This window comes from the organism of the source record quoted next, unplaced genomic scaffold (genome assembly GCF_019419815.1).
Source record: "Pyrus x bretschneideri cultivar Hongxiangsu unplaced genomic scaffold, Pyrus_bretschneideri_v1 Contig15, whole genome shotgun sequence".
In the NCBI taxonomy this organism is placed as follows: Eukaryota; Viridiplantae; Streptophyta; class Magnoliopsida; order Rosales; family Rosaceae; genus Pyrus; species Pyrus x bretschneideri.
The window spans coordinates 2,447,807-2,519,895 of record NW_025999446.1 but is presented as its reverse complement, the minus strand read 5'-3'; the positions used below and the strand labels follow the sequence as shown (position 1 = coordinate 2,519,895).

Here is a 72,089-nt window from a genome sequence, read left to right as displayed (position 1 = left end):
TTTCTCTTGGTTTAATTTTGTACCAAGTCCCAGAATATGTCAAAAGAGTTAGCTCGTCTTATAAAATATCTCGGTTAGATCAATGACTCGAAGATTAGCATGATTAAGCAAATAATGGCTTGCTCAAGTAAGGTATGGTGTGGAAGCTAGAAGGTCATCCATTTAGCATGAGAGAGAGAGAGAGAGAGAGAGAGAGAGAGAGTTTGCATGGTTGCGTGGAGTTTTGGGTTGGGTAATCCGGGCTTCTTGTGTTCTAAAGAGGTTTTCCTTAACTGAAAGGGTTGAAAGAAGTCTAGGGGAGAACTGTAAGGCTGTGGGAAGATGGTTCTGTGTTCCTCCCTCTAACATGTGAACCTCTGTCTTTTTTGGCTGAGTTATTGGGATCCCTCTTATTGGCTTCTAATATCTCTTTTTGTAGGTGAAAGATTCCCCTCTAGATTTCCTAAGGAATCTCTAATTGTGAGTTGATCTTCCCTCCTCTTTCTCCCTTGTTCTTCTGCCATTTCCCTTTTGGTGTAAGGCAGTTAAGCTCTGTTGATCTCGTGAAACCTACAGTGGACATTCTTCTCGAGGTGCGGCTTTCCTGGGTCAGCCTTCCACAGACGTTACTTCCTATAACGTGTCTTTTGGCTTTCAGGCTTTGATATTCAGCGTGACTTAGGAAAGGAAATTTAACCTCTTCCTTCATTACATGCCTTTTTATTGGGCTTTCAAGTGACTCTAGGGTCAAGTCTTGGTTTCTTCCTAACTAAGTTGGTTACCTTACTAAGAAAAGAAGGAAATTAGGCTGGTTCTCTCTCAAACTTGCCCATGTAGACTACAAAGGTTATGGGCTTGGATCTTTGGGCTCCCAAGCAACCCAAAGTCTTCCATAATCTTGACTCCACATACGTCCGACAAACTTCCATAACCATCCACACCACAATTCACTTGACAAGCCCCGGACATGTAACTTAGGCTTACTTTAGCATGAATAGTGATTAGCGTGATAAGGTATTGCATGATAAATATGCATGGATTTGCATGATTGTGGTGTGATTTACACAAATGCATGGCTTAATTAATGTAGCATGGCATGATTACTGATATAACCCCTTCTCGATTCCACATCTTGGCATGTATTTTGGGCTTGGCTTGAGCCTTGTATGACAATTGGGCCTTGAGACTTGATTTGACTTGCATGTGACACTTTTGAGCCTCAACAGTTGATTTAGTAACAATAAGGAATGAAAAAAAAAAAAATTGTATTTGGGTATCTTATACTTGAATAGTCAAGTATGAGATTATCATGGAGAGTTGTTTACTTCATCTCATAAACATACGCTAAATCGTAGACACTAATTCAACAAAAAGTAATGGAAACATTATGTAGTACAATAAGATATGTCTAACTTGCATGAAAACCAATTCAATGTTCACCCAAAAGAAGATAGAAGGGCATTCTCCATATTCTTTGTCATCAATCCCATAGAAGTGTTAAAAAAAAAAAAAAAAAAAAAAAAAAAAAAAAAGCTCGAAGATCATCATATTTCCATCCCTCAACTGGGTCACTAACAAACGACCACTCGATCCTGCACCCCGTGCTGCCATCTTCACCGTTGACAGGGACTAATTGCATTACTGCAACGTAAGACTTGAACCCGAGACTGTTCTCAATGATCTCTTAGCTCAAATGGTGTTTGATCGGATCAATCTCAAGTAAAACCTCTTTGGTCCACTTGATGGTTCTCTCATCGGCAGGATCAGTCGGAGGAGTGGCGCAATGTCGAAACACACCCGGCTGGCCGAGAACTCCGTCAACTAGGGGTATCATGTGCCAAGGATTGACAACCATTTGTGTAAGTTGCAAAAATCAGCCAATTAAGAGAGGCCAAACTTGTTCCGTTCTTGGCCTTTGAGCTCGCCAGAGGTTTTGCCTTCCCATTTTAATAATGGTGTTAATTTGGTTTACTCCCATTACAAAGAAATTAACAAAGAAATTAACAACAAATAATTGTCAGGAACATGGAATGGTGGTATGCCTTTATAGGGGTTTTCTTCATTGAAAACCACAAAAGATTCTTCATCATATACATGCTAGTCCAAATGAAATTGTTTGGCTAAAGAACAAGATTTTGTGGGATTTACCAAAACACCATTTGGACCTGGTCGGTGCTCAAGTTAGAATTCTATAATTGTTTTAAAAGTACTATTACTGGCACTCTAAAATATCATCTTATACATCGTATAATATAAACTTTTCTTGTATTTTACAAATTTAGAGTGAAATTAAGTAGACATTTTTAGAGTGTTAGTAGCAGCTCTTTACGGTTAAACAAATATAGAGTTTTTAATTACAAACAATATCACTACTATAAACTAGACTAGAATTAAATGAGGGCTCAAACCGATAAGTTAATAGGTTGAAGAAGAAGACCCTATAAAATCAATACAATATGCCACTAGCAAACATATACACTAGTTGTCACTCACTTAATATGCTCTAAGCCTCAGATAATGCACATGGCCTATATAACATTCTGATTTTATAACTTGTTAAATATAAACGGACTACATAATTAGTGCCTATGAGAGAGATGAGTGCATTTTTGCTCACCTCAAAAAATGCTCACCTCCTATTAATTACTATTAGATAAGTATATATTAGTTTAATTGATATAAAATAGGAATCTTAAAATTAAATAAGCTAATGACAATTAAGTATACCGTCATTTTAGGGGGTGAGCAAAAGTATTCCAGAGCATGATGCAAGTGTTGCATTGTTTATCCACAATAACAAGGGAATTCAAATTTGGCATCTTAGGCCTAATGCTGTGATGAGATAATTTAAGTAATGTTCAAATACAAATTGCATCTTCTATTCTATTAGACATTTTCTGCAACCCAGCCTCATACTTCCTCACCAGATCGCCGAAAACCCACCCTTCCACAGGATCAACGGTTATGGACCACTCGATCACGCACCCATCTCGACCATCAATATCCCCACGCGGAACAATCCTGAACGTCGCGACGTACGAATTGAACCCAATGTTGCTCTCCACGATCTCGTAGCTCAGACTATGATCAGCATCATCAACGGCTATTAATCGTTCCTTGGACCAGCTGACGGACTTCTCGCCACTCTTGGAGGGGATTGAGAACCCTGAGCAATATCGGATACAGCCGGGTTCTCCGTTGGCTCCGTGAATCCCATGGCAAGTGGCTAGGGTTGGAAACCACCTGTGGAAATTAAAGAAGTCTTTGAAGAGAGGCCATATCTGGTCCACTGTAGCATCTTTTAGGGTTGCAGAAACCTTGGCTTCCCACTTTGCATCTGAGTGCTGCTCCATTTGATCTGAGAGAGAGAGATAGGGAGGGTAGGTTTGGTGGAAAAGGGTTGAGGACACTCTGATGATGGGATGAAATGGACACATCGCACCGGTTTTGATCCCTCCTTAATTAGTAAAACCCTGTTTTAATCCCTTAATCTAATCACGAGTCTTCTAGATCCCTCCTTAATTAGACCCTCATCCAAATAGACTCTAGTTGTTTATGTAATTTTTCGGCAAGGTGAAACTTAAAATGAACTATACATACGAGTGCATACATGTAACGACGGATTCATGACACAACCTACATATAATTTCTTGAAATTACATAAAAGAATTGATTCAACTGACGTGTTAGATAAGATCTGCTGCCAAATTGCCAATCAAACTTATTGGTGCATACGTACAGGTTCTTTGCATTGATCAGCATTACTTGTATCGGTTTTTACATATTTGGTTAGTTTGACTCAAACTTTAATCTCGTTCATATGGTATTAATTGCTCAGTTTGCTAGTCGTTTGAGTTACCTCACAACTTGTTATTTTGTCATTTTTTTAATGAAAGAGTCACTAAAGAACTTAAACAACCATGTCATTTTTGCCCTTAATTTGATGCTTTGCAAGGGTAAAATATCATATTTGAAACAACTTGTTATCAAACTTGCTTCGAGATTTGTTATTAGAGGATATCAATAAAGTGTAATGATTTGACGCAATACTACTCTTTTTTTCTTTGATCAACTTGAAATCTCTGGATAAGATTTTTATTATAAATGTGTCGTATCCTTTGTACTTATTCATTTAACCTTGAATAATGTATTCGTTTTCTAAATAAAAACTGTAATTATTAAGAAACCAAAACGGAAAACAACTATACCAGTATTATATTACTCGATCTGAATTTCCACAAGCAGTCAAGCACGTGCTATGTTCAAGCAATCAAACATGAGCAGCACCGTGGTTAGTGAATTAACTTAACTCGTTAATTTTTTTCACCTTTTCCCTCGTCGAATGGTGAAGTTACATTCATGGTAGATATGTTCAAACATCATGATGTATTGATGTAGAGGACAAGATAAGAGTTAATTTTGACGAATAAATATGAAGGAAATAAAATGTTTCAAATTATCAAAAAAAAAAAAAAAAAAAAACAAAAAAAGAATTAAAGTTGGAAAATGTTGGATTCAATTGATAAGTCGATAGAAAAGGCAACAAGAAATATTCTGGTAAGAGAGTCACGAGTAGAATCCTATTGTGTTTAAGGCCAAAACCGATTGTTTAGGCTTCCAAAACTGCATTTTAAATTCTGCATAAAAAAATTTAAAAAAAAAAGGAAGTGAACTTTTTGTTTGTAGTCCGATTAATGACATTTACTTTGGTCTTAATTTCTTAAGACTTTTGAGTTATCCTAGGGAGTTGTAATCCGGTTTTTAAGCCATTGGTTGCTTTTCTTGTAATCATCTTTCAAATAATTTATCAATTAATCAAATTATCTTTTGTGATTACTCTAAAAAAACTGGTGGATTCCAAATTACCGGTTCTTCAAGGATTTAAATTTTTAATCCTTTTTCCTTTGTGCTGCATCATTGTAATCATCTTTCAATCAATTTATCAATTAATCAAATTATCTTTTGAGATTACTCTTAAAAAACTGATGGATTCTAGATTATCGGTTCTTCGAAGGATTTAAATTTGTAATCCTTTTTCCTTTGCGCTGCGTCATGTACTCCTTTTATTCTTTGCCTATATAGGGGCTCGTTTCTTTGGAGAAATGGATTTGCAAGGAACGAGTATCATTTTATTCTTATGTTTATTAAAAATCAAACTTGTGAATGGACTTGATTCCGATTGGTTGGTTTACTAACAATTAAGGAATGTAAAAAATATATGTATTTGAGCATCTCATACCTAAAAAGTCAAGTATGAAATACTATGGGAAGTTGTTTATCCATTTCATGACAAGTAAACATTCCCTAGATCATAGACATTAATTCAAACACAAGGTAATGAATCATTACGTACTACAATAAGATATGTCTAATTTGCATGAAAATCAATTCAATGTTCACCCAAAAGAGGATAGAAGAGCATTCTCCATATTTTTTGCTATCAATCTCGTAGAAGTGTCAAAAATAAAGAAAGTTGAGGTTCCATTATAAAATTAATTGATAATATGGAGAGTAGCTCAATCACTTATAAGCTCATGCAATCCCTCCTCCCATCAATGTTACACTTATTCTCAACACGCCCCCTCACGTGTGGCAAATTTCAAGCCTAACACGTGGACAACACAACAGGGTGACATGGAGCGCATGTAGCCGTTTGGCTTCACATGTGGACAACCTGCTCTAATACCATGAAGAAAATTGATGTTCCACCATAAAACCAATTGGCAATATGAAGAATAGCCCAACCTCTTTATAAGCCCATGTAAGGTCCCTCCTCTCATCAATGTGAGACTCATTCTTAGAAAGGAAAAAAAAAAAACAAAAAAAAGAATCCACCAAGATCATCATATTTCCATCCCTCAACTGGGTCACTAACAAACTACCACTTGATCTTGCACCCCGTGCTGCCATCTTCACCGTTGACAGGGACCAATTGCATTACTGCAACATAAGACTTGAACCCGAGATTGTTGTCAATGATCACATAGCTCAAACGGTGTTTGATTGGATCAATCTCGAGTAAAACCTCTTTGGTCCACCGGATGGTCGTCTCATCGGCAGGATCAGTCGGAGGAGTGGCGCAATATCGGATCGCACCCGGCTGGCCGGGGACTCCCTCAACTAGTTAGTATGTATCAAGGATTGACAAGCATTTGTGTAAGTTGCAAAAATCAGCCAAGAGGGGCCAGAGGTTTTGCCTTCTTTTTTTTAATTTGGATGCAATTATATATTTTATATTAAAGAAAAAATAAGTTCGACTAAGCCACACAATAAACAACATTTGCCTTCCCTTTTTAATGGTGTTTGGTTTTCTGCCATGACAAATAAACAAAGAAATTAACAACGAATAATTGTGAGGCACATGGAATGGTCTAAGCCTCAGCTAGTGCACATGGCCTATATAACATTCTGATTTTATAACTTGTTAAATATACAGCTAAACTGACTTTGTCATTAGTGCCTATGAGAGAGATGTGTGCATTTTTGCTCATCTCAAAAAATGCTCACCCCTATTTAATTTACTATTAAATTAATATAGTTTAGTTGATATAAAATACGAATCTTAAAATTAAAGAGAGCTATTAGACCACCCCACAATCCTATTTCCCACCCCACTCAAAAGGTAAAAAAGAAAAATACTATTTTCTCACCCACTGATATTCCTAAACTATCCCTTACAAAGAAAATTAGTCACCACCACACATCCAACCACTCAACGGCAAGCAACCCCCTTCTCACCGTCAACCAACTATGCCTCTAATTTAATCAAGACTATGAGGATGATCAACATCCTCGGTTGACCTCGTAGTCGCTCTCGGCAATTACAACTCAAGTAGAGGACTAATCGTAGAAGAGGGGGTATCAAAACCACGTCAATTAGATGAACTGAGCACAGTTCCACAAGGATTGTCGAAACTATAAATGGGTATGAGAGAAAAAGAAAAAGAGTAAGGTTTCTTAAGGTAATTGTAATGGGTCTATGGTGTTTGATGAAGATTTCGAATGGATGGGAAGGAATTGACATAAGAGATGAGGAAAACGGTGGATTCAACTTGGTTGGTGCTGTGTGCAGTGGTTTCAACTTGTTGGGCTCATGTTTTTGTTCCTTCTATTTTCAGAATTTAATACAAAAACAAAAGAATAAAATAGTTAAAGATTGCCTTATAAGTCATTTTGCAAAAGGTTAGAGTTGTCGTTAAAAGTATCATTAAAAAGTGGGTAGAGAAATAGTGTTGGTGGGTGGGTATATCACCCCCCAAATTAAATAAGCTAACGACAATTAATGGGGCTTGAGTATTACTGCCACTTTAGGGGGTGAGCAAAAGTATTCCTGAGAATGTTGCATGTGTTGCATTGTTTATCCACTATAATGAGGGAATTGCAAGTGACCCTTTACCACAATCATGTGTTGCCTAGACGGCTAACTACCATCCCGATTAGTTCCTAAACATTTGAAAATTAAGAAAGTACTCCTAGACTTGTTTAGGTGCCCGCCTAGTCTGCCTAGACACCTGCCTAAACCCACCTAGGCACCTACATTGGTCACGACTCTTACTTAAACAAAAGATCGATAACTTTCATTTTACATTTTATTTTTCAATAAAATGTAAGAGACTTGTTAAATACTTGAATGAACACTTAGTATATGTTTGTTCCTCATATTATCAACGTGTTATAATACGTTATAATCTATATGTCATTTTATTTATCAATTTATTGATACCAATACAATTATGTGTTTTGTTAAGTATAAATAGACACTTATTTATACAATATATAATAAATTTACTTAATCCGCCTAGTCCGCTTAGGCCTCGCCTAGGCGCTAGGCTTCAACCCACCACCCGACTAGTGCCTAGCGTCTTTTAGAACTTTGACCACAGTGTTGGAAATGTGTTAAGCTCTTTCATGATGGCATTGGTTCAACACCGTCGGTGACTAATCTAACATCTAATCTAACAAAAACTATTGTTTGACAAAACAAAAAAACGAGGGAATTCAAATTTGGCATCTTGGCCTAATGCTGTGATGAGAGAATTTAAGTAATGCCATACGAATTTATAGACATCTTCCGATTTGCCCTCACGATTTTGGTACGTGAGAATGCTCATTTTCAAAGCATGTCAATTTGGGTATATAATATTATAAAATTTTACGGTGGAAGGAACAAAAAAAATGGCAAATCGAAATGAGAAGGGAATGCTGAATGAATAATTAGTTGAGCGTATTTCCCCAGGGAAGCTAATGTTTATTACAAATCGCGACGTGTTCTTTTAGCCCTTAAATATATTTTAATTTTCGAACCAGCATTCAGAATCCCGGCTGCCCGGCAGCAGGAAATGTTCAAATACAAATTGCATCTTCCATTCTCTTAGACATTTTCTGCAACCCAGCCTCATACCTCCTCACCAGATCACCAAAAACCCACCCTTCCACAGGATCAACGGTTATGGACCACTCGATCACTCACCCATCCCGACCATCAATATCCCCACGCGGAACAATCCTGAACGTCGCGACGTACGAATTGAACCCAATGTTGCTCTCCACGATCTCGTAGCTCAGACTATGGTCAGCATCATCAACGGCTATTAATCGTTCCTTGGACCCGCTGACGGACTTCTCGATCACCACTCTTGGAGGGATTGAGAAACCCGAGCAATATCTGATACAGCCGGGTTCACCGTTGGTTCCGTGGATCCCATAGCAAGTGGCTAGGGTTGGAAACCACTTGCGGAAATTAAAGAAGTCTTTGCAGAGAGGTCATATCTGGGCCACTGTGGCATCTTTTAGGGTTGCAGAAACCTTGGCTTCCCCACTTTGGATCTGAGTGCTGCTCCATTTGATCTGAGAGAGAGAGAGTGAGAGAGGGAGGGGAGGATTGGTGGAAAAGGATTGAGGAGACTGATGATGGATTAAATGGATAAATCAGATCGGTTTTGTTTGTTAGTTTTTTTTCTTTCTTGTTTTTTGGGGCGAAAATTATATTCAATAAACATAAAGACGGGCTACATGGGCCAAACCAAAAGGACGGCAGAAAATCCAAAATTTATCCGGAGAAACCTAAGCAGAAAGACCAAATAAAACAACATAATTAACCCTAAGTATAACTCCCGGTGCCACCACGAATGCTTTGTCAGCAGTAATCAAGGCAGTTTTTTTTTGCTTGTCATACGATAAATTGTTAAATTAGATGTTAGATTAATCACCAAAGAAGTTCAAACCCACATCGACATACAATGGTTCAACCCATTTACATCACTATGGTAAAAGAGTCACTTGCATCTAATTTAACGACCGAGGCAGTTACATTGAAGAAAACGACCGAGTGGCCAATCAACCAAGACAACATAGTACAAAAGTTACAAACCCGCAACCAATAAAGCACTGAAACCAGATTTTGTCACCAGGAACGCCTCAAACAATAGCCACCGAATCGAAATCACTTTCACCAAACCCTACAAGTGTATACAGTAACAGATGGATGAGTGGTGAGGCTAAGGGATCATGTGAAATACCCCTACTTTGGCAGAAGCTGTAGAACACTTGACCTCGAGAGAACCCGGCATTGCCAGGCGGCGTAGGGGAATGAAGGACGAAAATAGACCCGACCACCATCTTTTGTTCGTCGCTACAGGATCTGAGCAAAAGTTAGGGTGGGTATGAAAATGAGGTGGGTTGTAAGGGGAAGAGATGGAGGAGAATACAGGTATGGATTTAAAAAGGGGCGACAGGGAGATAGGAGGTGTGGAAAACAAAAGACATTAAGGCAGCAGAAACCGACAAAAACACTGAAGAATCGACCAAGAACGTCGAGCCCACATGCCACCTATTCTCAAACCAACAGAGATGGAAGAAAAGGAGGATAATTAGAGGGAGAGGGTAGCCGGTTACCGCCGACCCCGGGCAAAAGCAAGGGCGGCAGCTGAGGTTTCAAATCTAGGGTTTCTGGCGACTAGTTGGAAGGCTAACGTTAAATTGGACATTTTTTAAAACATGAGTGGTGCTATCCACACATTTCTACCTCACACCTTTTGTTTAATTTTTGTTCTCTAATTCTCTTCAATTGATTCCGTCTGAGAAATTAAGAGCTATATGTGAAAGTAGAAAGGTGTGCACGGATAATACCATCCTTAACCATTTTCCTCATTTTATAATCAATCCTTAACCATTTTCCTCATTTTATATTCACCAAAATTTAAGTGCATTTGGATTATTTTCTTATAGTGACACCGACTATATGTTTTCTACCAAACATTGAAGCTGTCAATGCATTAGGATTTTTTTCTTCTAACGGATTCCCGATCTTTTAATATTTTGCTTTTTTTGTTTTTCAATTCAACAACACTATGAGATCTTGTCAAAAAAAAAAAAAAAAAAAACCGACACTATGAGATTTGTACTTATAATCTCTTCTAATAAAGTAGAAATCGGAAAAAAGCTTTCACAATTCAAGTGTACATCTTGACTGCACGATTGCATCTTTGTCACTAGCTAATGAGCACACACTCTGTGTGTGTGAACAATTTTATTTTTTTTATTTTTTTATTAAAAGAGTATTAAAAAATGATAGTGGGACAATTTCTCTTAATAAGTGCATATTTTATCTTGATATTACATAATTATTGTTTTTTGTCCTCCTTATGTAAATATTATGTATCAAAAGTAAGGGTAAAATAGGAAAAATAGGGATATGATTGTCATTTTGTCAAAAGGTACAAAATTACTATTTTGCCCTCCTCATATCAATATTGTGCATTCAAAAGTAAGGATAAAATTGAAAAAAATGGAGGAAAAAGTTGGCAAGGACTCTTCTCTTAATTGCATCTTTGTCACTAGCCGATGAGCACACACTCTGTGTGTGTGAACAATTTCATTTTATTTTTTTATTAAGGAGTGTGATTAGTTTTTAAAATTTTTAAAAGAGTATGAAAAAATAATAGTGGGACAATTTCTCTTAATTAGCGCATATTTTATCTTGATATTACATAATTATTGTTTTTTGTCCTCTTTATGTAAATATTATGTATCAAAAGTGAGGGTAAAATAGGAAAAATAGGGATATGATTGTCATTTTGTCAAAAAAAGAGAGGGTAAAATAGGAAAAATAGGGATATGATTGTCATTTTGTCAAAAGGTATAAAATTACTATTTTGCCCTCCTCATGTCAATATTGTGCATTCAAAAGTAAGGATAAAATTGAAAAAATGTGGGAAAAAGTTGACAAGGACTCTTCTCTTAATAGAATAAGAATATAAATAATTACGCATGCGAAATGAGATGTGAGACACACTTGTGATGTCAGTGTTTCACATCACACACCTAGGTATATTAAATCAAATAATGTTTTGAATTCAACTTCAAAATTGAACTTAAAATTTAGGAATGCATGCGCAAATAGAACCCCTTACAACCATATAATCATAATTGTTTTTTTTTTTTTTGGTCAGAAATTATAATAGAATTGGAGGTACACTAAATTGAAAAGAAAAGGTAACAAGACTAGCCATATTTTATATACGATTTATTATTGAAGAAAATTGAGGTTCTATCATAAATTAATTAGTAATGTGGAGAATACCTCAACTTAGTTAGCAGCCTATGCAAAGTCCCATTAATGTGGAATTCATTCTCAGCAATGGTCTAGTATTGTCCTTTTGCACCTCAGCCAAAACTACGTGAAGCAGGTGAAAGAACCAAGGGTCTCGAAGAGATGGGGGGTAGAACCTAGGAATCACTCAATCAGGGGCAACAGAACTCACTCGATGTTGCTAATCGTGGATTCGCTCACACGACCAAGCTAAACACTTGATTTTAAGAATTTGACAAAGAATAAGGTCAAATATTTGAACCAATAAGAAGGTCGAATCTATTGTGTAAACGAATTGTTCGTTTTATTTATCACAGCAGAACTTGTAGGAAGAGGAAGAATGTGATTCTTCTTCAAATAATCATATATAGAAGTTAGAATCTTAGAACTTCCAAATTTGAACTATTCGGATGACGTTCTTCTTGCTTCAGATACAAATATTGTTGCATGCCCATAGAATATCTGAGGTGCCTTCTTACCTGACCAGTCGATCGACATCCAAGTTAAAGCTATCCCAAATATTGCACTCGATGTGTGAATCTCTCACGTGTGATCCACTAATTGGGTCCCACGTGAAAGGGCGTGTGGAAATGTCTCACATCAACCGTATCAATGAGAAAAAAAGAGTTTAAATATCTTAACCCCACTCCAACTAGTACGGAGTAATTTTTTTTTTTTTGATAAAACCCCATACCTGACAGATTGTGCAGGTGGTAATTACAAAGTTGGGTACAATATCGGTGTTGTTGGAAGCTGGGCCGTATAGCTTGTCTCTCTGATAATTCTATAGCTATCCACACACTCATTTTTACCTTCTACTCACATTCTCAATTCTAGTTATTGGGTCCAATAAATTGGAGAAGATCAAAGAATATGAATTAACAAAGGATGCGTGAGACGTAAAAATTAATGTGTAGATAGCATCATCCAGTACGAATTGTTAATTGGGGTTGATGCTTTACTACTAGAATTAATAAGTTGGGTATAGATGATCTAGATCTATATACAAGTCATAAGTTCGTAACTTGAAATATAATTCCACACCTAACCAAAAAAATATAAAAATACGACTGCCATTGCCAACCTCACACAATTAGGGTTATTTAATAAGATGGTCCTTTTCATTCAAAGAAAAAGGAAAGTTAAAATGGTCCTTTGCAATGAGTAATTTTTTGGTGTAATCAAACATGGTCATGTGTTAGAACAAGTGTAGCTACTATACTCTAGATCCAAGATAAGTCGTCTCATATTGTATAAGTGAACTGGTAGCACCATGTAGTAGTGTGGCAGTGATCTACTAATAATTGTCTTTACTTGGTTAGAAATTTCGATTCAATTCACATGAACATAAATATGATATATATATATATATATGGTGAATACGATACGTAGTTGTAATTGAAGATGATGATGATGTTGCTATGTTCACTACAAGAAAACAGCATGCCTTGATCCAAGATAAGTCGTCTCATATTGTATAAGTGGACTGGTAGCACCATGTAGTAGTGTGGCAGTGATCTACTAATAATTGTCTTTACTTGATTAGAATTTTCGATTTCATTCATATGAATAGAAATATGATATATATATATATATATATATATATATATGGTGAATACAATACGTAGTTGTAATTGAAGATTATGATGATGCTACTATGTTCACTGCAAAAAAACATGCCTTGAGGCACCATTCTAGGCACGCGGATTTAAATTGGTGTCCATCTAAAAATTGCTTGCACTGTTTTATATTATCAATGGCCTTCGTATTTGTAACACTGACAACGGAGGAAATGTAACAGTTTGGAAAATCTAACCAATTATTTTGTTTTCCAACCAAAGAAAGATATTTATTCTTTTGTTCTTATATCTATTTTAAAATTTTAATTATGGGAAGCTGAGGCATTCTCATTGCTTAACTCTTGATAAGGAGATAAAGCCCTTCATTCTTAATTGTTCTTTGCTACATCCAACGGTTGTTATGAGAGCATGCAAAAACAACCACACCAAAAGTCCTATAAAAAATTATTGGGTGCTTCAGAGTACTGGTATTTTAGATGTTGTAACCATTAGATCTTGATTTTTGTATTTTAAATAAAAATCTAATAGTTTAAACGCCCAGAGTATTGGGTACTCCGGCACTCCCAAGAAAGTCCCAAAGCCTAATACATGGCAACTTTAATGTGACGACCCATCCCTAAATTTCTATGTAATTTTCTCCCCGAGTGTGTAAATTGACATTTATGCCCTTGTTGGTAAAGTAACGTGGACATGGTTATTCGGTTTTAAATTATTTTCCTCGTTATCATAATTAATTAGTACTCGTCGTTACGAGTGCATGAGCACGAGTTAGACTCAAATCAGAGTCATAACAAAAAAAGTTACATTAAATTAAACTGTGTTAAAAATGGGTAGATTTATTCACGTGCGTGTTAATTATTTCAGTGCTGAAAACCACTGCTTTTTATAAGGCATGTTGGATTTCGTTTGACTTCAATTGTACAAATCCTATCCTTTTTCTCTTAAAACTGGACCCGTGCCTTATTCACTTTCACCAACCAATCAGAATTTGTCCCACACTATAGCACCCAATCAGATTTATCCTATTCTCAACCAATCAGAACTCACATTCTCTCTCTCTCTCTCTCTCTCTCTCTCTCTCATCTTCTCATTCTCTCTCTATCCTGAGACTTTCTCATCTCTGTAACAACCACACACCACCATCAAATCTCACAGATCGAGCTGTCAACCCCCACCACCATCACACTCCTCTCATCCTCATGAACCCAACCGTACAAACCGATAATGAAATGGTTGAGTTTTGAAACTCGGTAGCTCTGACTCGGGCGAGTTTTCCCCGATATGTTCCCGGCCGAGTTACAAGCTTTTAGGACATTTGGAAGCCTCCACACAACTTCCTCGAGTCAATAGCCTAGGTTTGAAGTCGAGTTGGTGTGGAAACACATGGTTTCGAGGCAAAGAAAATAAGTCTGAACCTTTTGAGGCTTTTTCGGGCCACTTACGCCCACTTTTTGAACTTTTGAAAGGTACAATCTTGTCCTCCTCTTCCTGAGCTTCATTTCCATATAAAGTGCATCGAAAATAGTTGAGAAATGAGCAAGATATGAAGCTTTGAAATTTTTCCAAAAACCGGCAAGATTTTCCAGTTTCCAGCGAAACCAGACGGCGGCAGAAGGCACCGAAGAAGAAGGAGAATATTCCGTCAAAGTTGATGGAATATTCTGACGCCATTAGGTTCCGTTACTATTTAATGGAATATTATGTCAAGTCTGACGGCATATTCCATAGGTATGTTAGTTTCTAACTTGAGCGTGTGGCCGTGGGCTAGGCGGTGCGTGCGGGTGCGTCCGGCCTCTGGGTGATGTGTGCTTGACGTGTTCAGGTCTGTGACGTCAAGTATAACATTTTCTCATATTTAAACCCTCCGTTTGAGCAAACCATAGGGGTTTTTCCTAGCCACTTTATGTATGTGTTAATTAATTAATTATTTTAGTTATTCACATATAGAAGAAAATTATCCTGAAGAAGTACAAGGTCAAGCAAGGTAAGGAGGCTACGATCCAACCACATATCAGTGTGCAGGCATTTGTTTTTATATGTATGATATATAAAGTTTTATAGTTTCCACAAATGCTTTTGAATTGATTCATGCCTATTATGCCATGATTAACTAATGTTATAAGAAATGTTGTACTGTTGTGAAATGCTAAAATAATAGTACGGGATGAGCAAGTAAGTTTACTATGTTGATTAGAATTATTGAATCGTTATGGCATGATTGTATTTATGTAGTCTGCTCATCATTGCTGCACCCCGGTATTAGTGCTCGCCTAGGGCCAGGGCTAGTATTTCACGTATATGTTCATATCCGCACCACATGCTCGCCTTGGATCCAAGTAGGTGCCAGTCATGTCATACAGGTTGAAATAGGCAACTCCGACATCTTGTCGTACATTTTGCAATAGGCAACTCCGACTCGTATGTGACCGCGAATAGCGCTAGTCTTCACATGATTGTAGCAATAGAGCGTATATTATGATTATACCCAGTCTTGTCGTACATGTTGCATTAGGCAACTCCGACTTGTGTGCTAGCATAGATGGATGAGCATCAGTTCAGTCGTTCAGGTTGCATTAGGCGACTTGGACTTGTGTGCTAGCATAAATCGATGAGCATCTGATTTTATTATGCTACTATTGAGATATTGTGATTGGCATATTTCTGGAATTATTGTTGATTTGCATTTGATTTCATACTTATACGTAGTATGATTTTCTGGAAACTATACATGTCTTACAGCGAGGGGATAGTATGTTCAGAAAATAAATGTTTTGTATAAACCTTTGTTTTTGCCCACTCACCCTTCTATTTTTCGCCTCTCCAGGTCCTAGTTAGCTGATTTATTTTGTGGCATACGAGGAATATCCGGCGGTTTTGACATACCCATAAATAATGTAGGGGCTTTTCCCAGTTGTGTAATAGGTACTTTAAATAGTTTCGACTACACTACTTATATCATCTATGCTCTAAACATTTAGGTTTTATGAATTTTAACCACTTCTACGCACTCGTTACTTTAGATTAAATAAACCCTAGTTTCGGTTTAAATTTATTCATATCTTTATTACTTCACTTTCCTTTTTTATTATGTCACCTTTGGGTGACGACCAGCATACCTCGACTTCGGTCGGGGTGTGTCATTGAAACCCTAATAATAATAAGAAAAGAAAAATACTATGCTTATTACTATATTTTTTATACCACATATGTACCATTATTTCTTTCATGCACACGTGAAATATTGGTATTCAATTTGGATACCACATATATTACATTGGCTCCCATGTCTTCAGTTTAATGTATAAAAAAAGAATAGACATCAAATTTTGTAATTATCAATGGGATTTTTTTTTTAACAAACAATATTATCTACACTAAGGGGGTAGGGGACTGGGCTATGCCTTACAATGTGCTTATCATAATGATGTGGGTCAACTTCGTCTTTGATGAGAATCGGATCTAAAACCTCTCACTTATAAGTGAAGAATACCATTAGACCGTAATACTAATAGTATTAATAGGATTATTATTTTGGATCGTTGGCTCCCATTTTTCTTAAAAAATAATTGACAACTTGGACACCGATGCGGACTGTTCATTGTAACACCAATTCATACGCAGTGTGGGATACAACATTAGAACCCTTGACTATGAACACTGACCATGTATCAGTGGATGCATGGTGGCTATAGATTTTGGACACCGAAATAAGCCTCTAATGAGATCAATAGACACTTATGAAAAACGGAGCGAGTAGGCCGATATTTAACTAGTGTTAGTGGGTATAGTATCTTATTGTGTGTAACGAATACGATACCGATTTATGACTAACTTTTGTGATAACGCAATTGCGCTTCGTGGTAATAATATCATTGTAAATATCCAATAATTTCTCAGAAGGACACTATGGTCCCATGTCAAATGTACAACCACCAATGTCCACAAAATGTGGTTTGCCACTTTGCAATTCCTTCCCAACCCGCCGAAGATGAATAAAATGCCAATTGTCCGACTTTAGGCGCACGGCGGATTAAACAAGTAAAAAACATAGGATCCTACATGTTAGCTTTCATCATGATCAAACCCAATACCTGAATAAACTAATTCAAAGAATTTTGATTTGCCTTAACATTTTGGTTTATAAATTTGAAAGTATAGGATAATGTAGGGCTAAAGGGGAGGCTTACACCTAATTAAAGTTTCCACACAACCGATATCCATTCATTTTTCACTTTCTACTCCTTTATCCCCCACTATAATTAGTCCATTATTAACATGAACTTAGCTTTATTTTTTTGTGTTGACTTATTTCACTTCATTGTAATATAATTTTGAGCGACGCTTTTTGTACACATAAAACTAACAGGTTTATTGACATATTTTATAATACAAATAAATTCTACGTACGATGATAAGACTTACTTTTTTAAAAAATGTAAATGTAAGTGTGTCAATTTTATATGTCTATAAAAAGAATCTGTTTTTACTATGTGCCCTTGTATAAAATATGTAACGGTAGCTTAAAGCAAAACTTTCATTTGAAAATATTTGAACGGTTAAGGGAGAAAGGCACAACTCAAGATTGAAATCAATGGGGGTAATTAGATGGATGGCAGTTAGTTGATTTGAGACATTAAAATCTTAATTAAAAGTTCAAATGCACTAGTTTGCAGGGACAACGTATGCAAATTAACAAAAGAAAAACAGTACCCCCAATAGAAAAAGAAAAAGATCAGCACAAAACAAAACAAAAAGCAATGATTACACATGGTATGTTATACTTATCAACATTAATAGAAAAATAGGAAAATACACTCTTTAGACTTTAGTCCCCAAAAATGAGAAAAAGAAGAAAAAACCCAATAAAAATATAGGAAAAACAAATAAAATATTTGTGGTCCCGTTCTACTCTGTTTGGCTTTTTAAATATATTCCTATCTTCATTATTCTCTCATCGAACTCAGAACCTCTATGATCTCTCTCTGCCTCTAAGATTTTTAGCCTCTGAAAATTTCCCTATTCCGGAAACCCTAAAATATGGAACCTACAAATACACCGGTGATAGCCAAGAAACTAAGAAACATGGTACGTCTAGTTTTGTTCACGTTACAAAAGGGGGTCTCCAAGAAAAAGCTGACGATGATGAAACATGGGAAGATCTTAGGCAAGTCTTTCAATGATTTCATGGTCCGTCATCAGACTGAGCTCAGCTGCAAGTCGGACGACGTACAAGTAACATCGTTTGTGTACCCGTTGGAGTACGAGTTCAGCTGTACCAGCAGCCCGCCGCGTAGGTCATCCTACACTCCTCCATGTCAATCCGGCAAGGTGTACAAGGGGCGGTATGTTAGGCAGCATTCGCGGAGGGGAGTTTATGTGCCAATGATGTGTGAGGATGCATTGGCGACAGTCCATGGGGGGAAGAAAGCGAGTTATCGCGGCAGTGATGTGGTGGAGCCACTGCCAATTGTGAGGCGGGCGCTGGTGAGGGTAACGGAGTGGGAGCCTTTGTTACCGTTGAGTAATGATGAGGAGGAGGCTTACCATGTGGACAAGGCAGCCCAGGAATTTATTGACAAGTTTTATAGGGAGTTAATGTTGCAAAAGTGGATGGCTGCAGGTCGATACAGCTGAAGTAGGCTGACAAGTAAAGGATATGGAGAGTGACTTATATGTAATCGGTACCCTGATGATCAAAGTTCTCGAGAGGATTTTCAGTATGTCCAACATCACACGTTAGGTTTAATTGTGCAATTCATCGTGTTGATCCTTAACTGTTTTATTAGATTTGACGTATTATGTTGGGCATACTGAAGATAGAATCTCATCTTTAGTAGTTGGAGAGTGTATTAATTTAGTGAAGTAATTAGAACTCATGCTTTCCTTATTGCATGTACAGTTAAGACTTGGAGAACGGTTAGAACCCTTGCATGTATTATGAAATGCAGAAAATCCTTCAGAGTTTAAAGGATGTAAGTTTCTAGTTTACGTTTTTGTAAGAACTTTTGCATATATATGTAAACATGTTCAACCTCATAAAACTTAATACAATCGTAAAAGAAAATTCTTTCAGAATTATAACCCAATGATTAAACAACTAAACCACAATTAGAAATAAAGAGTTTTAAACAGCTTGGATGTGAAAACAAACTAGAAAGTTAGCAGATGAAATGCTTGTATTTGAAGCCAATTGACTTGACCAACAAGGTTACTAGTTTTTACCATTTATCTTCATATAATTCCAAGCAGACACTGATACCTGAGTTGCAAACAACTGTTGCTGCATTCTTGTCTCACTTTTTATGAGCAACCTACTACTCCCTCACTAGCTCCAGGTAGAAACTGTCAGACATACGTGCGAATGCACATCAAGATGAAGCCTTGCAGAAAGCTAATCGGATACCTCATTCGTCTCTTTAGGGATAGTGTAGTGAGTCTAGTGATCCAGACTGCATAGTTGAGCCAGATACTCAGAAAATCTACTTAAATCTCATCCAAGGGTTCGAACAAAATATATTGCTTGAGTTAATTTTTGTAAGATATTACTGCCCCTTCAAAACGTTTGAATGGAAGGTATTGGAATCCTGCTGAAGTCGAGCAGTGGACTGATTTCTTTACATATTTGTAGGGGACTACATCATCACCTGCCATAGAACATCACCATAGAACCACTTAAAATGGTTCTGAAAATTATTTCCGGAAGTGTGAGCATTGTAAAACAAAATCGAGTTTTGGGCACAATTATTTTTAACATCTTTCGAAACAAGTTCAGATTCCATTTGGAGTATAAATTTTGTTGGACGTTTACTTAAACCAGAAAGCTAGGTTGAAGCTCGAAATAAATACCAGTCCTTTCTAATATACAAATATAAAACAACAGTGGCCCTCAAGCTCTAACTAGTAGTAAGGTGGCTAGAAATTCAAGCAAAGGCTCAAACAGTTATAGTGATGCTAAAACACCTTCAACTTCCAATAAGAAACTGAAAATTATAAGTAAAGCAGAAAATTACAGAAAATAACAAAATTGAAATCTTTACCTTGAAATCACACTAAACCAACTTCACGATGCGTGGTCAACCAATGGTCGTCAAAAGAATCAAATTAAGCTACCAGTTCGGATACTCTTATTAAACCAGGCCATGAATTCTGGATGCAATTCATTGGTTTTCTCCATCCAAACTGCTCTTAATATGACACGGCTGTCAATCTCGTTTTTGGCCAACTTCTCTACAAGACTCCAAACCCGTCTTCCAGTGGTTGCCTCTGGCATTAAAACACTAAGACGAGGTTCTTAAATAGACTCACGAGAGTGTTCCCGGCCTTGAAGCAACACATAAGGAAAAGCTTTGGCTACATCTTGAAACTGATCAGAGTTATCATTTGGCATTGGGACACCACGTGGTGGAAGCTCCACAAATGAAGACCAAAAGCTGGAATTCACAACGGAATACTTGATCAATCTGAGGTCTTGTACTTATAGCAAGGTTTGGCGTCTTTTGGGGATGCAGGGGAAGTGCATAAAGCGCAAGCATACTTTTTTTTTTTTTTTTTTTTGAACAAACGATATTATCTACACTAAATGGGAGATGGTGGGCTTGGTGGTTCAGATTCGATGTACATGTAAGGTATTGATCTTGTCTGGATTAACTCATTGTACACCAGAAATTCAAGTGCCGACTTAGAAACACATGACAAGGGATCGAGGATCACAGACTCTTTAACCATGCAGGCCTGATACCTAACTGCATGAACATTTCTGTGCCTGAATTCAGATGATTCTGACGAACTACTTGCTCTAATGCGCTTGGCAACCCCATCTGCCAAACCAGCAGATATCGCTTGGCCTAAGAGCTTTCCTTATTCAGCGAAAGAGGGTTCTTGTCAAGGGAAACTCTTAAAACTTTTTCTAAATCTTCCAGGCTACTACCGTGGATCCACGAAAATTCCTTCTTGCCACTTTGATATTCAAAGAAAAGTTCAACTACCTGCTTTCTCTGCTTCGACATTTCCTCCATGAAGTTCGGGGTGTAATGTTTTCTCGGATTGGAAACCTTTCGTGAGCCCCCTTCAAAGTTTCTTTAGTTCTCCTTCATACTTATCTATGATTTGAATTCTGTGAAGGAGCATTAGCAAGCGTTGCATGGTTGTTTTGCAAACTGCCTGACAAAAGGATATGCACAACTCAAAGCTCCAGCTATTGCAACTGCATACCGGCACTGAATTGTAGCTCGGCTGTGTTTATCGTTCGCTCTCATTTCATAAACCTGCACATCAAGTCCGAGGACGCAGGGTAAAAGCCGGAATCTAAAGCTGACATTTCATTCTTTCAGTTGCTCCAAGTGCCACCAATAGGCGCCCCGCTTCATCCAGGGCACCAGCCTCTGGAGGAGTGGGAAATGGGAAATTGGGTATATGGGATGTGTTAACTATATATGTACTGTTAGTTAAGTTGGTTAAGATTCTGTGATGTAAGATTGTGACAAGTGTCAATATCTTAAGAGTCTTATGTTAGCTTAATAACTAAGCAATATAGTTAGATATATACTGAATGTAATCTGTGTTAGAAAGTAATGTGAAAAGATAGTAAATACATTTCTTCTTCTTCTCTCTGTAAATGCTTTTCTCCCTCTCTGTTTACATGGTATCTTTCGCCTGAAAAGCTTCGGCTTGAAAGTTTTTCCGATCTTGTTCTTCTGCTTCCGCTCACCATTCTGCATCACCGATCTGGTTTCTCTTCTTTTCGGGATCTTGGTTCTTCTCTGTGTCTCTGGCTGGGTGCATCTTTTCTTTGCACACCAAGTGTTTGTTCGAATTCCCCTGAGAAATTTTTCATCTGGGTTTCTTTCTTCTTCGTCTGCGATGGTGACTTCGACTCAACTGCAGATTCTTCAATCTCCTATCACCTCTCTTATCTCCACGATTTCTTCTTCTGTGACTGTCAAACTCGATGATTCCAATTATCTCACTTGGAATTTTCAGATTGAGTTGTTGCTTGAAGGCCATGGTCTTATGGGTTTTGTGGATGGATCTCATCCCTGTCCTGCTCAAGTTACTGTGCCTGTTTCTGAAGGTTCGTTTCCTCCTTCAAGTGATGGGTCCTCTTCGACTGCAAGTGATGCCTTCAAGATCTGGAAAATGCACGATCGGGCATTGATGCAATTACTTACAGCTACTCTATCTCCTTCAGCAGTCTCTTGTGCAATTGGTAGTTCCAGCGCTCGTGACTTATGGCAGCGTCTTAAAGACCAATTTTCTATTGTCACTCGAGCTACGATCTTTCAGATGAAATCTGAATTACAAAACATCAAGAAAGGTACTGATTCGGTTTCGGTCTATTTGCAACGTATTAAAGAAGCTCGTGATTATCTGTTTGTTGCTGGGGTTCAGTTTGATGATGATGACATTGTGATTTTGACTTTGAATGGTCTCTCCTCTGAATATAATACTTTGAGATCAATTGTTCGAGGTCGTGAGAATGTTATCTCCATGAAAGATCTCCGGTCTCAGTTACTTGCTGAGGAAGCCATGGTTGAGAACATTCCAATTACACCTTTCTTGTCTGCTATGGTTGCTCGGAATAATGGCCCTAGTTCCAAAGCTGAGGATCATTCGAGTAATGTGTCTTATGGTGGTTCTTCTCAGTCTCCATTATATTCGTCTGTTTCTTCTGGGTTTAAGCCATCCTATAGTAAGAACAAATACAAAGGGAAATTTCAGTCTCATCCTCATTCTCGTTTTGGGAGTTCCAAGACCACTTATGGTCAGTATAATGTGAATTCTGCTCCTGGTATTCTTGGTGCTTCTCCACCACAGCAACAGGATTTTTCGAGCACTTCCTGTCAAATTTGTGGCAAGTTTGGACATCTCGCTCCTACTTGCAGATTTAGGAATGTTGATAGTACTGTTTCTGAGGGTTGTCAAATTTGTGGGAAGAAGAATCACATTGCAAAGTTCTGTCATTTCAGGAACTCTAATTCCTCTCCTCCAGTTCCGACTGCAATGCATGTTTCTCCATCACAACATCATCAGTCCAGTGATTCTCTTCAACAAACTTGGCTCACTGACTCTGGAGCATCTTCTCATATGACAGCTGACTTAAGTAATCTGACCTTGGCATCTTCATACCCTGCCCATGACACGATTCAGACTGCGAGTGGGGCAGGTTTATCCATATCTCATATTGGTTCCTCCACTCTTCCTACTTTCTTAAAACCTTTACAACTCAAGTCTGTTCTTTGTGTTCCTGGCATATCTCAGAACCTTTTATCTGTGCATAAACTGTGCCTGGATAATCATTGTAGGCTAATATATGATGCTTCCTGTTTTTGGATCCAGGACAAAGTCACAGGGAGGATTCTCTTTCAAGGTAAATGCAGTAATGGGTTGTATCCCATACCACTTCCAGCACGCGTTCGACCTATTTCTTCTCAACCTCAAGCTGCCTATCTTGGTTGTCCAGTGTCTTCTAGTCTCTGGCATAGTCGATTAGGTCACCCGTCTAATTCTGTGATCTCGTTAATGTTGAAGAAGTGTAATCTGTCTGTTATACCAGATTCAGTGTCTGTGATGTGTCATACTTGTCTGGAAGGCAAATTCTGTAAATTGCCCTTTGTTAAGTCTGTGTCAAAGTCTTTGCACCCCTTTGAAGTCATTCACAGTGATGTATGGGGTCCTTCTCCTTGTACTTCCATAGATGGTTTTAGGTACTATGTGACATTCATTGATGAATGCACTAGACATTGTTGGTTGTTTCCCCTTCTTAATAAAAGTGATGTGTTCTCCACTTTTGTTGGTTTTTTCAATTTTATTTTCAATCATTTCTCCACATCTATTAAATCATTACAGAGTGATGGTGGAGGGGAATATCTTAGTAAGTCCTTTCAACATTTTCTGTTGGACAAAGGCATCAAACATCACCTGTCTTGTCCTTACACACCCGAGCAAAATGGGTTAGCTGAAAGGAAGCACAGGCATATCATTGAAACAGCTATAACACTTCTGCAAACAGCTTCTTTACCTTCATCTTTCTGGTCTTTTGCAGTCCAAACTGCTGTCTATCTTATAAATCGCATGCCTTCCACCACTCTTTATCACAAATCTCCTTTTGAATTGTTGTTTCATGAGATTCCTGATGTTAATCACCTTCGAATATTTGGTTGTTCAGTCTTTCCTTTACTCAAACCATATAATAGTACAAAGTTACAACCCAAGACCATCAAATGCATTTTTCTCGGATATGCTTCCAACTACAAAGGATTCATTTGTTATGATCTTGTCCATACCAGGTTTTATATTTCCAGACATGTTGTTTTTGATGAGTTCGACTTTCCTTATCCCACCTTGTCTGTTCCCTGTACTGCATCCATTAAATCCCCAAATACATCTGTGCACTCATCTCCAGTTATATTTGTTAATGGTGATAGTCATATTGTGTCTATTCCCACATCTAGCCCACCATCTAGTTCACCATCTATGCCTGAGAACATGTCATCCTCATCTTCCAGTGGTTATTTGCATTCCTTACAATCCATTGCTGCATCCCCAGAACAACAAGTCTCTTCTTTCTTCCCTGTGGCTCCTGAGGTTCAACCTGAGATGGTCACTGCACCTCATACTGAGACTTCTCATGCTACTGGTGTTGCTATTCAATCTGAATTTCAACCTGACAGATTGCAACCTCTTCTCCCTATTCCCCCTATGAACACTCATTCTATGCAAACAAGGGCAAAAAGTGGTATTTCGAAGAAGAAGGCCTTTCTTTCTGTAGTTCATGATGCTCCATCTGCTGATCTGTCTCAAATAGAACCTGCCAGCTACAAGTCTGCTCTCAAGTCCCCTGTATGGTTATCTGCTATGAATGAAGAGTTGGCTGCTCTTCATACACAACATACTTGGTCTTTGGTTCCATTACCTCATAACAAGAATTTGGTAGGTTGCAAGTGGGTCTTCAAGATTAAGAAACATGCGGATGGCTCGATTTCTCGGTACAAAGCAAGGCTTGTTGCTAAAGGTTTCAACCAAGAAGAGGGTATTGACTATGGCGAAACATTTAGCCCTGTTGTCAAGCCTACAACTGTGAGGTTGGTCTTCGCCCTGGCAGCGCACTTTGGATGGTCTTTGCGTCAACTCGATGTGAAGAATGCATTTCTTCATGGCATTCTTAATGAGGAGGTGTATATGTCTCAACCACCAGGATTCAGTGACCCCTCTAATCCTACCCATGTCTGTCGATTGCATAAGTCTTTGTATGGCTTGAAACAGGCCCCGAGAGCATGGAATGAGAGATTCACTGCTTTTCTTCCTTCTCTGGGATTTATTTCCACTTATTCTGATCCGTCTTTGTTTGTCAAGCATGATGGACATTCTGTGGTTATTCTTCTTCTTTATGTTGACGATATTATCCTCACAGGCAGTGACACTGTTCTTTTTGATGCAGTCATTCATGCTTTGACCAAGGAATTTGATATTAAAGATCTTGGCCCTCTTCACTACTTTCTTGGGATTCAAATTAAACAGACTGCTTGTGGATTGTTTCTGTCTCAGTCTAAATATGTGTCAGATTTGCTGGCTAAAGCTGACATGGTTCATTCTAAACCATGCTCCACCCCTTGCTTACCTTACAACAGGTTATTGAAAGATGATGGACATCCTTTCAATAATCTTTCTCTCTATCGTAGCATTGTGGGAGCGCTCCAATACCTCACTTTCACCAGGCCTGATATCTCCTTCTCGGTTCATCAGGTTTGTCAGTTCATGCACTGCCCTATGGACTCACATTTTGCTGCTGTGAAGCGAATTCTGAGATATTTAAAAGGTACTGCAGATCTTGGTATTCAGTTTACCACAGGAGACTTGACACTTAGTGCATTTAGTGATGCTGATTGGGCTGGGGACCCTAATGACAGGCGCTCTACTACTGGTCTAGTTGTGTTTCTCGGATCAAATCCCATTTCTTGGTCGTCTAAGAAACAAAATACAGTTTCTCGTTCCTCCACTGAAGCTGAATATCGGGCACTCTCCAGTACTTCTGCAGAAATTGATTGGGTTAAACAGATTCTTCACTTCCTCAAAGTTGATACTTCGTCTCCAACAACCCTCTATTGTGACAATCTTTCTGCGATATCTCTTGCTTACAATCCTGTCATGCATCAGCGGACCAAACATATTGAGGTCGATGTCCACTTTGTCCGAGAACGGGTAGCCAAACAGCTTCTGCAAGTTCATTTTGTTTCCTCCAATGAACAGTTTGCTGATATTCTTACGAAGGGATTGTCTACTCCTTTATATCAAACACACTGCTACAATCTCCGACTTGGCAAGCCCCCATCTGAGATTGAGGGAGGATGTTAACTATATATGTACTGTTAGTTAAGTTGGTTAAGATTCTGTGATGTAAGATTGTGACAAGTGTCAATATCTTAAGAGTCTTATGTTAGCTTAATAACTAAGCAATATAGTTAGATATATACTGAATGTAATCTGTGTTAGAAAGTAATGTGAAAAGATAGTAAATACATTTCTTCTTCTTCTCTCTGTAAATGCTTTTCTCCCTCTCTGTTTACAGGATGCACATACGAAAATTGTCATAGACTCATACATTGTAAGAGCAATCCATATATACAGCACACCATATTTCCCCCATGCACACCCCTATTTATTTTTGGCCTTTTGATTGAATAAAGCAAAGGAGAACAAGGGACATAAATAAATAGTAGTTGTAGAAATCATTTTGCGAGCTAAAATGTTTGTCCATTATAATTCGACATGTTGGAGATTTATTCAATGACCAACCGGTCCTGAGATTTTTGAGGCCCAGGGCGACGTTAAAAAATATGCCCTAACTCCATATAATAAAAATTATTTGTTTTCACAAGTAAGACTTCGATAAAATAACACTTAGAAAAGCACACCAAATTTAATAATTTAGAAAGGGTAATGTTAAGAAGACTAAATTTGTAGAGAAAATATGGTAAACTAAATGACATGGAAGTTCATGATTGGATTATTATTTAAGGGTTGATTAACGTACTTATTTCTATTGATGACACAACATTTGGTTTGAGAGAAGGAACCAAAAAACCCCGGCTTACAAGTAGATGTTTCCCTTCTAATTGAAATTTTGGAGTGCTTTATATAAAATTATGAGGTGTTTTTTCTTATTTACTTTGTCAATATGCGACTAAAAAAATATATCATATTTTTGAGTTTTTAATTGAAATGTATAAGCAATGCATGAGAGAATTAAAGATAATTAGAATTATGGGTCCCACCACCTATCTTTGTTCTTCCTCAAACTTTAACTTTTATCTCTTGCACTTCCTCCACGAGTCGCATCAGCTATGCCCCTCGACTTGGAATCTCTCATCATTCACATTTTAACCCCTAAATCTTGTAGAACTAATGAATTTTTTTTCATAATTTTTTCTGAAATTCGTTAGCTAGGTAAATTTGTCATCAAAATCCTTCTCCACACTACAACAAAATAGCTGTTGGCGAGGACTTTTGTCCTCGTTGAAAGTTTCTATTTTATCACTAAAGGTTTTCAGCGAGGAAAAAAATTCCTCACTCTTTCCTCGTAGTAGGCTCGTCGGGAAATGTGTACAGCGAGGAATTGTTTCCTCACAGAAATGATACAGCAAGAGTGGAATGTTTTCTTGTAGTTGAGTTGGAGCGATGACAAATTCCTCGCTAACAGGGTTGTAATGTTCTTGCCAAACCTTTTGACAACCTGAATATTGACATTCCATAACTTATGCGAGGATAAAATTCCTAGCAAAATAATCAAATTCCTCGATGTAAATATCTTTTGGCGAGGAATTTGTAGGTGAGTTTTTAGCGATAAAAATATTATTCCTCGCTACAGATCATATGTTGCGAGAATGAATTTCCTCGTTGATAAGTATCTTGGAGACACTTGTTTCCTCGTTGTATCAAAGGTACTGAAAGTTAATTCATATTAGTCCAAAACCAAAATAGCTTACAATGATAATTCATAGTCTACAAAATTAGTTATGCTTAATGTTAACAACTATGAAAGTTCACATTGTTTTCACAAAAAGTTCACATATTCCAGCAAAACAAAACGACTACTTATTATGGAGATGGTTGCTGTCTTTCCATTATTTTGTGTAGGAGTTCCTCAAATTTCTTTTGGTTCTCCTTCAATTCTTGGATCTCTTGTTTTGCTTCACCAAGCACTTGTTTTGTTGTCACAAGCTCTTATTGTTGAGTCTCAAGTTTTTCTTCTAACTGTTTGTCTAACATAGTGTCTTCACGAGAGACAGACTTTGAAGGACCTTTGAAGTACCCAGACTTGTGACCAAGAACCCCTGGAACAATTTCATCATCTGTCAACGTCATCGTACCATTTAGAAGAGTTGTTTCATTTTTCATACTTAGCATCTCTTCCTATAAATGAAAAATAAACTACCACGCTTAGCTCCTTCATGTACACAAACATAAAATCTATCACATTTGGTTCCTTCATATATGTAACATAAACATAAAAGCTTCACAGATTCTTCTATCTCGATTTAATCGCAAATGACTTGTCTATAATTATAATTGCTTATGATCAATAATACACTTCTATCAACATAATGACATTATCAAACTCATACAAGCAAACAAAAAGCCTTGCAACTTATCAAGCCTCGAATCACATGTCGGCTCTTGAGCTAAATAAGAGGTAATTGTCAAACAATTATATTTTTTTCCCCAAGCAAAAACCTTAGTTTGCCAAACTTGAGTCAACTTATCAAGCCTCGAATTACATGTCAGCTCTTGAGCTAAATAAGAGGTAATTGTCAAACAATTATATTTTTTTCCCCCAAGCAAAAACCTTAGTGTGCCAAACTTGAGTCCAAGGAATGACAAAAAAGTGATAGAGGACACTGAACACCACAAGTCATGGACAGCACCTTTATATTTACACGTCTTAGAAGTGGTGATACTCTTTTATGTAAGAGAAATAAGCAAGAAACAATACACGCTTTCAAAAGTTTACATGTTATATTATGACATTCACATAAACATTGAATACAAACATATACATTGACATAGTAGGACTAGAATACACACAACCAGCATGTACATAACTAACTTACCCACTTCAGTTTAGCTCCTTCAACCCAACCATTTTTGGTGTTTTTATGCACAGCCTCAAAGTAATCAATTGCACTTAGTTGTTCTCTGGTTTTGGCTTCCTAATACATGGATCACAAATTAAAGTTAATAACTTATTATCCACCTATAATCTAGATTAAAATTATGAAAAACACATCTTACAATCTCTTCTTCATGGGCCCTAAAAGATTTTGACCCTCCTTTATGATTGTAAGTCAAATGAGACCTATTAATTGCATTTTTATTTGAGCGTTCCTAGATAGCAAAATAAATTTGGTGACATGAAGAAGATAAACAGCATACATGACAACCACAATCCAGTTCATTAATATACACGTGTACCTTGAATTGAACACTTGCATAACGATCACAAGGAAATTTCCATTCCTCTTGACTAGTTACATCCTCATGTTTGTTTTGTTTTGCTTCTTCTAGAGTTAGGAAGGAATCAAAATGCTTCTTCAGCTTGTGTCGAAAATCAACAAACCGCCTTTGTAATGCATTCTTAATATATGTACTACCATGAGTTAGTGACATATCAATATTGTACTTGCTCTGCATGGAATTCAATTTATAATAAATCTAATTTAAGAAAGACTTTTACATATTGAATGTAACAAAAATGTGAAATGAAAATCTTACTCACGGTTATTCTTTCAATCATCTTGTCCATATCCTTCTATTCTACATTCTTCCATTGCTTCACATTTAGTGGTGCATAGGTCGAACCACAAAACCAATATCATTCACAAGAAATGAGGAATTCGGAATGTGGGCTTCCCGTTTAGTTTTGTCAAAGTAATTGGTATTTTCAAACCATCAAGTTGCTCTTGCAGTTTATCAGAATTCTTCCCACAGGTCTTTGACCCTTTTTTTTTTTTTTTCAGTTCACCTAAAACATCAATAATGCAAAATTTATTTTGCATATGATACAAGAACCTTTTACAGAAACAAAGACAATACAAAACAAGTGGAACAATAAGGCCGAGGACCAAGAAAACCATAAGAATAAAAAATCAATTGAACACACTAATAACATCCTAAAAGAAAAGAGCCACATTTTCTTGTTATAAAATAGAACACCTTTTCAGGTTTATATCAAGCACTTGCTCTAACTTTTATTCCATTAATGGAAAGTTCAAATAGTTAATAAAACATGTCATAACTCTTACACATATTATATTCAAACACTTAGAGAAGAAAATCACTTCAATTAAGCAACCTAATATAGATAACATTCAAAATAAAAAGGCATACCATTAGCACTTCCCTGAGTATCGACTGATGATATAACAACAACAACTGTATTGCTTGAAGGTATCACAACAGCAGCTCTAATTTGTGGATTATCAGTTGATGCCTCACTTGAAAAATCATGAGGTATTCACTTCCTTTTTCCTGTCATAGTGATATTCTTCGAGAAGAAAAAAACTAACAAAGTTAAAATATGCAAGTTATTTGAGAAAGCTTAACAACACGACAAATTAGTTATATGAAAATAGACAATGAATAATTACAATTGATCAGGGGAAACTATCGCACCTTACCCCTTAAATGTCAAAGACAATAACCATATGAAAATGCAAAAATTAAAAACATGCTAGCACATCATGGCACTACCAAAAGTTCAAAAATTAGAAACTACATTAGAAAAATCTTAGTAGTCATTGCCATCACTATCGTCTCTTTCAAGAATTTCTTCATCTTCCCCATCATCCAATGGATTATTTTCTTCAGCATCCTCGTCGTCGTGTCTTGAATTCACCCATAAGTTGGATCACTTTCTACAACATAGACAAGAAGCTCATCTTCAGAATCTTCATCCATCTCATCATCACTTGATAAGAGATTTTCTTGATCTTCTTGAACAGCCCAACAAACTTCATTGAACTCATCTTCTTGGTAAACATTATTATCAATAGTTGGTTTGATATCTTCATCTACCTCTTCAGCTACATCATTTTCTGGAATATCCTAGATATGTTTGCACTGCACTCTTTGCATGACTTTCCAACTAGAACCTAACTTGTAATCATCGACGTAAAACACTCGTTGTGCTTGTTCAGCAAGTATATAAGGATCATCCGTATACCACAGTGAATTTACATTGATGCTTGAAAGATGATAATCTTGACGTATCTTTCTCTTCTTAGAGTCTTTGTGGGTCAAGTCAGTGTTAAACCACAAACATTTGAACAAAAATACCTTACTGCATTTGATGTAAGTCAATTCCAACATACTTTCTAAAACATTGTAGTAATAATGACTACAATCACTATGTTCCCCAGAGACAAAAATTCCACTATTTTGTGTGGTACGATAATTATCACGACCTTTTGTTTGAAAGCTAACTTCATTAACAATACACCCAGTGTATGTATGCACGCAGACATCAGGCTTGCATGACAAATAATGTAGATCATCAATGACTTCCAATGATCCCATTTCTCTCAAGCCATATATCTATTAATATTATAAAAACACTAATTATTTATAGGAAAATAATGACATATATTTTCAAACATAAACATGTTACACAACTTACCCGATTTTCAAACCATTTAGGAAACTCTTGTTCCTGCCTTTGACATAAATTTTCATTGTTTTTTAGCTTTAATTCTTCCATATGTTCACTAAACAAGTAAGAAAAACAAATACTTAATTAATGCTATAATACATAAAAATGTGAATACATAGATGACCTAGAAGATTACTTACATAAGATATGGTTAAACCTCATCACAATTGTGGAGCACAAACCAATGAGCTTTATCAATTTCCTTTTTAAGCAACAATATAAACTTTCTACCTCCAAATGGACGTGCTTTGTGGGAGAATACTGACAAACCACCCACATTTTGATCATTTCTTCCGTCATCATGTCGCTTATTTGGATTGAAGCGTGTTTCAACCCCACGTAAGTACAATGAGCAAATTGAAATTGATTCATTTACAATATATCCTTTCATTAGTGAACCTTCTGGACGAGCTTTGTTTTTAACATATTTTTTCAATACCTAAGAGCCTTTCAATCGGATACATCCATCAATTATTAATAGGACTGCCAAGTTTGGCTTCACGAGGTAAATGGACAACCAAGTAAACCATTACATCAAAGAAGGCAGGAAGAAAAATCATCTCAAGTTTGCATAAAGTTATAACAATCTCCTTCTCCATACGCTCTTAAGTCTGACACTCTTAGCATTCTAGCATAAATATTCTAGAAGAAAAGAGATAATTCAATCAGAGCATTGCACACTTCTGTATCCAAAAAGGGACGAATACTAACTGCGAGAAGGTGCTGAAGTAAAACATGGCAATCATGACTCTTTAAACCAAATATCTTTCCATCATTGATGCTCACATTTCTAGAGATATTAGCAGCATACCCATAAAGAAATTTGACTGATTTTAGAAACTTACAAAATTCCCTATGCTGAGGTGTTTTTAGTACATACCTAGCATGTGGTTTTCTCATTTTCCGCTTTCAGGTATCAGATGCTGATTTGACCTGATGTTCATAGCTTCCAAGTCTCAATAAGCATTATTTGTGTCTTTTGTTTTGCCTTCAATATTCAACAATGTCCCGATTACACTATCACATATATTTTTTTCAACATGCATAACATCAATATTATGTCTCAACCTTAGCTTCAACCAATACTCTAACTCGAAGAAAAATACTCTTCTTTGTCCAATTCAACTCTTCAACCACTCGTGGTCGATCCCTTTCTCTATTATTCTCATATTTTCTAGGATTGAAGCTTCTGACTTTATATAATTGTTGCAATATTTCAACACTCATTTCTCTCCAAGCATGACCACAAGGTAGAAATCTTCTATGGCCCATGTAAGATATTTTATTTGTTATCCTATGTGATGTTATATTTTTATTGCAAATCGGGCATGCCAAGTAGCCTTTTGTGCTCCAACTAGACAAATTACCATAGGCAGGAAAGTCATTAATGGTCCATAAAACACATGCATGCATACGAAAAATTTCCCCTATAGATGCATCAAAAGTTTGAATACCATTCACCCATAATTCTTTTAACTCATTCACTAATGGACAAAGATACACATCAATCTCTTTCCCAGTTGCATTTGGTCTAGGAATAAGTAAAGTCAACATAGAGAACACTGCGTTCATGCATTTCCAAGGTGGAAGATTGTAACACACAAGAATAACTGGCCACATACTATAAGGTTTACTCATATTTGCTAACGGATTAAAACCATCTGTAGTAAGGCCTAACCTAACATTTCGAGAGTCTTGAGCAAACAAAGGATATTGCTTATCAAACTCTTTCCACTCATCTGAATCAGCTCGATGCCTTAGAACCCCCTCTTCATTAACCATTCTCTCTTTGTGCCAATTCATGTCTTTTGCAATATGCCTAGACATATACAGCCTTTGCAATCTCGGACTTAATGGGCAGATAACATAATACTTTTTGTGGAATCTTCTTGCGCTTTCCAAAACAAGGCTTGTACCTCAGCTTACCACACTCGGTACATTTATCAAGTTCTCATTAGTATTCTAGAATAATGCATAGTCATTCTTGCAAGCATGAATTGATTTGTACCCCAACCCTAAGTCTTGTAGCATCTTTTTTGCATCATTACTTGTATTCCTCATTCAAATGTTTCTTTGCAGCCAATATGAATGAGTTTACACCATTAGTGAATGCATCACAAAATCTATGTTTAAGGAACATCCAACTTCGATCCATTGCTAAGAACTGTTAACAATCAAAACATCATTATTTTTTGCCCCGACCTTATGACCATCAATACTAATAAAACAAAAAAGTATTACCTACGCCTTTAACACCTATCAAATAGGTCCTATATCATGTTTATGATTCTAATTCCAAAGATATCATGTTATGATTCTAATTACCAATGAGCCACATATATTTTACAACTTCAACTACATGAGAGGTTAAAACAATAAAATTAGAAGTCAAGCAACTTACCTAAGATGAGATAAAGCAGATAGTATACAGTTTCTCAATGCTTTCCAACTAGAAATGATAGTTCTCTTTGCTGCCAACTGAAAATATATAAGTTAATAACACAATTAGAATTGAAACTTACAAGAGGTCATGGTTAAAATAGTTGGGAGATAGAAAGAAAGATACAATCTTGATTTCTGTTTTAAGTTTTGTAATTAAGTTTTTATTTGTTACAAAGTCTTTTATATTTTAAAGTATATGTCTCACTTTTGGACTTAAAAGGCACAACACGTATAGTAACTTTCATTTAATCTGCCTACATAAGCATTTTGTGATAGAAAGATACATCAATTCATGACTTTAGACAAATGGATAATTTTTGCGTAGGTTAAGTGGTTTAAGCACAAACTTAATATAGATAAGTAAATTAGAAAAAAAAAATTGTGAGAAGAATGAATATTGCAAAAGCAGCAGCCTCATCTCCACAAAAGCCCCAAAAAATAGTTAAGCCTAATTTTGAACACCCATAACTATATCAAATGATGCAAACAAACATGAGATTCGAAGCCTGTTTTGAGTACATTAAAAGCATCTACGATTTGTAGGAATCGAGGTTCTAAGTTGAAAGTTATGCAAGATACAAAATAGAGCCCTAAAACCGGAAACCCAATATTTGTTGTTGTCTGGCAGCTTCGTGACTCAAGTTTATACATGGTTTTGACATATCAAAACTCAATGGAATTATATGAAATCAGATAGGCTTTGATCATGGACATGTCTAGTTTCAAAACACATGATAACGGATCAAAATGAATGCATAAGGACATAGAAATCAAGAGCCAAAGTAGGCTACTTGAAACATAATTTTTCTTTGTAGAAAACATAAGTTCCCTGCAACTTAGAACCCAAACTCTTCTAATTATAACTTTAGAATACTTCCATACAATCCCAAAATCATGTCTATAACTTGATTTCAATTATACTCATAAAAAAAGTCGTACCCAGTGCACAAGGCTCATGCTTTACGCAGGGTCTGGGAGAAGTGAATGTCGGCTAGCCTTACCCCCATTTATGGAGAGGCTGCTCCCAAGTCCCAAACCCAAGACCTACCACTTATGGGCGAAGACACTTGTCATCACACCAAGTGCGACCTCTTTAGAAATCAATAACAATTACTAAAACAAAATCATGATTTACCCAATTCAGATTATAGAGCAACCAGAGAATCATATTCCCATATGAAATCTAACTTCACAGTAAGACAATGAGAACCCACAAACCATTAACAAGTAACAATCAAGTTTTACCCAATTCAAATTACAGGGGATACTAATTAACTTCACTGGATGGATCATGGACTGCAGTAAAACAATGAAAACCCACATCCATAACCAAGTAAAAATGTGAACTTGTGATGTGGGTAATTCTGATTTCATGAGCAGCATCAAAGAAAGATATGAAATTAGAGGGAGAAAGAGTGAGGGAATGGTAACTTACTAAGTAGAACTATTACATCCAAGAAAATAAGAACCCTTAGGGAGAGAGAGTAATCTGTCATTGGAGAAGTCAAACCAATTTCATTGATGCAAAGCATCTATGGAAATAACAAAGAAAGCCTTGATTGGAAGCCTTGATTATACCAAAGTTGGTGACAAGTGAAACGGAGATTGGTAATGTAAATGTATTGAGTTGCCGACACAAATCCCGGTAAGAAAATTTTAGCATCAACAGATAATTAGGAGAATAGGAGTAGGACGATAAAGGTTACTCACAATTAACAAAAATTGACTTTTTAAGCCAAACCCTAAAACATGATATTTTGATCAACACACTCAATGTATAAAATTAAAAGTAATAAGAAATATTGATACAAAGCATCTATGGAACTATCAAAGAAAGCTGGAAATTTTTACCTAAATTGCAGGTCGACAAAAGGAACCATACTTTTGTTATGATTCTCCTTGCTTCTTCAAATGTAGTCTTCTATACTTCCTTCGACCTCTCTAAAAAACTAGGTATAGTTTTATCTCCTCGTTATCCTTCTTCTACCTCTTTTTCTTTCCTTTTCTTTTTCCCTGTTCTCTTCTCCTCCTTCTTCAAGCCTCCTCCTTTTTCCACCCGCCCTCCTTGTAGAAGATTCCCCCTATTTCTTTTTTTATTAATATTAATATTAATATTATTATTATTATTATTATTATTATTATTATTATTAAGCCATAAACGACACCATTTAACACTTAGAAAAATATTGAGTTTTACAAACTTGGACCATCTGCAAGAAATATTTTTCTTGCTGAACACTTATGCGACCCAAATACAACATTTCTCGCTGTAGGTGTGAATAAAAGGCGTCCTATTTGAAACTTTTGGGAAATTATAGCAGGAATGCTACAGCTAGAACTCATTGTCCTTGCTAAAAATTTTGTTCAGCGAGAAAACAATAATTTCCTTGCTAATATTTTGGTGGAAAGGGAATTTTATGTCCCGCTAAACCTAGCGCGAGAAGAACAATTTTTCCTCACTAGCATTATGTACAGCAACAAAACAATTTTCTCGCCGAAATTATTTTTTCCTCGCTATTTCTTAGAGATGTAAGGAGACCAAATGAGCTCACTTTTTTGCGAGAACTCAACATTTTCCTCGCTGAAAGCAACTCTACAACGTGAAAGATAATGTTCTCGCTAAAGGACCAATTTGTTGTAGTTCTACCTCTTCCTCCCTATGCCTTTGCAATTTTCTCCGACCTAAAACCATATGTGATTGTTACTGTAAAATTATTTTTTCAAGAATTATATTTCTTTATAAATAAAATAAGAGAAATTGAGAGGCCTAACTTATGGCCGCTGCCAAGGCCGCTGCCCAGGGAAGCTTAAATAGACGACAAAAGGGTTGAGGAAGAACATTAATTGGTATGGGCACCATATTTCTAATTTATTGTTTTATTAATTATTGTATTTTAATGAGTTCTTAGCATTAAGTTAACTGTTTAGTTTGTTGTACAAATTACATCCCGATGTTAAATGGTGAGGGGAAAGGCATGAAGGAAAAGCATAAGGTGCCTTGCATTGATCCCAAACAGAATATTGTAAAAAATTGGAAAAGAAAATTGAACACATCGGGTTTCGAACGACATCGTCTTGCTAAGTAAGCAGCGAAACACCACCACTCCTGCTTAAAGTTCTTGTTGATTTAACCAAGGTTTCAAAATTTATATGCTTATGGAAATATATATATATATATATATATATATATATATATATGAATATCCTACCCTATCAATTTTTGGTGCCCCTGAAGTTTTTGAGGCTCCGGACGGTCGCCCTGCTAGCCCTGGGCAGTACAAATAAATTTTCTGGACCTGCCTTATGAATATTCATAGACTTGAGAAGAAGGACAGCACCATAAACAGGGACTTTGGATATTTCCAGTAAAGAAAAGTCAGGGAATTGGTTATAATACACACAGCGGGAGAATACATGCGGTAGTAGTGGCCAGGCCGAGTTCTTCCAGCTCTTCCTTTACGTCTGACAGCTGATGGTCTACTGTATTTTATATGTTTCCAAGCCATTTGACGAATTGTATTCCTCTTTCTCTTTTTCTGCATCGACAACATACTTTATCCCATCTATAGTTAGGGAGGTTTCAGCAACATTAGTGGCCACAACAAGAAGTCTTTCGCCTTCCTTAGCGGTGTTTTTAAATACACGAGATTGCTCTCCCGCAGGCAGCCTAGCTTAAAGAGGTAGAGCAAGCAGTGCCCCAATTTTCCCTACGCCACAATTGGATTGGTTAGAACAAGACTTCAGATCATCAGTATCTTGGCACAATGCATCCCCGTCATCGTCTTCGTGACCATAATTTCCTAGCTCACTCTTCGTCTTCGTCACCATAATTTCCTAGCTCACTCTTCGTATCTGAATCATACGAATAACCCCCCAACTCAACATCGTCTGTCTCACACTGATCTTTTTCAAATGCTTCACAAATATCTGTTCTGTTCAATATTTGTTCCCTCAACAGAAAGTAATCTTCTCATAATCAGTTCCGAAGCTCGGGTTAGCTTGCGACACAAGGACTCTACGTATCTCTTCCCAGTGACAAAAGCAAGTGTTTCCCCCATGCGGCAGCCTCTTGTGAATTTTCAAGACCTTTTGATATGCTTGTTTAACATAAGGCTTTTCTGTGTCCATTCTCTTTTCGAAGTAACATACCTTAAATTGTCTGGTTTGAACTTCTAGGATCGCAGGGTTGCCAAACAGCTTTCTGACAAAGTCTTCCACTCGCGACATAGCACTCGTCAGCACAAGCTTTAATGGAAAAATCTGATCTCCGGGCCTTACAGTTTTCCCGAAAGCATCCACTTTCACTGGTTTTCATATGCTTCCTGTAATCACATGCAAGTGAGTGTGGAAAATGGGTTACAAACCTTGATTAATGTAAACTTTAGCAGCAAGAACTACTCTCAAGGTCACCTGACGTGCTATGCTAACACGCAAAAGCATTCCCATAAGCATGTCTGTGTTATAGCTCCGAACATGAACTTCATCAAAAATTATGACAGAGTATTGCTTCAACAAAAAATCACTCTGCACAATAAGAAACTAGATTACACAAAGAAGACAATAATGATACTTTTTTGGTGTAAAATACACATAATCCAAGCTCATATGCTACTCTCCTAGCAGTCGCATAGACTGCAACACGGTGAGGTTGAGTAACACGGATCATAAAGTCTGGTAACTAAATGTAGTCCAAGCTCATAGGATATAGGAGGGATTTACACATTGTGGAAATTTCGTTTTTCCTACAATTAGTATCTTCCTTAGAGGTGATAAGAAAGCATAAAATCTAAAAGCGTGATCTCAAATTGTCATCTTCAATTAATGTATTACACAGCCATTCTAAAGTTTTGAAATCCAAAATTTATTTTTCGGAAATGCATCAACGAATCATGGGATTCATGTATGTTGCCGTAGCAAAACAAATTATACGAAGAAAAAGAAAATAAGATAATTGGTAGAATTCACGACATGATGAATAATATATTAGATCACAAATCATATTTCTTGAACTTCACCTGATCACTCTTGTCAAGATCATCCTGCCTTGATTCATTTTTCTAGGGAGCTAAAACTTTACGTTTTACATTTTCGGATTCAACCTACAAAATAAAAGAAAAATGATCAGTCATTACGCAACCAAATTTCATAGATAGAGAAGAACTACACTCACAGACACCTCCAACTTCTTGTGCTTCATTTTCTGGGATTTGTTCATCGCCTTCGGTGGTTCACTGAGTTTCCACAGCCCTAGGGTAATCACATTCGAACATTCTTCATTTGAAATAACACGAGTCATGCGCACATTCGAACATTCTTGAATTAATCACACAAAATACTAGACGACGAGTTCTTTGTGCTCCCAATTCAAAGAATATGTGAGAATACTAATATAGCTTATGCAAACAAGGCGTGAAAATCCCAATTATTAAACTAACCAAGCCGGATATATATCTAGTAAATTGGAGTGTTAGCCCTTGAAATTTGAATCCCAGTTTCAATTTGCTCTCGAAATTATGTTTTATGATTCAAGAGTACATGGAACTTTTCAGAAAGACCTATAGCATTAACACTAGAGACTGATAGCGCTAGATATTTCCGTTAGTGTGCTCATATATAGTGTGCGTATAGAATCCACAATTTTGTTAATGCCTTACGTGCATGCTACTCAAATTCAAAATTATGAAAGAAATAAAAACTCTAATTATTCTATGGAAGGCATATATTACAACAAACGCCAAGGAATCTGAAGACCAAGAAGCAAACATGCAGCAACAAAAATTGACAACAAATCTAGAGTGCAAACTTAATTGGCACCAAGTACCAGTATCCAAAATAGTTGCACGTCAGGGTTTTAGGGTTTATGGTTTTACCTTCCACTTAAACTCAACGTTAAAAATGCTTGGGAATTTGATTTCACCCCTCAAAAAGGCATGGAGTTTTGCCATTAGATGGGTTCCGGCTGAGGGATGTTGTCAGGATGAGGAAGGGGAAGGGTGTTGAGCGAGTTCGTCCGGAGAGAGTGGGTTGCGTGCGTAGAGGGCCATATTTTTGTTGTAGAGAAGATTAAACCCCAATAATAATACAGAGACTCAGTTTTTTCTAAGATTGACATAACTCTTCAGTTTGATTTATTAACAAGAAAAATTGATAAAAGTGGTCACCTAGTTTGTCCATTGTAAATCATTTTGGTTCTTCTGTGAAAAATGTAGGGTAGACAAACTCAAGAACTACTTTTATTGTCGGGGAACCAAAGTGAGGAGTTATGTCAATCTTATAGGACCATTTTGGATAAAAGCCCAGTTTTTTCTTAGGGTTTATTGCGTTTTGAGTTGGTTTGGTTTTCAGTTTTAACCGCATATCAAACCACACCATTGAGTTTTCTAAATTCCAAACTACAGTGGCTTAAAACTGATGTAATTGGTTCACTAATATTGTGATTTGGTTTGGTTCAATTTGCTACACCTATTACCAAATTAAAAGTTTCAGAAATATAGTATTTACTGAAATTTATAATTATACTTCTAAAAATACCTCGTCAAACTGTCAACCTCGAAACTTAAATTTACAATCTCATAACTTTAAATACCTAATCTCATAACTCAATCCAAAGTCCAAAACTCATAATTCAAAGATGTGTAGTAAAATACTAAAATATATAATATTACTTATTTATCTTTTATATAATATTCTAAATATTATGTGCTATTTTATCTATACTAGGGGTGGGTTCAAAAAACCGAAAAAAACCGACAATCGAACCGGACCGAGGTCGAAAAAAACCGAACCGCAAAAAAACCGAACCGAAATTGTCAAACCGAACCGAACCGAATCTGACCAGTTCGGTTTCGGTTTTTGAGGCTCGGAAACCGAACCGACGATATATATATATATATAATTTTTTTGAATATTTATAAATAGTTTAGTCATACAATCATAACAAAACAGAACCTGTTGCCAAGTTGGTTTCAATGAAACCTTACAAGCTGGAGGCATGGGTTCGAACCCTCATGCCTCCAGGATTTGTGAGGTTATTTTTAATTTTTTAATCTTTTTAACAAAACCCTTAAACCTTTATTGCATTTGATTTTGTTAGATTATTTTAAATAACATTTTAATTAGTATCTTTTCTTTTATTATTTCTATGTAGAAATGGCAAGTGGAAATTCAAAAAAAGGTGATATGTTGCCCCCTAGGCCACCCAAGCGTTAGCAAGCAAATTGTCGTTGAAAAAGTACGTGGATCACTCTCATTGTGGGGCACTTGAAAGTTGAAATTTGGAATGTTTATTTTAGTCTTTTAGATGTGGAATACTTGAACTTTGATGTTTATTTTAAGTTTGGACTTTTGGAAGATTTAAACTTTGATGTTTATTTAACTTTGGACTTTGGAACACTTGATTATAATTAAACTTTGAATTGAATGTTTATTTTCATTGTCTTTGAGTTGAGACTATGATTATATTAGAAATTTGGAATGCTTATTTTGAGTCTTGACGATTATGTTGAAATAGGACTTATTACAAAATGGATGCAAGTTGTTTTCATATACTTTTTTTAAGCTACTTGGGGAAAAAAGCAAAAAAAAAAAAAAAAAAACCGAACCAGGTGGAAACCGAACCGAGAAAACCGAACCGAATACAAACCGAACCGAACACAAACCGATAGAAAACCGAACCGAACTGAACCGAACAGTAATTTCGGTTCGGTTTCCGGTTTTCGCAAAAACGAACCAAACGAACCGAACCCACCCCTAATCTATACTACATATCAATAAAACTCTCTTTGTCAATCAAAAAAGTGAAAACATATTTTTGTCTTCTATCACAACAAAAAAATTAAAGACACTAACATAATTTTACAAAGCAAAATTGTGATGTTTTTTGTTTAAGCTTCATCTACAAGTAATTTTATCATCTCTAATTTTAAAAAAATAAAAAATAAAAAGACAAGCCTTTCACTTTCTCTCCACTTCCACATTCTCTCTCTCTTTCTCTCTTCTTCAATTTTAAAACAAAAATAAAAATTTCACACACATTTTGTGTGTGGGCATATACTAATCTCTATTAATTAATAAAACACTCATTGTCAACCAAAATCCTATGAAAGTACCAGTTTAACCTCTAATTAAAACAGAACATGAATAAGAAATACGGAGCATAAATGTAATTTCACACAATCAAATTTTGCTGTTTTTTTTTTTCAAAACCTCACCTACATGTAATTTTAACATATTTCTAATTAAAAAATAAAAAATAAAAAACACTTCCAACTCCCACATTCTCTACCACTCTCTTCCTCTCTCATTCTATTTCAAAAACAAAAAAAAATTCTCACACACTTTATGTATGCTCATATGCTAGTATATTTTACCATAAGCCATTTGCATCTAATTGATTTTTTTGGTTTGGTTTGTCATATAAATTGAAATGCCAAATAAAAAAACAAACCAACTCAAATGATTTTGTTTGGTTGATTTTCAGATTTTTTATTTGTTCGTCTAACCTTGACTTTCCAAAGAAAACTAAAAGTAATTAACTAAATGATCAAAAACAAAATTTTGTTTGCGAAATTGATAAGATCAAATGATTGATATATTAGCCTTATATTATATACCATCATCACCCTTATATTATAATCTCAAACTTTTTTAAAAAATTGGTCAGATTGGCAGATCATAAACATTCAATTTTTGTCCGTTACACCTTCTTGAAAGTGCTCACGTGAGCCCCTTGCAATTCGTTGGATTTTTTTTTTTTTTTTTTTTTTAACATTGATATTTTTAAATTAAGAGTAAAAGTAGTTTGGCATAATAAGCAATTTAATTTTGTATCGAATTTTTTATCAACGAGATTGAAACCTAAGATCTATTATTACTAAATAAATATCACCAGACCATAATAATAACAATTCGTTAGAAATTTTATATTTGTAAATTGTAATTTTCCCTACATTTGCAGTGAGGAAACACTACATTTTCCTTAAAATCCTCAATTAATAACAAAAATATAAAATGAAAATACACTCCAATTTCTTTTATATATATATATATATATATATATAAGCAATTAGTTGATCACCATTTTTAATTACAAAATCTTAACTAATTAAATATTTATATGAAAAAAAAAACAACAAAAAAAAAAATATAGAAACCAAATTTACGAATTTACCTCTCCATCTGTTCATAGCCTGTCTCTTTCTCTCCGCTCTGAAAAATCTAGAGTCCCTTCTTCTCCTTCCTCCTCCTTTTCCATTTGATTTCCCTCCACAGATCTCCAAAATTCTCTTTCTCCCTAATTTTCTCTCTCTCCCAAACCCTAATTTTCTCTCTCTACACACTCTCTATTTCCCTCTTTCTTTCTGTCCGTCTCAGCAATCCACACTGATCGATTTCTTCGGCCGATGGTTCTAAAAGCTTCATGAATCTTTCCGATAAGGCGCGCTTCTCCCCTTTCATGGACCACCGCCACCGCCCTTACCATGCCTGAGCTGCGACCACGGAGAAACCGGGCTTCCGATAACCCTGACCCGAACCGAAACCCGCACCCGATCGTCAAGACCCCGCCCCGGAAGGCGATTGTACGGACTCGGCAGAACAAGAAGAATAATAATAATCAGAAGAAGAAACAGATTAATAATCAGAAGGAAAAGAAGGTAGCTAGTGCCGGCAAGCGGAGGAGGGCCGAGGGCGGTCCGGTGATTGAAAAGAGGTCGTTTAAGGAGGAGGCTGGTGAGAGAGCCATGGACGAGTACGATAGCGGCGGCCGCAGTGGCGATAAGGGTCCCGCAGCTGACGATGAGGGCGCAGCTCCTATTCCCGAGAAGGTCACTCTTTTTGTTCACTGCCTGCATTCCATTTCACTTTATTTTTTTAATTTTTAAATCTAAATATTATTTTTTGATTTTTTTTTCAATTTTTTTCTGTTGGGTTTTTGTTTGGATGATGCGTGGGCTGAGGGAAGGAGAAAAAGAGAAAGTTTTTGTGTAGTTTGTTTGTTCCATTCAAAGTCGCAGTCTTTATTTCCATTTTAAAGTCATATAAGCCATTAACTTTGAGGAAGGTCTTGAAAGTCTCGCATTCGCTGTTCTTCCGTGTTCTTATTTTGAGTGGGGTTGGGAGAATGTGGTATTTGTTTATCTGTTTTTCATTTACTTAAGTGGGCAATGAACTCTTTGTGAGTGGGGGAGTGCAGCAAAATGCAGTTTGCTTCGTAATAATGTGTGCGTCAGCTGGGAAATATTTGATTAGCATTTCCTAGTATTCTTTTTGACAATTTTGTTCGTTCTCGGATTTATTTACAACAGGTCCAGGTTGGTGGTTCCCCGGTATACAAAGTAGAGAAGAAATTGGGGAAGGGAGGCTTTGGTCAAGTATATGTTGGTCGACGCATGGGGGCCGGCCCTGGAGCTGTTGAGGTGTGTAGTTATCTTTTTATATCCTCTTGTGGCGTAACATCATTGCATAATCTGTTTTCTAGAAAGAAAACAAGTGTTATGTCGGGTTTGTATTAACATATCTGTTTCATCTAGGTTGCTTTGAAATTTGAGCATAGAAGTAGCAAAGGATGTAATTATGGTCCACCTTACGAATGGCAGATTTACAAGTAAGAGGCTCCCTTTTCTCTTGTAATATGTTTGATGGATGGATGTCACTTCCTCACCCTCACTGTCTTGCATTGTGACCCACTTAATCGTATGTCTATCCAGTGCACTTGGCGGTAGTCATGGGGTGCCAAGAGTTCATTATAAGGGTCGGCAAGCTGATTACTATATCATGGTATGAGTTGTTTGCTTAAATTTCATTTTAGGTGTAGTTTCTAATTAGCCTAGTTTCAGACTTATAAATCAACCCTACTCGGTATACAGGTGATGGATATGCTTGGGCCTAGTTTGTGGGATGTCTGGAATAACAGCTCGCACACGTAAGTTCTTCCTGTCTTTATAATGAAAATGTCAACCCTGTTAAAAAGATTTTCATTTTTCACCTTACTGTTTGCTTGCAACACTTATCACTGTCTGCCTATCTGACACTCCTACCTTTTAAATTTCAGGATGGCAATTGAAATGGTTGCATGTATTGCCATTGAGGGAATATCCATATTGGAGAAGATGCACTCTAGAGGGTGATATTTTATTTCAGAATTTCTTTCAATATAGTTATAGATGGCAGTGTACCTGGCTTCATAATCTCTGTGATGATGTTGATGGCAGTTATGTACATGGGGATGTAAAACCTGAGAACTTTTTGCTTGGCCCCCCTGGAACTGCCGAGGAGAAGAAGCTGTTTCTTGTTGACCTTGGATTAGGTAAGTCATTGTTATAGAATCTCCTTACAGCTGAAATTACTTGTCAGGTTAATTTACCTAATGCGTTGTCATCTCATATCCTGTTTTTATGTGACAGCCACCAGGTGGCGAGATTCAACTGGCCTGCATGTCGACTATGATCAACGTCCAGATGTTTTCAGGTGAAATAAACATTGATTAATTATTTGACTGTAAATATGACGATCTTTGCAAGTAACCCAAAAACACAAAGATTTTACTCATTGGTATACTGATCATTAATGTGCTGCAGGGGAACAGTGCGGTATGCAAGTGTGCATGCTCATCTTGGTAGAACTGGTAGCAGGAGAGATGACTTGGAATCTCTAGCTTACACCCTGATATTTCTTCTTCGTGGTCGGTTGCCATGGCAAGGATATCAGGTTGATAATTTCAAAATTTGTGTACGCTTATGTTTGATTATGTATGCCACTCTAACACAAATACACTATATTTTTTAGGGGGAAAATAAAGGATTTCTTGTCTGCAAGAAAAAGATGGCCACTTCCCCAGAAACTTTGTGTTGCCTATGCCCTCAGCCATTCCGACAATTTGTTGAGTATGTGGTGAATTTGAAGTTTGACGAAGAACCAAACTATGCAAAGTATATATCCCTTTTTGATGGAATTGTTGGCCCAAACCCAGATGTCAGGCCAATAAATACTGATGGTGCTCAGAAGGTATTTTGAATGTTCTTGCATCTATGCAGACTATATTTTATGGATGTTAGTTATAGATCTTCATTTGGAGTTCAGCTAACTTATACTTCTTGCATTGGAAAGCTTATATGCCAAGTTGGACAAAAGAGAGCAAGATTGACCATGGATGAAGAGGATGATGAGCAACCAAATAAGAAGATTCGTATGGGGATGCCTGCAATCCAATGGATTAGTGTATACAATGCTCGTAGGCCCATGAAGCAAAGGTATATCCTTAGAATTCTTACACTGGACTTTATAAATTCAAATTTGACCTATAAGTGAACTAAGTTTATGTTTTCATTTGTTGTAGATATCACTATAATGTTGCAGATGTGAGGCTCCCCCAGCACATTGAGAAAGGAAATGAAGATGGGTTATTTATTAGCAGTGTGGCTTCCTGTTCAAATCTTTGGGCTCTTATTATGGATGCTGGCACTGGCTTCAGTGCCCAAGTTTATGAACTCTCTCCATATTTTCTGCATAAGGTTAGTGATCCGTTATAACAAGAATGGTTGTCTGTTGATGTTGAAACTCAGCTTGCAACAAGCATTGTTGTTTATATCAGTGGGTTTTTTTCTCTTTTAGATTACGGTACATAGACAATTATGACTATTTCTTGTTTAAATGAACACATCATCATAATATTTCTCTGTTTCAAAGGAATGGATTATGGAGCAGTGGGACAAGAATTACTACATCAGTGCAATAGCAGGAGCAACCAATGGAAGTTCTTTAGTTGTAATGTCTAAAGGTTAGTCTAAGCATCTGTGGTTCTGTAGAGCTACCTTGTCAATCTAATTGTGCATCTGTTGTTCCGTAGAGCTGCATTGCAAATCTAAATGTCTAACTAGTCCTCTATTGCTTTATACAGGGACCCAGTACTTACAGCAGTCCTATAAAGTCAGCGAATCATTTCCTTTCAAGTGGATTAATAAGAAATGGAGGGAAGGATTTCATGTTACAGCAATGGCAACTGCTGGGAGTAGATGGGCTATTGTTATGTCCCGCGGTGCCGGATTTTCTGACCAGGTTTTATTTGGATTACCAAATATCCTATCTATTGATATGCATGTTGGTGTGGAGAAAATATATCTGATAAGTGTATTTGGCCTCCCTTGAAATGAGCTATTTTAGGTTGTGGAACTAGATTTTCTCTATCCAAGTGAAGGCATTCATCGAAGGTGGGATAATGGTTACCGCATCACGTCAACTGCAGCAACTTGGGATCAGGCAGCTTTTGTCCTTAGTGTTCCAAGGAGAAAACCAGCAGATGAAACTCAAGAGACGCTTCGGACTTCTGCTTTTCCTAGTACACATGTTAAGGTGGAATATTTGATTACTCATTTTCTTTGTGCTTGCCTTTTTCTTTTTATTCTTCATTCTGAAAGCTCAAGTTTCTCTGTGGCAATTGTGCAGGAGAAATGGGGAAAGAACCTTTATATTGCATCAATTTGCTACGGTAGAACTGTCTCATGAACATGCAAGTAGATGCCGCTGATGGAATTCTGATAATTCACCTTTATGAGCCACAAGCCAGCTTTTACCATGTAGTGCCTGTCCAGAAGCAAAAGATCCTCTCACGGGAAATTGATTGGTCTTGGCATTTTGGGAGTTGATGTACGCTTAACTCTTCTTTATTGCCACCATAACATAGCATCTGTTACAAGTACATGTGCACTGTCTTCAATCTTTTGACCTTATTATATATCTCACTGGGAAGTTGTTTATTCGCTCCCATGGTGAATTAGTTTGTATATTGCCGAGCAATAATTCCTTGGGTTGAAGGAATGTGCACAAGTCATGTTTTGATTATCAATAGAATATGGGAACGTACATCTATGACTAGCTGTGATTTTGGACATTCTTATCCCTTCAGTTTGTGCTTAGTTTTTATTTTATTTTTTTTATTTTTTATTTTATTTTGAGGGGGTGAGCTTCTTTGTGGACTTTAAGATGAGATGTCCCAATTTGACCATTAAACAGAAAGCAGTTGTATAATTCAAAGTATCATTGTGTAATGGTTTCGTAGTCATCTTATTTATTTTTTAGTTAATCTCGATCAATTTCCAAATGCTTGTGTCCTTTTATTTATAACTGCTGAGTATGTATTCTGACCTTTTCTTAATCTGTACATTACGCATAGGAGTTGCGCTCTATGACCATGCTAGATTTTCAGTGAATAAATGAGTATTGCAGGTTAAATAGTTGATAATTTTGGTCGAAGTCTCTGAAGCAGAACTGCTGTAGGGAAGGTTATATTGCACCAGTGTATAAATAAGATCTATGATGCCGAGAAAGATGGACCCTTCTTGCCCATTGGTAAGTTTTACGTCCGAAGGAAATTTTGTGCAAATCTCTCTTGCAGTTTATATTGTAATTTTCTGTGTCTGATTTTGTAGCTAAAAGATCTTGTTATCGATTGGCATTCATCATCTGTTACACCACTCGTTCTTCTGTGTGTACTCAAGTTAGTAAGGATTCTCTTCCTGTCCCGTTCATTTTACTTCTTTAATTGTTTTATATGATGTAAACTGTTCTCTTCGTGTTTCTAATAGATTCAAGTTGAGCTGCATGCGAGACTTGGTGGCTCTTGCATATCCATCCGTGATGCTGCTATTGGTGGAGGTGCGTGTTTTCAAACACAAGGTAAGCCATCTTTCTTTAAATAACTTCCCAACACCCAACCCTCGCCCTGCCCTGGTGACTATTGTTAAACGCTAATTGCATACTGCTTTTTGTCTTGTGTGACTGCATCATTTTGCTGCAGTTCGGTCTAGTTGCATATATGAGCTTGTAAGTCGGTTACTGGTACTTCTTAGGAAACTTAATAATAGTAGGTGCTAGAAGGAAGGTGGTTAAACGTAACAGGCAGATTAAGAGCCAGAAAAATGAGTGTTGCACCAAGACTATGTGTTTGCTTATGCCAAAAAACATTGGTCCTTCTTTAGGGAAATAAAGAGGTAAAGAATGAAGAGCCTTGGCTTTGTTCGGAAGCTGCAATGGGTAGTTTTAGGCCTGATTTGGTATTGAGGTGATTCTGAAAAAAGATGGTATAAAAAAAAGTTAGGAGCTGTTTTTGTATTTGGTTAACATTTAGCTTCAACTTTTTTTCACAGTTTTGGATGAAAAAAAGCCAAAAACAAGAAGCTGCAAACTCTAAAAACATGCTTTCAACAATGCATCTCGTGTTTCGACCATAAAAACAATGCATCTTGTTGATAAATCATATATATTACTATTTCCAATGTGCATGCGAATCTATAAGAAAAATGTGCTTCACCCATACAGAATACAGATACAGCCTTCCATTCAACTCCAAGCATTTGGTTTCCTTTTCAGCTGCAGATCTAAAGTGATATTAGCCACGGCATTGCCGTGCTGATTTTTCTGGTTTGAACTGATCGATCATACTTATTTCCGCCAGTGTCATGATTTGGCCTTTTCAGATGATGAATCCATGCTGAACTCGAGGCATCTAGGTTGAATTTAATCAGAATTTACCACTGTCAAAGTGAAGCAGTAGCTGATTTCATCTTTTTAAATATATGAATTTGCAAAGTTCTAAAAGCCGTCATAAAACCTTTTTTGGCAGCATATACGGTCTCATAAGCTTTTTACATTCCATGCATGACACTCCATTGATGGCTTTGTTGCTAGAAATCCATTCTATGTACGCTTATTTTTGCTTTCCCCGAATGAAAATTCAATAATAAAAGTATAGGGTAAATTGCAGTTTAACCCCCTAAACTATTATACCAGTTGAAATTAACCCCTTGAACTATTTTTTTTGGTAAATTAACCCCCTAAACTATTTAAAATCAACCAATTAACCTCTTGCCGTTATATTTCGTTCATCATTCAATCAAATTCAAGGGAAAATTAATTATTTCATTATCAATTCTTACTTGTCAATGATAAACATCAATAAAATTATCACACATGGATACAAAATAATGTGTAAAACATATAGCATAATAAGAAAACAAAATAAAAAACCAAACATTTATATAACGGATTATATCACATTGTCATTACACATTATCTTGTGTCCATATGTCATCATTTTATAGATGGTTATAGTTGACAAGTAAAAATTGATGATGGAAAACTAGTTTGCCTTTGAATTTGACAAAATAGCGGATGAAATTCCATTGACAAAGAGTTAATTGGCTAGATTCAAATAGTTCAAGGAGGTTAATTTACCCCAAAAAAATAGTTTAGGGGTCAATTTCAATTGAACTAATAGTTCAAGAGGTCAAATGGCAGTTTACCCGATCAGCCGCTTCCAAACGCATTTTATGAACTGCGAGACATACAATGATCGTCTTCTATACCTGTGATCGTATGCAAAGTAGAACCCTAGTCTATTCTGTGTAGACTCACACACATTCACTCCCACCGTACGAACATAAATGGGTTCTGGTGATCCAAATCCACAAGCGCCATAGATTGCCGTATATCGACCACCCAAGCATGCCTCGTCTCTCTTGCCTTCACACAGCTCGAGTACAAAAAAGGTGGATAAAACTGGGCCGGCGTTCACTGAAAATCAACTTGAGAAAACGCATGCAGCATCTGATGTTTTGGGCGACAACACAATCTCCTCAAACGGACTCATTCCCGGAGGACATTAAACATCATCAGATCAATGGTTAAGTACCTCGAGACTGAATTGAAAAAGGGGAAGGAAAAAAAAAAGGATTGGCAATACTCGCCTCGCAGTTGTCGGGACTATATCGGATTGTGAAGAGACTCCGGCGGCCCCTTATATCGTGCATTTGCCTTGGATATCTGTAACATGGGAATCGAAGTGGATTGCTTCATCTCTCCTCTCCTAGTAATTAACGAAACAACTAAAATGTTAGAGGCTACCAACTTGAAAGATCTAACGGTTAATTTACACCAAAATATATGCTACAGCTTTGGAATTACCAGGATGCAGAGGACATGATCTCCAACCTTCAATGTATAACATTCTGAATGCTCCAGTGGCACGGAGCGCTCCCGCACTGCTTTTTTCACATTAACCCACTCATCCTCTTTGGCTCCGAATCCGACAAATATGACACTAACTTCCTTTAATAAATGACAAAGGTCACTTAATGAACTTATATGGCTAGGTCTGGTATTTGTACGCTGTTTTCCAATCCAAGTGGTCTCCAACTCTCCGGTACTTATACGTACTCAAAGTTCAGACCAACGTGTCGATCAGCAGTATATTCATGGATAGAGGCAATAAGTTGTGATTTAGATACTTACAGTTTCGCCCGTACTAAGGAATCTGTGAGCAAGGAACTTTTCAACATCATACCTGCAAAGCGATATAAGAGATTCAGAGAGAGAGAGGAGAAGGGCTGATAGGGTTGGAGGAAAAAGATAGAAAGCGTCTCATGGTCTCAAAAAACATGTAGAGCTTCAGTCAGTTAAAGCATACAGATATAGCATAACCAACCAGAGATGAAAATTGAATGAAAGAATGAAGTTTGGAGAGCTATTTTACACTCGAAGAATGACTTTCGAGGTGAAGCCTGGACCTCAACTCAGGTGAAGAAAAAGCTTTTTCCAGAAGAATTACAATCAAAGCAATCAGGACATAAATTCAACAGCACACACAGTTGAAGATTGTCCTATCTCTTGGCTTAACAATGAGGTGGCTAAACAGACATCGATCGAGGCACTAAACTTGTATCATCGGCAGGTTAGTTAGGTGTACATGAGGATCTATTTCCTTACATCCTTCACCAAATGCCTCGTATCAATCTTTTCATGATTTGTAACAAACGCCCAGTTTGCTATGCTCACCAAATTAGGCACAAGGTTTTGCCACAAAAAAATGCTAATAACCAACAAGATAGCAATAACGACAAACTGATGCATCCAACAAGAACAAACGTTCAAAGCTTCGATTATCTCGGTTGGTCTGTCATTCACTATTTTTCTATTTTTGGGTACAATCACAATAATCTGATTTAACCAGTTTTTAAAAGCCTTAGAAGCTTGTATGGTACTATAACCTAGACATAAAGCAACAAGTACTTGTGAGAAGCACATTTAGGTATTTCAAAACTTTTGTGTGCCTTATTCGAAGGGCAATTTCTGGATATGTTTGGTGACTCCTTCACCCTATTTTCGAACCAGCTTTGCAACTAGGACCATTCCAACAGAGAAGCGCTTTAGACACGATTAATCAATGCTGCCTTAGGGTAAAACAACGGTAACAAGTACAATCAAATGAAAAGCAGAAAAAGAGATGAAAGTGTTAACCTCAGTCCATTTTACAATAGGTTTCCCAGCACGAGCTGCAGAGCGACTGCACAGGCATAAAACACCAAAGCAGGAGTTAGAGTCCGAAAGAAGGATCATTCGGAAAGGGATTCAATCAAATACGATATGAAAGTCTAAGCATGAAATGAAACTCACTTAAAACTTTCTGCAGCACTTTGACAGAACTCTCGTTCCAGCACTTGCTCTCCTAATTCCCTCATCAATTTATCCATTTTTTCTGTCTGTTGGGAATTGCGGGAGCGAAAAACCAAAGTAAGTTCATCAGATATTCCCAAATTGCGAATTCAAATAACCCTAAAATGCAATGCTAATCACATTAAGCAAGCAGTAATCTCAAAAGAACACCTCAGAAGCTTTGGCTAATACCAAAATCGGCACTGATCACCAATATTTTAAAGCAATACCCAGATTACTGTGAACAAAATTAAATGAAATTTAAGGGAAATTAGAGAAAAAGGTAGAGAATTTGAATTCATTACCTCGGCCATCGTAAAGCCGATGAAAATCTCTCTGTTTCTGGGACGAAGACCGTCCATTCTCTCTCTCTCAAACCATACCTTTCTGGAATTTGATTGCTTTCCCGCTCTTCCTTTCCTCTGTGTAAAACCCTAGAAATTGGAAAGTGGCTCCTGTGATTCTGATTTTTTATTTTTTATTTTTAATTTAATTTTTATGTCTTGTCAAAGTCAATCCCCTTCAAATCTATCTCTCTCCCTCCCTCTCGCTGCTTTCTCTGTTTCTCACATTGGAAAGCGAAAACGGTCTGAGTAAGGTGTTTGTCAGGATATATGGGCTTCTGACAGGCCCAACTCAATCACCAGCCCAGAAAAGGGTGGTCGGAACCTTGTCCGTTTCATAGGTCTCGCGGGCTCCTTTTTGTTTTTTTAACAAATGATATTTTTTACATTATGGAGGTGGAGAGTGTGCTAAACCTCACAATATGCTTCAAATTCATCTTTAACAAGAATCAAACCTAAGATCTTTCACTTACAAGTGAAGAAAATATTACCATACCATAATACTTTGTGAAAAATATTACTTCACTTACAAGTGAAGAAAAATACTACAAGTATGACCTTTTTTTGTTTTTCATTTTTTATTTTCACTTTGTGTCTTCGAGCTAAGAATGGATGAAGAAATGTGATGGGAGAAAGGGGATGATCAATGGGTAAAACCAATATTATTTTGAAATTGAAAACAAGATTTATTAGTTTATATCTAAATGTTTAAAACATTTGAAAACAATATTATTCGAACAAAAATGTGGGCTGGGTTAGTGGTGTGCCCCACATGTGAGAGTGGAAAACGAAAGGTGAAGCCCAAATGCCCAGCCCTCACCTGCGCACGCCCTTGCATGCGTCTACTTTGCAGCAGCCAGACCTGGTCCCCTAGCTGTCTAAAGGTCATAATGAACCTAACAACTCTTTTTTCTAATCCATGACCACAATTTAAATGGGCCTGTTGGTTGATCCAACGGTCCACGTTCAAATTTTTTTTTCTTTTATATTTGTAAATTTATAGTATCCAACAATTGAGACCGAATATGATCAAATCTAATAGTAAAAAAAAAAAAAAAAAAAAAAAAAGATCTAACGGCCAAATTTAAATCCAATGACTAGAATAATTAAAATATATATATTTAACTCAAAATTCACCCAAAAACTCTATAAATACTTATGTATTTGTTCAAACATTCACACAAAACTCAAATTTCTCCTACAATTTTTCCAGTTTTTCTTTCTACCATCTTCCAAGGACCTCACCTTTAACCATGGTTTATTGATGATCTAATTTAGTGATTTTTCCATAGCGTTTCATGAGTTTCATGTTTCTATTTAGTGATTTTTCAATATTTATCGGAATTTAAATATTTTTAGGTTAAAATGTTCATAAAATTAAGTTAGGATAGTCTACATAATTTTTGTTTTTAAATTTAATTTAAAAAAATTTTGCCTAAATTTATTCTTTAATAATCATTGGCTAAAACTTTAGGCCATAATGGTTGGAGTAGAAAAACTGTTTCTAGGTTAAAACCTAAATTTTCTGGACTAAAAATTTTAGATTTTACTTCAAGGATTGGAGATGTTCTTAAAAGAGCAGGACTCTTACCATCAACTGTTCTACAATGTTGATACTTGGTCACATGCTAATAGTGACTAGTGAAGCACATGTAACATAAAAATTACATATAATAATAACTCACACTTTTGTCAATAAATGACGGTTTTAGTCTTCAATCATACATGTAGTAATAAGTCGTGAATTGTCTTAATGAATGTGAATTTTTTCTTCATTCACTCTAGGTGAATATGATTATTTTTTTAATTTATCGTGTTTTGAATTTATTAAAATAAAAAAAAATAACTCTTATGTCGTTTGACTTGACCAAGACTTGGGGCTTATAGGAGAGGACGAATTCATAATAATTGAACTTGACATAGCTTAATTTGTAGGCAGTTTCGAATGTTAGGTAAAACTCTTTTTAGGGGTCCAACAAAATCATCACGCATCCACATGCATCAACCATGATGAATGAAAGAACGGAAGCAAGTATGAACTAATTCAAGGACGTTGGCTACCATTCATATTCAGACAGGCATGTGCCTGTGTTTGGTGTTAGGTGCGATGCCAAAATTAATTTAAAGTTGATTTTGTGGGAGTACGAGAAAGTTGGAGCATTAGTTTCTAAATTTTGGCTTGATTAAATTTTTTATTTATAAACTAAAAATTGATTCTGAACTTGTCACAATGATAAGTAATGAGTAATTATGTTGGTAACACCGTTAGAGTTTTCAACTAATATAAATGGTTTGAAGGGATAAATAAATGATGAAACTTTTGATGGAGTTATCCAAAAGGATTACTACTTCACGTTGCAACAAATTCAATGACCAATACTCATTGACTTTTATTTTAAGGACTAAACCTTTAATTCGACTGCAATTCAAAAACCAATGCTCCAATTTTCTGGAGTCACAAACAGAGCTGTGCACATTCTTTCACGAGGTGCCTGTCAAAAGATTAATACAAATGTACAAAGGTTTCAGACTGGGTAGTCTAGGCTCTTGAAGACTTCTCAACCCAAATGTGATTGTAGCGGTGCACAATTTAGTTCTAAGAGTGGTAGTTTTTCTTTTGGTTGGAATTTACACAACAACTTGGAACAGCTTCAAACTGTCGAGATTGGTAGCATAATTATTTTTTAGAAAAACTAATAAAAATGGCTTGAAAACTTTAAGTTTTAACGATAAGGACAAAATAAAAGGTAAAGTGAATAGTATTAGGATTAATTTTTAATATAAAAATATAATTTTTCATTTGTTAAAAGTCCTTTTTTTTTTTTTTTTTTACCATAAAGTCATGAGTGGCCCAAAAATAGTAGGTCGTAGTCTTATCTATATGTTGGGAGTCGGTATATTTGAAAATAAAACGACTTTCGACATGTTCATACGGATAGAAACATGCATGCATGCTTGCCGTGGATTTTGGATCAGGCCGTATCACCATCATTAATCACGCGGTGTATAATAAGCTTACGCATATTTTGATGTCCATGATTAGTTCAATTGAATAAATCACTAGATTCATTAAAAATAAATACTCGACTGTATATTTTGTCCAAATAAAGTAGAAGATGGATTAGTTATAAAGAAAACTTATTCCCACAAAAATAGTAGGATTGGAAGGATAAACTTTGTTTAATTTTGATTAATCTATTGTCTAATTTCAATATTTACAAATATTGCAAATTAGCATATATTTCTTCGCTCAACATTTATCGAATCTAATGAGTTAACAATTTCAGTGAATCATAAACACCAAACAATACCTTATGTTAAAATACTTGTTTTGTTACACACCACTAATCAAATGCTACACAATAAGTTGTTGAATAAGATTACTCATATGTGATTTGCAAGCTAACTCCTATTTAATGATATCACTGATTTGCGAATAATTGCATGAGTATGACATATAATCAAAACAACTAAACAAATTACTTAAGTAAATAATTAGCTACAAATAAAAATAAAATCTCCAAAAGTAGGAAAAGAAAACTTGTTTGACAGGTCTCGGTCAAATTCCCACAGATGAAAGTGCGGATCGTTCACCATTAAGAGCTTTGATACAATTCACGAGAGAATTTTCAGTGTGTTAGGAATACGATCTAGTATATTAAGTATAAGAATACAACTGCTTGAAAATTTTAAAAAAAAAAAATCAATTAATTATACTATAATACTTGATGTACCAAATTATATTATTCAGGTATACTAGACCGTGTTCCTGTATAATAAAATATTTCTCCGAAGGCACAACAGGTTGAGTGGATTTCAAACAGATAATAGCTTCACCAGTTACCACCTCAGGAAGTCAGAAGCTATTGGCCAATGCTTATACATGCATAACACATCCATCACCTGCACCAGAGATTTTTAGACGTAATCAAAAGACCGACACCACGACACGTGATGATATTGTTCTTCTACTCAAACTATATTTGGTAAGAAGACTAAATTTGTAGATTAAATTTTGAAAACTAAAGGACATAGAAGTTAATGATTGATTTATTTAAGCGTTAATAAACATATTCATTTCTATTGGTGACACATCATTTAGTTTGCAAATTTAATCTCCAAATTTAGTCTCCTTAGCATTATCCCTTATTTTATAGCAATATTTTGTAGGGTATACCAGAGAGACTAAATATATAGACTAGAAGTAATACATGACACTTCATGATGACAAATGTTCTCAATGCAAATAAAAAATTCTTCGTATAAATACGAGAGATTCTTTTCTCGTATACCCACAAATAACGGCACAAAAGTATTATCCTCTTTCTTATAAAGAGGAATAAAGTAACTACTACCAAGACTTGGTCAATTTTGATAAGTATTTTTTTTTTCCTTTCGTTGAATGATTCTAGATCTTGTTTGAAAATGAAAAATTTATGGAATGAAAAAGGTGTAAAAAAAAAAAAAAATATTACGCGGAGAATATAATGGCATATGGTGATCAAATCAAATCATGGAAGATAAAGCGATGAGCATTATGGTAGAGTGGTAGGGCAGGCTGGGGAATGAAGAAAGTGACAATAATAGTCGTACGCGTGAGCAGTATTTTTTAGCAACATCATCTCACATCAGACTCAACTGATCTTGGCAAATATCTTCTACATGTAACATATGAGTTTTTAAGAAACATCATCTCACATCTAATTAAGTGGTTAGGTCATATTTAAGGCCATGTGACAGCCAAATGATTAGTGGGATCTCGTTCGGTTCCAGCCAACATTGAAGATGCAGAATTGATAGTACGTGAAATGAAATGGAAAATATCAATCAAAATAATGCATTTTTGCTTTTGGAAGCACAGTCAAAATGAATAATGATGTATATTGGGAATTAATAATTGAATGAGTGCCTGTGACAAACGGGTTATGCGTAAAAGTGACTCATGTTCATTGAGATCGTGGAATTGTAGTTCACATCAACGAATGAAAGTCACCAACGAGCGCATAACAAAAGCTTTAATTAGTAGTTGATCAAAGTACGTATCAAACAAACATGACGTAAAAAATCATTTTGTAGATAGTGATCAGGGCGTTTTGGGTTGATGATTTATTAAGTATTTTGTAGGTGTTGTGTCACTGTGTAGTATCTACTTGTGTAGTGTTTAATTAAGATGAACTGTATCATTATATAAGAAAAACAGTAGTAGTAAAGAATGTGTTACCAAAATAAATCATTACATCATTGTCTAAAGAGCATTGAGCAATGAATGAATTTTAGGCGTTGTTTCAAGTTATACTCTTTGAGAAGGAGAAGGAGACATAATGTTCTGGTATGCACACCCTTTAAAAAATTATCAAAAATATGTTGTATTTTTTAATTTTTTAATTTTAATTTTTTTCATGTTTTAGTTGAATAATGTAGCACACGTGGGTACTTCTGTTCTCTTTGACAATGAAACCTACCTTGTTTTTAAAGCCCTCTGTAATCCCAAAAAGGAAGGAAAGTAAAACCGAATCCCACCTTTTATTCCCCTATAAAATGTGGGAGGTTTCTTGTTTTGCAAAACACAAAAAAGTTTGCAGCTTTTGCCTGTTTTGGTTTCTGGGTTGTTTTTATTTTCTGGGTTTCATTGGAGGACTGCAGTGTGATTTGCAGAGGAGAATAGTGGTGGGTTTTCGATTTGGAGATCGAAAAAAGGTCGGAGCTTTGATGGGGAGCGTAGTGGAGGAGATAAGCAACGGTGGTGGCCACTCAGTGGTGAATGTGGAAAGTAAGGCTGACTTTGGTGGAGGTCTTGTGGACGTGTACGGTGAGGATTGTGCCACCGAGGATCAGGTTCTCACACCATGGACTGCCTCTGTTGCCAGGTAACACACACAGAGCTTCTTTTTCCTTGTTACGAATTTTTGTCTGCAACTGAGTTTATAACTCTTATTGTTGTCCTTTTATGCAAGTTTTAAGTTTATTTTAGTTTTCTTTAAATACTCTTATTATTGTCCTTTTATGCAAGTTTTAAATTTATTTTAGCTTTCTTTAAATTGTCCTATTCTTCCCTTGAAATTTGTGTTTGTTGATGCTCATTTTAGTGAGAAAATTATCCATATTCTCAATTTTTCATGTTTGGTTATTCGAGATATTTTGATATTACATTATTCTAGTTTCGTTTGATAACTATTTCATTTTTAGTTTTTAGGGTCGGAAACCATATTTTTCAAGTGTATATTTGCGGTTTTACTAAGCCTTAGGCTTCTTCTCTCTTTTTATACCACACCTGCTGAAAACCATGTTTCTTGTTAATGAATCATCTCGCAGAAAGTTAAATATGCATAATTTGGTTTGTTTTTTAAAGCATCTTCTGCAATGTAAATGTGTTGCAGTGGTTACACATTGCTGCGTGATCCACACTACAACAAAGGTCTTGCCTTCACCGAGAAGGAGAGGGATGCACATTACTTGCGCGGCCTTCTGCCTCCAACCGTCCTAACCCAGGAGCTTCAGGTCGCAAAATGACCTTACCTCACAGTTCATTTTCGTCCTCCGTTTCATTTTCAGTGATTTATTTTGTTGTTTAAATTTCGGCTAAACTTTGTGCCATAATTTCGGTGACCCAGGAGAAGAAGCTGATGCAGAATCTTCGCCAATATGAAGTTCCGTTGCATAGGTACATTGCCATGATGGATCTTCAGGTAATTGTCTGCTTGAACAGGCTCTATATCAGTGCTTGAGATCATTGTCAATCACAATTGCTATCAAACAGGGTCGTCGTCACTAAGTTTTGCTTCTTTTCTGGCGGCGTTCTTGTTTTATTGTGCAGGAGAGAAATGAAGGGCTGTTTTATAAGCTTTTGATTGACAATGTTGAGGAACTGCTTCCTGTTGTGTACACGCCAACAGTTGGTGAGGCTTGCCAAAAATATGGGAGCATTTTCAGGCATCCTCAGGGTCTTTATATCAGTTTGAAAGAGAAGTACGGCTATCTGATAACGTTTTTACTGAGTCTCACATGTTTAGTTGAATATCTGTCAAACATATATTGATTGGCGAACTTTTCAGGGGAAAGATCCTTGAAGTACTAAAGAACTGGCCGGAGAGGGGTATTCAAGTTATTGTCGTGACTGATGGGGAACGTATTTTGGGGCTAGGTGATCTTGGCTGCCAGGTATTTGTTGCAGATTCTACTCAGTTGTTATGTACATATACAGTATTGAACTGTTTCGTTTAAATCCAGTACATATTTCATTTGGAATTGTTGCCTTTGTCTTTGGTTGAATCGTTGTCACCTTAATTAACATCAATGTTCCGAAATTTTCAGGGCATGGGGATTCCTGTTGGAAAGCTCTCTTTGTATACTGCACTCGGAGGAGTTCCTCCTTCAGCGGTAAGCATTTCCACAACTGTTGTCCCCTTTCTTTGAGTTCAACAACACGAGCAACAGAAAATTTTGCCTGTACATACAGAAATTTTAAAATCTGTGTTTTTGTTTACAGTGCTTGCCTATAACCATCGATGTTGGAACAAACAACGAGAAGTTGCTGAATGATGAGTTTTACATTGGGATTAAGCAAAGGAGAGCAACTGGACAGGTTAAATATTTTTTCACCTAAGTCTTGTGTTCTACTTTGTAAGTCACCATAGTTTTAAGAAGTTTTAACCACGTGAAATATATGGTTTCTGTAAAATTGAGGTGGTCTTTTACCTTTGTGATTTAGGAATATGCGGAGCTTCTCGAAGAATTCATGACTGCAGTTAAGCAGAATTATGGGGAGAAAGTCCTAGTTCAGGTAGAAGTCTTTCCTATCCTTAATGTAATTATGTTTATGAAACTCTTCTGTCCTACGTGGTTTCATCGTCCTCTGAATAACCAGATTATCGTTTGCTATTTCTTTCTTGTTCCTTCTTTAGTTCGAAGATTTTGCAAACCACAATGCATTTGAACTGCTGGCTAAATACAGCAAGACTCACCTTGTCTTCAATGATGACATTCAGGTAACATATTAGACTTTCGTTTCACAGTTAGCAATCTTTCTTCCCGGGATGTTTACAACTATTTTCTTTCAATTTGGTTCAGGGAACGGCATCTGTGGTCTTAGCAGGGCTCGTTGCTTCCTTGAAATTACTTGGTGGAACATTAGCTGACCATACCTTCTTATTTCTGGGTGCTGGAGAGGTGAGGCTTGAAAACTATTCAGACAGTCTGTATATTCATAAATGCCCTGATTTTTGGATGTTTTTAACTTTGCTTCTTGGCTACTGAAGGCTGGAACCGGAATAGCAGAGCTTATAGCTCTTGAGATATCAAAAAAGGTATAAACTTGCTTACCTCAAATCGCCTGTTCTCCCCGTAAATGCTTTCTTCAGCTAAGCATTTGTGATTAACGATGTGTTTTCATCTTGGCAGACCGGCGCTCCATTGCAAGAAGCTCGCAAGAAGATTTGGCTTGTGGATTCTAAGGTACTTAAAATCTGATCAAATTCTTCCCTTCGAACATATGCATTTGATCCGTTTATCTTCCTCTTTTCCTGTTTCTTTTACTTTGTTTTTTGATATAACTGAGGCATTACATTCTTTGCAGGGACTGATTGTTAAATCTCGCCTAGGATCACTTCAACACTTTAAGCAGCCTTGGGCTCATGATCATGAACCAATAAAGGAACTTGTAGACGCCGTGAAGGTGTGAAATTATACTTGAACATAACAATGTCTTTCAACAATTTCTCCTCCTGTTATCTTACACATCCCTAATTCATCAGGCAATCAAGCCAACAGTGCTGATAGGAACATCTGGTGTGGGAAAACAGTTCACGAAGGAGGTCGTTGAGACCATGGCCTCCTTGAATGAGGTTCGGTCTCTCCCTCCCTCCCTCTCTCTCTCTCTCACACACACATATATGATGATCAACGTAAGTGACATTGATCTGGTGTATGGCCACTGCAGAAACCACTTATCCTTGCTCTTTCCAACCCAACATCGCAAGCTGAGTGTACCGCTGAAGAAGCTTACACATGGACAAAGGTAATCAATCTGCTCTTTCTTTCTTCCCCTTCCTCTTTTCTCTAATTTTCGTTGGGGTTATAACGCGGCTAGATGAACTAGCAGAACCCTATTTAACAATCACATCGTTTTTCTCATACGAAGGGTCGAGCAATCTTTGGCAGTGGAAGTCCATTTGATCCTGTCAAATACGAGAACAAACTCCTAGTGCCTGGCCAGGTTTGTACCTTCCAACTCAAGCAACTCTTCTTGTTATGAATCACTCTCTTCATTTGAAGACACTAGGATCTTACTTTCGCCTAACCACATTATTCAGGCCAACAACGCGTACATATTCCCCGGTTTTGGCTTGGGATTGATCATGGCTGGTGCCATTCGTGTACACGATGACATGCTTTTGGCAGCCTGTAAGTACACGAACAATAACCTTCAAATGAACACCGATTCTCTTTCTTATCTGCAAAAATCCTCTAAATCATTTGATTTCGCGACAGCTGAAGCTCTGGCCACGCAAGTTTCCGAGGAACACTACGCCAAAGGAATGATCTACCCGCCATTTACCAACATCAGAAAGATATCAGCCAACATTGCAGCTAAGGTCGCTGCTAAGGTCTATGAACTCGGTAAGTTTCTTTCTGAGTTCGTTACAAATACCGTGCTGTAACACATCTTACTAAAGTTCGTGTTTTCCATTTGGTTTCAGGTCTGGCTTCTAATCTGCCTCGACCAAAAGATCTCGTCAAGTATGCAGAGAGCTGCATGTACAGCCCGCGCTACAGAAGTTACCGTTGAATTCCGCCTGTTTCGTGGTCTGCAACTTCTACGATCCACCATTTTTTTTTACCACTAAAAATTTGAATTCATTTGGTTGTTTTGTTGGTAGGAGGGCACTTTTGTTCCTAGCTTTATTTCCACTAGAACTTGCCAAGTTTTTGTTATTTTTTCTTCCAATTTAGGAAGATTATATTTATTTTTCTGCCAAAAAATGGAGCAATAATCGATTGTAAACGCCTCTTACCATTTGATGACTTGACATAGGACTCGTTCGGAAGTGATTTTGAGATTGTCAGAATCACTTCTAATGAGAAGCATCACTGTTGTTTCCAATTCTAGATGCAACATGTTTTCGACACAGAAACTAATGCCAGACTCAGCTCAGAATGATTAAAATACTGATCCAACATATAATACTTGCAACTTGATGAAGTTTAACTAAAAATCGACAAAGTTTCTTAACCCAGAAAGAATTCTGAAAAATGATAAGAACTACACTTGCGATGTATGAATTGTCGAATATTGGCGAGTACAAGGTACATCGGTTATGTAGATTCAGAAGAATGGTATTAATTTGCAGATAGGAACATGTAGCTATACAAATCAAACTCGTTACATGGTAACAGTAAATTCAGGCAAGCAATTACACGTTTGAGATACATTAGACTTATTAGTGCAGGCCATTAGACTTACTAGTGCAGGTCATCAGAAACTTGGGAACTCCGAATTCCCCAAAAAAATTTCGGCTTCAAGTTCTTTTTTGTGGCTGTAAATAGCCAACCCATTTGGGTTTCGCAGCCGGTACAGTTTGTTACTGTCCACGCATACCTGCAAAAGTGATCAAACTGGCAACTTAACAACTTCGTAGTACTAAAATTCTAATCACATTTAAATCAGAGAAAATGATCAAGCTTTACGAAACCAACCTTGAAGTAACTTACAGTGACAAATTTCCAGAGATTTAGAAGGTGTGAATAATATAATCAAACAGTTGGCTTAAATTCACTAACATTGCAGCTAGATACCAATTTTATTCATACCTAATAAGTTCCAGTCATTCCATATAATTTATGATCATGATCTACGTTTATTTTTATTTGTTTAAGTATTACGAACTTCCAACAGTTTTGTGAGTTACATAACTTCGAATCCTTATGATTTTCATTTTACAGACCAATAAAAGAAAAACTATTACTCTATGCTTTGAAAAGCCATCAACAGGGAAAAAGACCATGTTAAGGACGATCGGTGTGCTAAAAGGTTTACGAAAATGCATGAAAATTAGTGTTCTTTAAGATAGTAAATTGGTCAGAGAATCAGAAGAATATTAAGGTACAGGTCCATACCCAGGAAACCAGCTGTATTCAGTCACTGCTGGCCCTATAAGTGCCAAGCCATTTGCTTTGTAGAGAGTCATTATCTCATGAACGCAACCACTTGGGTTCACGTAAGCACCAAGAGGACCTTCACTTGACATCACCAGCATATTACTCCGCCTTGCAATGATAGTCTGCATTGTGTACCCAAAAACATGTGTACACACACACACACACACACACAAAAGTCAATAAAACATATAATGGGCAAAGGGTATATACTTTTGAATGCATACACACGGGCACACATGCAGTGTTCTGAAGCAAGTACATTACCTGACATGTTTTACACTGGATAAGATCAAAACTCTGAAGCAACTCAATTTCTCTACGCAGCCTATATGAAACGCCGTCAATCTCCAAAAGCTCCTGCCTAGTACATTCCGAGACAGGAATTTTACTAGCGATAAAAAATGACAAAATATCAGGCTTCTTCACAAGACGATCCATGCTTGGTGCCCCAACTATCTGTTTCCACATCTCTGCAATGCAAGAAACTCACAAACTCTGTAAAGCTGAATCCTTAAACTCCATTTTTCATTTGATTAAAAGGATATTGCAAAATGCTAAACATTTTTAGCACGTATACCATGATTAGAAATTTGTTGCATATTCTATGAATCAAATAACTGTTTACTGGATTCACTATATTCTATGAATCAAATAACTGTATACACATAAGTAGTAAGCACCAACAATGTTTAGCTGTAACATTTAAAAAATATCATTACATAACTGTTTACAGTGCATAACGACTGCCATTATCACCAGACAATTCACTATAGATCATTACAAAAAGTAAGACACCCGAAATAAGAAATGCACACACAACATGACATCACACAGCATATCTACCAATTACCCGATAAAACTAAATATTGAAATGTCAAGCATTAATTATATTCTGCAATTTTCCTTTGTAATTCTTCCAAATTCAGACAATATTCTAAGGTTGTTTTACATCCATTATACAGTTAATCTGGAAACTGTAATGAAATGCTTTCAGTTAACATTAACATATAAAACTTAATATGCAAGTGCCTGACCCTTTTTCATTTTTAGTCCTACAAAGTGGTAATATCTTCTAATACATTAAGGATCACAACTTTTCGAACATCAAGTGTGAACACAAAGTAAAGTCAAATACCTGCTGCTCTTTGAGCAAGACAATACGAGTCATACATGCGTATACCCAATGGGGCCAGAATGCTCTTGGAACTCTACGAAACTGATTTAAGTCCGTATTTCTCCAACATTTATTTGGCTCTTCCTGTTTGCTGGATTGCATGTCTGACATGGAACTGCTTGCCAAATCAACATTACTAATCTCAGGGCACGAATGCAATGAAGCTGAAGAATCAGAGTCTTTTGATTGCAATTGTAACTGTGACTTCTCATCATCACTACTTGAAGTTGTTGATTCGTCCATTGTATCAGATCCAGAATAGGAACCAACTGCAGATTGGTGGATTTCTCTCTCAGTCAATGACAGTGCACTCTCAAAGCTTTCATCTGACTTTGCCTCTGAATCATTGTCCACATCCATAGATCCAACTGACTTTGCACGAGAATCATTTGAAGGCAGTTTAAGTGAGAATTTGTGGCCTCTTGGATTACTAAATGGTGCCAAATCTCCGAATGCATCCCTTGGGACCCTTGATGGTATATCTTCCTGGATGATTTGAACTTCCCCACATGGCTGAAAAATGAAAATTTCACACCAAATAAGACATTACATAAATGAACATGACCAAATAAAAATGAAACGGATAACAAACAATCAATCTCTCTCAAACATAAAATTTTTCTAACCGCTCCTTCTGCATCAATCCAACGGTGTCTTAGACGAAATCTCTGTTGGCCACGAGTTACCACATTCAGTGAGCCATCCTCTAATCGTCTATATTGCCGAATCTATAAACGGAGAAACATAAAAAGTTGAATAATTCAGCATGTTATAAAAGAAATAGCATAGGTTGAATAACAATTTCTACTTATGAGCAGTAGAATAAACTAAATATACCTCTGCGGTTGTCCCAACATTTGCAAGCCTTATTCTTCCATTATCTCTGAATACATGAATCTGAACAAAATTTCAGGGTTAAGAACAATGAAACAGCACGTAACAATCCAGGGGCAAAACAAGTCAAAAGTTGTCACAAGGAGTTCACCTACCACACCAATGGTATAAGGAGCATCAACTTGGTTTAGTGCTCTCTCAATAGAAAGTACAAAACTGGGTTGAATGACTCTTAAGGGAAGGGTTGCTTCTGGGAACAGGACAACTCCTGCATATAGAATGTAGAAGAAACCAAGTTCTCTTTAAGTAACAAAAATAAAAGTATTTTATACAAACGTACAAGAATATAAGTAAAATGATGACAAAAACAAGACCAACAGCAGACTTCACTTTGATTCTCTTCTATTTCTCGTCCATTCAACTTGCTCATTAGGGCAAAAACGTTTAGGACTAGCAGGTACTTGCTTCTATTGATTTTTTACGCTAATTTTATTAAGCAACTAAAAAACTTAAGACACAATGATGTTACGGAAGGTAGCTCTTGTAGCATCTCTCCCGAAGAACATCATTGACAGATAGCATTCACATGACAGTCTTTCTTTTTTACAATAAGCTAGTGATCTAACTGTCTCTCAGTCTCAACCAACAATTCATTCCATGATACATTCAATTATTTTCTTGAACAACTTTTCTTTACTACCAAAATGGCTATACGACTTTGCAACGCATGGCTTACACCTATGGCTAATGCAGTTACGCTAAAATGCCAAACATAATTCAACCGCTACCAAAACGAGTAACTGAAGTTTGAAATTACTTAACAATCAAATGTAAAATGATAGAACCTTCAAGATAAAAAATAGGGAGCTTCAAGACGGCGCCCCCATCCAGAAAAGCCACCCTATGATGAGTGTCTTCAACCTCTGTTTCAATCAAAATTAACTAAACGTCAACACTTTGAACAGAAAATTGTGGACAAATCAGTATAAAAACACAGGCAAAAGACCAAATGCCTACCACCGAGATACGTATGCAACGAAGCCACAGAGGTATCGAAAGCATAATCATCAGACGGGCCGCGACCATCACTGTCAAAATTTCCATAACAAATTCAACAAATTAGTGACATAATAAAATAAAAACACAAAATTTCATCTCAATTTTACTGTTATTATAGAAAAAAGGAATAACAAATGATATGATCAAATAACAACACTGATAAAACAAAACAAAAAAAAAAAAAAACATAAAATATCAAACTTGAGTTAGCTACTCGTCACAGAAGAATTCGAAGCTCTAGTTTCCAAATTAATCAAATGAAATGAAATTCTGAAGAGTTAGCAAGGAGGAGAGGGGAAATGATGATTACGTGGCGTCGCGGTCGTCGCCGGAGGAGGAGTCGTCGTCGACCTCTTCGACCTGCAGTTCTTCGAGATCGAGTTGTCGGATCTCCTCCATCTGCCGCCTCTCTCGCGCCAGAATTCGATCGTCGTCCATTTCTATCGCACTGTGGGAATTGGATTTGGTACGTTAGGGTTTTTCGTCTGGAAGATTTGAGAAGTTTGAAGAGTTTTTAAGAGGTTACCCGCCACTTCAGGTGCGAATTTGTCTTTTTCTCCCGCTCTCTCTTCTGATTCCCCAGTTCAGCTGCTTCACTGACTTTTCACGCCGTCGATGCCGATGTGTCACCCTAATATTTTAGGAGAGATTTTTTACTATGATCGGAAACGGTTTGATACATTATATGTCATTATATAAATGATGGGATATGTGTTCTAAAAAGTTAATAACTTAAAAAGTAAAATTTCCAACTACTTATATAAAAATACGTGATGTACCATTCGTGATCATAATGAAAAATTTCTCATATTTTAAGGGCTAAATTCTTTTTGTTATTATTCCTAAATCTCGATTTTGTTTGTGTAAGATTATAAATATTTTTCGATTTTCTTTAATTTACTTAGTTTTTTAATAGTTATTTTTTTCATAAAAAACACTAAATTAATATGAAAAATCACGACTATACCTCTATGAGCTTGTTTTAATGTGCTTTTAAAATAATTAAAAGTACTTTTGTTGTAAATATTTTTGATATCAATCCTTAATAAAAATCCAAGTTGATTTTGGAAAAACACTATAAGTGTTTCTTGCAAGAAGCACATACCTAATGCTTCTTCAAAAAAACACTTAAAGTGCTTTGGAATTTAAAATTAATTTCACTAAAAACTTTTTCAGTTATTTAAAAACACTTACAAACGAGTCATATTATTTTTATAATTAACCACAACATAACTAGAACTAACCTTCATGCATGAGCTCATGCGCGTGCAAAAGACATTTTTGAACCATAGCGTGCTACGCTCATCTTACATGTTTTAAATGTATTTATATGCATTAATTGCTTAAATAATTTTTTTATGACAAAAAGAAGGTCAAATATTTGAAGTAAGTGAATAATATTCGAACATGCTAAGAAACCTCTCATAAACCAATCAAATTAGTTGAATCTACATAATAAAATTAGTCTTTCAATTTCTATTTACATTCTATTGAATTTACATTTAGAATAGAGAAAATAATATTTGATAAATAACTGATTGAATTATATTATTGTTAGCCTGTTGTGAGGCTAAGTCCACCCCTTCCCTTTAGTGTAGAAAACATCGTTTGTTCAAAACAATAAAAATGATTATTTGACAACTAATTAAATCACATTATTATGCGCGTACCGAATGCCTTTATTTTTATTTTTATTTTTTATAATTGGCACTACGTGCCTCTTAAGTGTTTAAAATAGAGAAAATAATACAACTGATTCAATTACATTATTCTGCGCTTGTGAAAGACCTTTTTTATCATCGGCGGTACACGACTCTTAAGATGTTTTGAATGCGTTTAAAAATAGAGAAAATAATATTTAATAAACAACTGATTGAATCGCATTATTGCTAACCCAATGTGAAGCTAAGCCCACCCCTCACTCTTAGTGTAGATAATGTCGTTTGTTCGAAAAGAAAAAAAAAACAATCATTTGACAGCTGATCGAATTACATTATTATGCGCGTGCAAAATACCTTTTTTATAACCAGCACTATGCGCGCTCTTAAGATGTTTTGATCGTGTTTAAAAATAGAGAAAACAATGTTTAATAAACAACTGATTAAATCATATTATTGCTAGCCTATTATGAGGCAAAGCCCATCCATTCCCCCTTAATGTAGATAATATCGTTTGTTCGAAAAGAAAAAAAAAAAACAATCATTTGACAACTAATTGAATCACATTATTATGTGTGTGCGAAAGGCCTTTTTTTTTTTTGTTTTTTTTTATAACCGACACTACTCACCTCATCTTAAGATGTTTTGAACGTGTTTAAAAATAGAGAAAATAATATTTAATAAACAACTGATAGAATCACATTATTGCTAGCATATTGTGAGGTACTAATTAAAAAAAATTACTGTATAAAAAATAAACTGTAAAAAAAAAATTAATTATTAAAAAAACACTGTTTATATGACAAAAATACTCCTACATTATATTGGATTGCTTTTGAACTTTTTTGTTTGAGGGGCATTTTTGTCCACTTCTTTGTTTGGTGAAGCTTGTGACCCAAAAAAATACTGTTCACAACAGTTTTGGCTTTATATATATAGATGGGCTAATGCATATGTTGTAAAAGTTCAATTCATAGTAGACATGACAAAAACTAGCGAATTCAAAGTTTTGAAAAAGAGAGTGAAAATCTTGCACAATTGATTTTAGGCTCCAAAGAAAACTGTGTTTTCCTCAAAATCGAATCAATAAGAATTCTAGTATTTCCTTCCTAAAAAAATTCCGTGAAACCTTTGCATTAAGAGCTTTTTTTTTTCTTTTTTCTTTTTTTTTTTTTTTCAGTTTAAGGGGGGCTAGCTAATGGTTTCGTCACGGCAACCCACTCATTCAGGGGTTAGGAAGACTCACAGAGGCATTTAAACTCATCCTGACCACCCTCGTGTAGTTCACCAATACTAGAAATTAAGCTCTACACATGCCATGAGGAATACAAGTTTGTAATTCGTCCCAACTATTGACCAACCCATGGTTGTTTGCATTAAGAGAGAGTTAGTTAGACTGAAAGTGTTACAACAACAACAACAACAAAGTCTTATCCTACTAGGTGGGGTCAGAGATTGAAAGTGTTAGATGAACTGTTTAACTGTGGCCATGAGCAGGGTGACATTCTCCATAGCCTCTTGGGGTACGAAAGGGGTGGATAACCGTGGCCTGACACCAGCTGTTCATTCAAACAATAAGAAACAAAGCAAGGTTTATAACTAAATCCAAAGTTTCATTCAAACAATTAAACAAAGCAAGGTTTTTAAAGAAATCCAAAGTTTCGTTCAAACAATTAAACAAAGCAAGGTTTTACCTTTGGATTTGTAGTCCTTTTTTTAGGTGCAAGTTCGGTTGGATTTGTCGATGGTGATTGTCCTTGTGCAGATGAAGATGCCTACAAAGTAATTGAAAGTGTACCGATCCGTTCCCAATTTTACGATTTTTATAATTTTAATAAATGAATTTACGAAAATGCCCTTCGATGCAAAGTGTTGACTTTCATTGACTGCCGTGTTGTGTCACGTAAGATCTGTTTTCTTAGCGTATACTCGTCGTTACGAACGTGTGGGCGTAAACAGAACGTAATTTGGAGTTATAACGAATGAGTTATTAACGAACAAAGTTGAGGACAAAATGGTCATTTAACCATAAATCTGGAAAGCTCTACATTTTGGTGGAGAAATCAGTTGATGCCACGTGTGTGGGCAAGATTGAAAGAAAGGAGATATGGACGGAGGAGAAAAGAAATAAAGGAGAGAAAGGAGGGGGAGTGTTATCCAATTAGAAGAGAGGAGAGGAATGAGCTGCCTAATCAGAAATGAAAGTAAGGAAGGAAAGGAGAGAGGTGAGGAAACACCCAATCAAAAACTTCTTCCCCTTAACCCGTTTCTTTCAACCTGACCCGATTCGGTCAGCATCCATTTCCAATGCCCTTACAACGTTTTTCGTGCAAATTAAAGTTCCCCACCATTACCTAATCATTTTCCCGCCACTTTTCCTTCAATTTCCAATCAAACCCGACGAGATTTAGGCCTCGATTATACAATGAAACACCGACGAGTTTGAGGGTGTCTAGTCGTTGATCCTCCAATTGTGAAACGTTTTCCTTCAATTACCACCACCAAAACACTCCCTTAGAGGTCAGGAACAATGCTTAATCATTGGTTGGAGCATCGGAGTCGATTTGAGGATGAATCAAGAAACACCAAACTTAGGGTTTTCGGCGGGTTCAACGGAAATTAGGGCTTATCCCGGCCCAATTGGCCTTAGTCACAGGTATGAAAGTTGTTCCTTTCATTCCTATAAAATTTGGGAATTTTTGGAGTTGTTCAATTTTTGGTGAGTTGGGGCGGCCGGCCGCCATGTGCGGCGGCGCATGAGAGGAAAACCTGAGGTTCCTCCTTAGATTTCTTGATGTGCCAAATCCGAATCCATCATCCGTAATCCCAAATTCCAACGTTTTTGTAGAGTTTTATTAAACGCCTCTAATTGTGTTTGCATCGATGGAAGTGATCACATTCCTGATAGTTCGAGCGGGTTCCGGGCAATGGAAAACTTGTGAGTGGACCCCTTCATAACTTATATAATTTTGCAAAATATTGGCCTAGCATGCATTTCATATTTCATGCATTTAATATGTTTTATATTATGTTTTCCGGATTTCTATAATTATGTTTTATATAGAATTCATGATTTAATTTACTTTACA

At 36.4% G+C, this 72,089-nt stretch overlaps 4 protein-coding genes, 1 long non-coding RNA gene and 2 pseudogenes across 6 annotated transcripts; 3 read left to right on the top strand and 4 right to left on the bottom strand.

The window, feature by feature from the left end:
* Positions 1-2,731: 2,731 nt before the first annotated feature.
* LOC125475423 (lachrymatory-factor synthase-like) lies at positions 2,732-3,572 on the bottom strand. The gene has a single exon (XM_048580153.1). It carries the CDS (start codon positions 3,414-3,416, stop codon positions 2,838-2,840), a length of 579 nt encoding a protein of 192 aa, XP_048436110.1. The 5' UTR covers positions 3,417-3,572; the 3' UTR covers positions 2,732-2,837.
* Positions 3,573-8,322: 4,750 nt separating this feature from the next.
* Positions 8,323-8,821, bottom strand: LOC125475595 (annotated as a pseudogene).
* Positions 8,822-17,576: 8,755 nt separating this feature from the next.
* LOC103957077 lies at positions 17,577-19,111 on the top strand. The gene has a single exon (XM_009369162.3). It carries the CDS (start codon positions 18,187-18,189, stop codon positions 18,781-18,783), a length of 597 nt encoding a protein of 198 aa, XP_009367437.2. The 5' UTR covers positions 17,577-18,186; the 3' UTR covers positions 18,784-19,111.
* A 24,361-nt stretch (positions 19,112-43,472) lies between these two features.
* On the top strand, positions 43,473-48,157 carry LOC125475506 (casein kinase 1-like protein HD16). The gene is made up of 16 exons (XM_048580305.1): positions 43,473-44,118; positions 44,599-44,709; positions 44,824-44,897; positions 45,001-45,070; positions 45,160-45,215; positions 45,345-45,416; positions 45,505-45,599; positions 45,697-45,760; positions 45,871-46,000; positions 46,079-46,297; positions 46,400-46,542; positions 46,629-46,803; positions 46,979-47,069; positions 47,190-47,347; positions 47,453-47,641; positions 47,735-48,157. The coding sequence occupies exons 1-16, from the start codon at positions 43,774-43,776 to the stop codon at positions 47,792-47,794; spliced, it is 2,052 nt and encodes a 683-aa protein (XP_048436262.1). The 5' UTR covers positions 43,473-43,773; the 3' UTR covers positions 47,795-48,157.
* A 2,414-nt stretch (positions 48,158-50,571) lies between these two features.
* LOC125475509 lies at positions 50,572-53,358 on the bottom strand. 2 transcript variants are annotated; one of them, XR_007256876.1, is made up of 5 exons: positions 53,083-53,358; positions 52,739-52,824; positions 52,583-52,628; positions 51,251-52,464; positions 50,572-51,152 (listed from the first exon to the last, which is right to left on the bottom strand). It is a non-coding gene; the product is annotated as an uncharacterized LOC125475509 (long non-coding RNA). The 2 variants fall into 2 exon arrangements; XR_007256877.1 differs by having other exon boundaries at positions 51,251-51,629; positions 53,083-53,343.
* Positions 53,359-58,615: 5,257 nt separating this feature from the next.
* On the top strand, positions 58,616-63,220 carry LOC125475507 (NADP-dependent malic enzyme-like). The gene is made up of 19 exons (XM_048580306.1): positions 58,616-58,988; positions 59,499-59,619; positions 59,733-59,807; positions 59,936-60,087; positions 60,174-60,279; positions 60,433-60,498; positions 60,608-60,703; positions 60,830-60,901; positions 61,023-61,106; positions 61,189-61,287; positions 61,377-61,424; positions 61,519-61,572; positions 61,694-61,792; positions 61,872-61,961; positions 62,057-62,134; positions 62,258-62,332; positions 62,430-62,520; positions 62,608-62,736; positions 62,817-63,220. The coding sequence occupies exons 1-19, from the start codon at positions 58,660-58,662 to the stop codon at positions 62,903-62,905; spliced, it is 1,953 nt and encodes a 650-aa protein (XP_048436263.1). The 5' UTR covers positions 58,616-58,659; the 3' UTR covers positions 62,906-63,220.
* A 217-nt stretch (positions 63,221-63,437) lies between these two features.
* Positions 63,438-67,997, bottom strand: LOC125475508 (annotated as a pseudogene).
* Between the last annotated feature and the right edge of the window lie 4,092 nt (positions 67,998-72,089).

Coding starts and splice junctions, on each gene's coding strand:
- LOC125475423 (XM_048580153.1), bottom strand. CDS start 3,416: ATGTGTCCATTTCATCCCATCATCAGAGTGTCCTCAACCCTTTTCCAC.
- LOC103957077 (XM_009369162.3), top strand. CDS start 18,187: ATGGAACCTACAAATACACCGGTGATAGCCAAGAAACTAAGAAACATG.
- LOC125475506 (XM_048580305.1), top strand. CDS start 43,774: ATGCCTGAGCTGCGACCACGGAGAAACCGGGCTTCCGATAACCCTGAC. Junction 45,071..45,159: donor AAGCTGATTACTATATCATG/GTATGAGTTGTT, acceptor CTCGGTATACAG/GTGATGGATATGCTTGGGCC. Junction 47,348..47,452: donor GTGCCGGATTTTCTGACCAG/GTTTTATTTGGA, acceptor GAGCTATTTTAG/GTTGTGGAACTAGATTTTCT.
- LOC125475507 (XM_048580306.1), top strand. CDS start 58,660: ATGTGGGAGGTTTCTTGTTTTGCAAAACACAAAAAAGTTTGCAGCTTT. Junction 59,808..59,935: donor TTGCCATGATGGATCTTCAG/GTAATTGTCTGC, acceptor TTTATTGTGCAG/GAGAGAAATGAAGGGCTGTT. Junction 62,135..62,257: donor AAGCTTACACATGGACAAAG/GTAATCAATCTG, acceptor TCTCATACGAAG/GGTCGAGCAATCTTTGGCAG.